Source organism: Equus asinus, chromosome 1 (genome assembly GCF_041296235.1).
Source record: "Equus asinus isolate D_3611 breed Donkey chromosome 1, EquAss-T2T_v2, whole genome shotgun sequence".
In the NCBI taxonomy this organism is placed as follows: domain Eukaryota; kingdom Metazoa; phylum Chordata; class Mammalia; order Perissodactyla; family Equidae; genus Equus; species Equus asinus.
Window position 1 is genome coordinate 91,932,545 of NC_091790.1, and position 72,089 is coordinate 92,004,633.

A 72,089-nucleotide genomic window follows, 5' to 3' on the forward strand; every position below is an offset into this window, starting at 1 on the left:
TTCACTGGCTATTAACTGTAGCAGGGAGCACCCCCAGAAAAGCTATCAGACAAAAGCCAAAAGACCCGAGTCTTAAAGGGCCCATGCCCAAACTCACCCATCTCAGCAACTAAAATCACCAGAGAGAAGGCTGACAGCCCTTTTGTAAAAAGACACTCAACTGGTGGGCTCTGGGTGTGTCCCGGTGAGAGGAGGGACCTCTCTAGAGACTGAGACATCGCTGGGGGCCATTGTTCTGACCTGGTCCAGGTGTGCTGCTCTGGACCCCAGTGGGTGCCATTAAGGTTCTTCCCTTGGCCTGTTAGCCCAGGTATCTGCCACACCTACTAGAGTGCAGATTTAATACAGTTCAGCCAGGGCAGGCAGCTGGCCCTAAGGACTGGCCCTGCCCAACAGTAAGCCCTGAGGCTACTTGTTGGCCTGCATTGGCTGGGTGCCTTGATCCTCTATAAGCAGGCAAGTGTGTCTGCCTCTGTGAGGCAGGGCCTGTGTGAGGACCAGGTGAACTGTGGGGGGTATTGGTGGAGAGGTGGGGGCCTTGGCAGTGGGGTATTGGGGTACACTCCAGGACATTGGGAAGTGTGCATGGACCAGCACTGTTGATTGTGTGTGTGGTCCTGTCGGGGGGGGGCGGTGAGGCTTATCAGCTGCAGAAGACCTGTGCTTCACAAATAGCCATAAAAAGGATCAGCCCCCACCTTCCAAAACCTGAAACAATTGAGTGCTCCTGTGCCTAAGGCCAGCCCCACTCAGCTGCACTCCTAAGAGAACTGACAACAGCTTTGTAGGCCTGAGGCCTATAGCAACTGTAAGACCCTGAGCCTAGCAACCAGCTACACTGGGCACCTACCCAATTAAGAGGAAAACTGTAACAGGAGTGCACTGTTAGACCTTGTAGCCAATGGTGCTGAGGCTCCCCAAACCGGATTAATGAACTACTGGCCAGGGAAGGAAAGACTAGACTCCCTATGTACTGCAGTAAGAGCAACCCTACCACAGCAGAAGGACACAAGTAGCTCACAAATGGGTCACTCCTGGATCACTTGGACTGGTGATGAGAGGGAAGTACACTGCTGGGCCTCAAAATGTATCATTTACATAAGGCCACTTCTCCAAGATCAGGATACATAGCTGACTCACCTAATACACAGAAATAAGCACAGAGAAAGTGGCATAATGAGGAGACAAAGGAATACATTCCAAGCAAGAGAACAGGACAAAAGCCTAGAAAAAGGACCAAGTGAAACAGAAATAAGCGACCTACCCAACAAAGAGTTCAAACAAAAACTCATGAGGATGCTCACAGATATTGGGAGAAGACAGGATGAACACAGTGAACTCATCAACAAAGAACTGGAGAATATAAAGAAGAACCAATCAGAAGTGAGGAATACAATACTGGAAATTAAAAGTTCACCAGAGGGACTCAATAGCAGAGTAGAGGATACGGAAGAACGGATCAGCGAGCTAGATGTAAGACTAGAGTAAATCACCCAAGTGGAACAGAAAAAAAGAAAAAACAATTAGACAGAATGAGAACAGTCTAAGGTAACTCTGGAACAATATTAAGCTCACTAACATTTGTATTATAAGTGTCCCAGAAGGAGAAGAGAGAGACAAAGGGGCAGAAAATTTATTTGAAGAAATAATAGATGAAAATTTTCCTAATCTAAGTAAGGAAACAGACATCCAAGTACAGGAAGCATAGAGAGCTCCAAACAAGATAAGCCCAAAGAAGCCCACACCAAGACACATCATAATTAAAATGTCCAAAATTAAAGATAAAGAGAGAATCCTAAAAGCAGCAAGAGAAAGGCAACAAGTGACACACAAAGGAAAGCCCACAAGGCTATCAGCATATTTCTTAACTGAAACCTTACAGTCAAGAAGAGAATGGCATGACATATTTAAAGTGCTAAAAGGAAAAAAGCTGCAGCCAAGAATACTCTATCCATCAAGATTGTCATTCAGAATGGAAGGAGAGGTAAAGACCTTCCCAGACAAACAAAAATTGTAGGAGTTTATCACCAAGGAACCCGTTCTACAAGAAATGCTGAAGGGACTTATTTAAGTGGGAAAGTGATGACCACAAATAGGGATAAAAAATTATCAAAAAAAATCCCTAAAAAAACCAAGGCAATAAAATCAATAGTAAAGGTAAAAATATAGTAAAGGTTGCAGATTAACCACCTGTGAAGACGATACAAATGTTAAGACAAAAGTATTAAAATTACCTATTTCAATAATAAGAAGGTAATGGATAGACACATATGAAACAAGAGATTAGATTTGATTTCAAAAACATAAAATGTGAGAGGAGGGAAGTGAAAAAGTAGAGCTTTTAGAAAGAAGTCAAGCTAAAGAACCTATCAACTTAATATAGACTGTTATATACATAGAATATTATATAAGATACTGACGGTAATCACAAATCAGAAATCTATAATAAGTAAGCAAATAAGTAAGACAAATGAAATCAAACATATTACTAAAGAAAGCCATCAGATCACAAGGGAAGAGAGCAAGAGAAAAAGAAAGGAACAGAGAAGAACTGCTAAAACACCCAGGAAAAAAAGTAACATAATGGCAATAAATACACATTTATCAATAGCTACTTTAAATGTCAATGGAGTAAATGCTCGAATCAAAAGGAATAAGGTGGTCAATTGGATAAAAATACAAGACCCAAGAGACACACTTCAGACCTAAAGACACCCACAAACTGAAAGTGAAAGGATGGAAAAAGATATTCCACGCAAATGGCAAAGAAAAGAAAGCAGGGTAGCATTACTTATATCAGATAAAGTAGACTTTAAAACAAAAACTGTAACAAGAGACAAAGAAAGACACTACATAAGGATGAAGAGAACAATCCAACAAGAAGATATAACACTTGTAAATATCTATGCACCCAACATAGGAGCACCTAAATATATAAAGCAATTATTAACAGACATAAAAGGAGAAATAGACAGTAACACAATAATAGCAGGGGACTTTAACACTCTACTTATACCAACCGATAGATCATCCAACCAGAAGATCAGTATGGAAACACTGGCCTTAAAGGACATATTTGAGCAGCTGGACTTAGTGGATATATAAAGAACATTCCATCTAAAAACCACAGAATACACATTCTTTGCAAATGCACATGGAACATTCTCCAGGATTGATCACATAGTAGGCCACAAAACAAGTCTCAAGAAATTTAAGAAGATTGAAATAATACCAAGCATCTTTTCTGACCACAAGGGTATGGAACTAGAAATCAACTACAGGAAGAAAACCAGAAAAACCCCCAAAACGTGGAGATTAAACAAAATGCTACTGAACAATGATTGGGTCAATGAAGAAATCATAGGAGAAATCAAAAAATTCCTGGAGACAAATGAAAATGAAAATATGACAGGCCAAAATCTATGGGATACAGCAAAAGCGATTCTAAGAGGGAAGTTTATAGCAATTCAGGCCTACCTCAACAAAGAAGAAAAATCCAAAATAAACAATCCAATCTAAGTGTGCATCTAAAAGTACTGGAAAAAGAAGAACAAGCAAAGCCCAAAATCAGCAGAAGGAAGGAAAAAATAAAAATCAGAACAGAAATAAACGAAATAGAGACTAAAAAAAAATTAAAAAAATTAATGAAACCAAGAGCCGGTTCTTTGAAAAGATGAAGAAAATGGACAAACTTTTACCTAGACTCAACAAGAAAAGAAGAGAGAAGTCTCAAATAAATAAAACCAGAAATGAAAGAGGAGAAATTACAACAGATATCTCAGAAATACAAAAGATAATAAGAGAATACTATGAAAAACTATACTCTAACAAAGTGGATAATCTAGAAGAAATGGATAAATTCTTAGAAACATACACTCTTCCAAAACTGGACCAAGAAGAAATAGAGAATTTGAATAGACCAATCACCAGTAAGGAGATCAAAACAGAAATCAAAAACCTCCTAAAAAATAAAAGTCCAGGACCAGATGGCTTCCCTGGTGAATTCTACGAAACATTCAATGAAGATTTACCATCTATCCTTCTTAAACTCTCCTAAAAAATTGAAGAGAAGGGGAGGCTTCCAAACTCATTCTACAGAGCCAACATTATCCTGATACCAAATCCAGACAAGGACAACACAAAAAAGAAAATTACAGGCCAATATGACTGATAACATCAATGCCAAAATCCTCAACAAAATACCAGATAAAAAATACTAGATACAAAATACAACAATACAATAAAAAGATCACACATCATGATCAAGTGGGTTTCATCGCAGGGATGCAGGGATGGTTCAACATCCACAAATGTATCAAAATGGTACACCACATTAACAAAATGAAGAATAAAAATCGCATGATCATCTCAATAGATGCAGAGAAAGCATTTGACAAGATATAGCATCTATTTATGATAAAAACTCTAAATAAAATGTGTATAGAAGGAAAGTACCTCAACACAATAAAGGCCATATATGACAAACCCACAGGAAATATCATTCTTAATGGAGAAAAACTGAAAGCTATCCCTCTCAGAACAGGAACCAGACAAGGATGCCCACTTTCACCACTCTTATTTAACTTAGTTTTGGAAGTCCCAGCCAGAGCAACCAGGCAAGAAAAAGAAATGAGGGATCGATATTGGAAAAGAAGAAGTGAAACTGTCACTCTTTGGAGAAAACATGATTTTATATCTAGAAAACCCTAAAAAATCCAGTAAAAAATTTTTAGAAATAATAAAGGAATACAGTCAAGTTGCAGGATATAAAATCAACATACAAAAAGTGGTTGTGTTTCTATACACTAACAACAAAATGACAGAAATAGAAATTAAGAATGCAATCCCATTTACAATTGCAACAAAAAGAATAAAATACCTAGGAATAAACTTAACCAAAGAGGTGAAAGATCTGTACACCGAAAACCATAAAACATTGTTGAAAGAAATCGAAGAAGACACAAAGAAATGGAAAGACATTCCACGCTCTTGGATTGGAAGAATTAACATAGTTAAAATGTCCATACTTCCTAAAGCAATCTATAGATTCAACACCATCCTTATCAAAGTTCCAACAACATTTTCCACAGAAATAGAACAAAGAATCCTAAAATTTATATGGAACAACAAAAGACCCTGAATAGCCAAAGGATTCCTGAGAAAAAAGAACAAAGCTGGAGGTATCACACTCCCTGATTTCAAAATATACTACAAAGCCATAGTAATTAAAACAGCATGGTACTGGCACAAAAACAGACACACAGATCAATGGAACAGAATCGAGAGTCCGGCAATAGACCCACACATTTATGTACAGCTAATTTTCAACAAGGGAGCCAAGAGCATACAATGGAGAAAGGAGAGTCTCTTCAATAAATGGTGTTGGGAAAACTGGACAGCCACATGAAAAAGAATGAAAGCAGACCATTACCTTACACCTTGCACAAAAATCAACTCAAAATGGATTAAAGTCTTGAATGTAAGACCTGAAACCATGAAACTTCTACAAGAAAACATAGGCAGCACGCTCTTTGACATTGGTCTTAGCAGCATATTTTCAAGTACCATGTGTGACCAGGCAAGGGAAACAAAAGAAAAAATGAACAAATGGGACTACATCAAAATAAAAAGTTTCTGCACAGCAAAGGAAACCATCAACAAAACGCAAAGACAACCTAACAATTGGGACAAGATATTTGCAAGACATATATCAGATAAGGGGTTAATATCCAAAATACACAAAGAACTCATACATCTCAACAAGAAAAAAAACAACAACCCAGTTAAAAAATGGGCAAAAGATCTGAACAGAGATTTCTCCAAAGAAGATATACAGATGGCCAACAGGCATATGAAAAGACACTCAATATCATTAGCTATCAGGGAAATGCAAATCAAAACTACAGTGAGGTATCACCTCACTCCAGTCAGAATGGCTGTAATTAACAAGACAGGAAACAACAAGTGTTGGAGAGGATGTGGAGAGAAGGGAACTCTCTTACACTGCTGATGGGAGTGCAAACTGGTGCAGCCACTTTGGAAAGCAGTATGGAGATTCCTCAGAAAATTAAGAATAGATCTACCATATGATCCAGCTAGCCTATCCCAAGGCTGGCTATTTATCCAAAGAACTTGAAAACACAAAGGCATAAAGATGCATGCACACCTATGTTCATCGCAGCATTTTTCACAATAGCCAAGACTTGGAAGCAACCTATGTGCCCATCAAGGGACAAATGGATAAAGATGTGGTATATATACATATTGGAATACTACTCAACCATAAGAAATGATGAAATCCAGCCATTTGTGATAACATGGATGGACCTTGAGGGTATTATGCTGAGTGAAATAAATCAGAGGGAGAAAGTCAAATACCATATGATCTCAATCATAAGTAGAAGATAAAAACAATGACAAACACACACATAGCAACGGAGATTGGAATGGTGGTTACCATAAGGGAAAGGGGAAGGGGAGAAGGCAAAAGGAGTGCTTATGCTCACATGTGAGGTGATGGACTATAATTCATTTTTGGGTGGTGAACATGATGTCATCTACACAAAATTTGAAATATATTACGATGTACATCTGAAAACTATATAATGTTATAATCCCATGTTACTGCAATAAAATAAATAAAAAAATAAAAACATTGCCAAATCTATGGCCATCTAGATTTTCTCTCACTTTTTCTTCTGGGAGCTTTATAATTTTGTATTTTACTTTTAGGACTTATATTTAGATATAATTTGAGTTAATTTTTGTGAAAGGTGTTAAGTCCGTGCCTAGATTCATTGTCTTTCACCTGGATGGCCAGTTGTTCCACTACCATTTATTGAAAGAGTATCTTTTCTCCATTGAATAGCCTTTGCTCCTTTGTCAAAGACGATTGATTCTCTTTGTGTGGGTCTATTTTGGGGCTCTCTGCTCCATTGATTTCTCAGCCTATTCTTTTGCCAATATCTGTCTTAATTATTGACTTGAATTATCCTTTTTATCACTTATATTGTGCTTCCCTATATGTAGATTAACCACCATATCAGAAAATGAACATCATGTTGATGGCACAGAAATAGAAATCTGGGCCATTGCATGAAGTGACCTTGCCATCAAAAGTAACAATGGAAAGAAATATTTATTTTTCTTCTACTATGTGACAGGACCTAGGAAAATCACTTTTGGAACTTTGTGTAAAAATAGGTGAAATGGAGCTCTCTATAAACTGTGCATTGTCAGACAGGTGCTTCGTAGTTTGGCAGTATGGCTAAATAGGTTCCTGCACACTTTGGGATATGTCCTGAGCTCAGACTTTAAGCTAAAAGCATTTTTCCAACCAAAAGGTTTCAAAACTTCTATCATAACTTCCAGCAAAAAAAAATGACAGAGACTAGTGATATTTGAACTAAGGTTGAACAGATAGTTCAGGTGAGAAAGAAATATTTTCACAACAAATTTAAAATTAAGGATTAAAAAAAAAAGTCCTTAAAGCTTCTGGAGAAAAAGCATTTGACTGACCTGGATGTATAATCCAGTCTGGCTGCAGACATATTCTCCACAATAATAAATGCCAAGAATGACCTGGGAAATATGTGTCTACATGGCATTGAGTTGATAGACAGAGCGTGTAATGTGTTTATTTCTTCCTTGTTTACATTTTCAAATACAGATGCTTAGGTTATGTAAGGTGTTCTTTTATAATTTCAGTGTCCTCTATATCACTTGCTTCTTCTTCCTATTTAAGTATCCTTTTTTCTTTTGCCTTGTAGCTGTTCCTGTCTTTAGTCAATTTTCTAACTGGGGTGTTAAATGTCCTTTCATATTTATGATCTCCTTAAGTATTAAGGATATAATATACTTATTTGGGGTTTTTTTCACCTTGTTGTTCTTGTCAAGTTGCCTTTCAAAAATTATCCTACAGAAATTTCATATTTTTGTGTATTTTATTTATTGATTCCTTTATTTTATTATTGGTTATTTCTAATGCTTTATTCTTAGTTTTTTACTTGTCTTTTTTGCATTTAATGATCTAATCCACTTAGAATATTCATATATTCATGGTGAATAGTGACTATGCAACCATCTTTTGATCAAATCATAATTACTGATTGAATAATTCTACTTTCCCAGATGTTTATTCATATTACCTTTATCATGTATTACTTTCTATATACACTTGACTACTGTCTGGAACATTCATTGTATTCCATTTTTCCTGTCAATATTTGGACCCAAACCACATTATTTATTTTTTTTTTTTTAAAGATTTTATTTTTTCCTTTTTATCCCCAAAGCCCCCCGGTACATAGTTGTGTATTCTTCGTTGTGGGTTCTTCTAGTTGTGGCATGTGGGACGCTGCCTCAGCGTGGTCTGATGAGCAGTGCCATGTCCGCGCCCAGGATTCGAACTAACGAAACACTGGGCCGCCTGCAGCGGAGCGCGCAAACTTAACCACTCGGCCACGGGGCCAGCCCCATAAACCACATTATTTTAATTATTGTGTTTCCATTATCTGGGAGGTTAGCTCTCCATTCATTACTCTTAAAAATTTTTCCTTGGCTATTTTGCCTTATCTCTTCTCCAAGATTAAGTTTAAAGTAATGTGGCAAAATTAAAAAAAAAAAAAAAAAACCTAGCTGGGATGTGTTTGGAAATGCATTGCTTCGAGAAGGACTGTCATCTTTATAAAGACTCATTCTAGAACATGCTACATCTTCCAATGATTAATTTTCTTTTGTGCCCTCAGTGATTTCTTTTTCAATTTTTAGTTTCCTTCATTTAGGTATGGCATCTTTCTTGATATTGTTATTCTTATTTAATTTGTGTGTGTATATGTTCCAAATGTGAATGCATTTCTTACTTCATTTTTCTAACTGGCACAGATCAAAGTGCTGTTTTGGTACATTAATATTTATCTTTTAGTATTATAGTCAGTTACTTAGCCCTAAAAACTGTCCATTTACCCTCTTGTGCTTTTCAGCAGATAATTATTGACCTCCAAACTATGATAATTCCTTTGTTCTTTCCAGCTTTTATTTCTATTTTCATATTTTGCATTGGCTAGATTATCAGATCAATGTTAAATATCAAACAACAATAACAGGGATGCTGGTTACGTTTCTTAGCTTAATGAAAGTGTTTGCAATGTTTAAATGTTAATAATATGTTTTGTTGTGAGTTTAAGATGGATTTAATTTATTTTATTGAGAAAGTATCTTTCAATTCAGGTTTACAAAGAGTTTTTTTTAAAGAATTTTGAACTTTGCTAAATATTTATTGTCGATAGAGGTGATCATTATTTTCTCAGTCATATTGCAATCTTATATTACCTTACTTTATCTTATATTAATACACATGCTTGGGCTCAATGACTGAGGATTCCCCACAAAAAGGCTGTTCTGGCTGCTGTACTGTTGAGCACCCAACTTGCCCGTGGTAGGAACCAGTGCTAAGCCCCTGACACGGCACCATTCCCAGGAAGACCTGGTACGTAGTAAGTTGACTACTCTGGATTCTTCCATCATGGAGGGGATGACCTGTCTGGAACATACATGCATTCTGCATATGGATTTTCTTCCCTTACGTAATGTTTTTGCCAGCACTCTCATCCCAACATTGCCTCTGATTAAGGAATCATTCCACAGCAGAAGTGTGCCAAAGGATGCATGCCCATAGAATTCACTGATGTTACCACATACCTCATCACCCAGAAGCAGCTGGCCTGATAAAACAAAGACATAGCCTTGGGAAGACTCAGTTATGCCCTAATTAGTATCAATACCCAGAAAGATAATATATGATTTGAATCAACACTTGATATGTGGTGCTGATTTTTCCAAAGTCTGTATATATGGATCCAGGAACTAAGGCTGGAAGTGGCAGTGGCTCCTTAGACTATTAACATAATTACCCACTCACAGAAGTTTTGCTTTCTGTTCCTTTCAAACTCTGCTGATTTACAAATTTTGGTTCTCAAGGGAGGCATGCCTTCATCAGGTGACAAACAGTGGCTTCACTGACCTGGAAGTTGAGATTGCCACTTGCCATTTTCAGCTTTTCATGTCACTGAACCTGCTATAGATTATCATAGACATGTACATTACATTCTTGTGTAACTTTTGTGTCTCGTCTCTTGGTATAGGTCTTAACGTTTTATTTTCTTCTAGTTTTTTCTTGAGTCTATCACCCAGGATTTTGCCTATTTTGTGACTTGTTCAAACAACTTTCTCTTATATCTGCTCTTTAAGGTTTTCCTATTATATTGTTCATTATTTTTGTGTTTATTTTTTCTTTTTATCCTCTGGTGCCTTTAAAAGGTGATTTTATCTTCTTGGGTTGATAATATAATTTATGCAATTTCCTTCTTGTTTTATAATACAACATTTAAGAATATCCATTTTTTTCCTCAAATTCATATTTATATTTACAAAGCATTGGTCTTGTTATTGCTTTCTTTTACTTTTAGTGAGGCTGAATATTTTCAAGTATCTTGGCTATTTAAACTTCTCCTATTGAAAAATGTTGATTATTTGTCCATTTTGTTTTAAACTGAGATGTTTTTCTTTTGCTTACTGATTTATTTAAGTTTTAAAAAGAGTAGAAGGATATTAATTTGGGCATATCATCTATGTCAAAATGTTTTTTCCCTTAGCTCTTCTTTTGATTTTGAATTTTTACCTACATAAATTTTAAGTTTTGTACTGCCATTTAATTTACTCTTTCCTCACTTTATTTTGCTTGAATTTATTTCCCAAATAGTTAATCAATTATTACAAATTGCTTATAGAATAGTTCTTTTCCCAGTGATTTGGAATGTTGTCTTTATCACAGGCTATCTGATATACATATTATATATGTACAAACATGTCTGTATTCAATTTTGATTGTCAAGGATCTGCTGTTGGATATTTCAAGTCAAGTTTTCTATGTTCTTTAGATATCTTAAAAGAAGGGAATTTTCGGGTTGCAAAATCATCTATAAGCTGAATTTAAACTTTTTCCTTTGCAGGGAATTAATTGCTCATGACACCATAATGTGGGTTGATTCAGGATGGATAGTATGGCAGGAATAGGGAAACTGAGAGCGCAATGTTCTTTTGCAATTAGTTGTATTTTCAGGACCTTCTCAGATACTTTCTTCTACTTGAAGGCAGATTGTTGTGGTGTGCTGGACTTTACAGATAATACTAAGTCCTGATAGGTTGCATAACTGCCTGGTGTTCCATCTCTATTTAATCTCCACTGGGGACAGGGGTAAATGGTTTTTTAAAAGTAGATGAGTAACTTACAGAAGACATGCCTTTCCTACAAAAGTCTAGTGATGTCCATAGAAATTATTCCAGCAAGATTTTCTACAGGCCCCGTAGAGAGTCCTGAAATTAAGAAAATACTTTGAACACTGCCAACATCTGCAGTTCTTTTCCTGAAGATTTTCTTGGAAGCTGCAGAAAGCTGTTCTGCTCATGCCCAAGGCAGGCTAGAAGTGCATGGAAATGAACCTCCACTCTCCTCCTCCCCCCAGGGCCGGCCATCCTCAACCAATGACTGGCAGGAACTGGTATTTAAATCCTCCAGCTTCTCCTTTGATAAGGATAACTCTGAGGTGTGTGTTTTATACCATTTGTTTAATTTCCCCATGGGATTGCATTCCAGTCGTCGGCAGTGGTAGCTGGATTGACAACATACTCTGTCTCTTCTTCTTTGTCTTACTTCCTCCTCCTCTACTTGTGGTTCTGGAACCTCACAAATAAATCAATTAGAATTGAATCCTGGTCTCAGTGTCTGCTTCTGAGGATTGCAATCTAAGACCACTGAGAATCTTGTTGGTTTTTCCAACTTTGCATTCCTGAAATAAACCATGTTTATTCCCTGTGAGATTATATATATATATATATATATATATATATATATATATATATATGGATTTGTTATTATTCTATGGGTGATTTTTGCACCTATATTCCTGAGTTAGATTAGTCTGTAATTGCCTTTTCCCTTACTGTTATTGTCAGGTTTTCTAGCAAGGTAGTGCTAGTCTCATAAAACGAATTGGAGAGCATGTCATAGTTTTCTATTCATTGGAATAATTTGTGAAAGACTGGAATTATTTCTTCTTTGAATGTTTTAAGGTATGCTTGAAGCATCATGGCTCTATATTGTTTATAGATTTTATCTTCTATCCTTAGAGAGTATGTATATTGTTAAGGCCTCCAGGTCACTATTTCTTCCTTATCTCCAGATCTTATCAGCATAATGCCATCAATGTAACAGATCAGCAGGATGTCCAAGGGGCTGATGAGGAAGACTAAATTTTGGCTCACGCTTGGGAGTCAATGTAACTTTGAGGCAAGATGGTGAAGGGGTACTTTCATCCCTGGAAGGTAAAAAAAAAAACAAAAAACATTCCTTTTATTTACTCTAATTGCAATAAACTAGAAAATTCCCAAATTATTAACTGCATGACAGGTCCTAGGAGCTCTGCTAATTTGCTCTCAGCTAGCAGCTACAATCACACTCAGCATCTAATTATGCTATATTATAATAACCCAACTTAAGATTCAGCTGTCTTTTGTACTACCAAAGAGGTAAATGCTTTATCTATGACTTTAATAGTGTCACTTCTGTTACTGTTTTTTATTTACTATTTTGGTAAACAGAACAAACTCCAAGCTCCCTCAAAAACTTAGAGCCATTACCCTACTGGACGGGGAACCAATGTAGAAATTTTCTTCCACTGCTAAAAGTATACACTTCAATGGTGTTTTGAGGAACTGGGGGAATAATTGCAGGTGGGAAGAGTGGTCTCCATGGGCCAAGAATGATTATGACAAATATCCTATTTATCACCCTATCCCGAAGTCTTGGACTAGTGCACCTCAAGGACCCCATGATATAGTATTAGTTCTGATTCATTGCCTGGTAACACAGCAAGGTCTGGATAGTTCTCTTTTTTCAATGCACAGTTATTCACCAAATGTCTCAGTTCCCTTTGGGGGAGGCTGAGAGTAAAATTCCCAAGACACACATGAAATATTATTGTTGGGACCAGTGATCCCTTCAGTGAATCTGACTCTGGTGATGGGTTTGGATCATGGGTGGGACTTTAGTGTGGTGGCTCAAAACTTTGTTTTCAAGAAATGGAGGATTTTCCTTATAAGGTTATCACACAAATCAAGTGTGACTTCAAGAAGGTGGCCCTTCTATTTTCTTCCTGGAGATCTCATGATCAAACAACTCTTCAAAACTGGGTCAGACTGCTCTGATTACCCTTTTGGGGTTACTTTGTATTAAAGTCACTGCTCATGCCTTTCATCTAGTGATTAAATATCGCTACTTCAGTGTCTGCCAGCACTTCTCTGCTATCTGGGGAGATCCAAGGAGATTGTGCTACTCTCCAATGTATTCCTCAAATCTTTGAGGAAAGAAATTTCTTCTGGAGAACCTCATCAGTTGTAACTAGAAGTTGGAGACATCTCACACATAGGAAGGGGGTTAAGAGAATGAAAAGGCAGAAAAGAAAAAAGATAGAAACCTAAGACAATGCAAAGACCACAGACATGTAAAAGAGCCTTATTACGTTCCTGCCCCCAACATGAGTCATGTCACTTCAACAGAGGACAATGGATACATTTTTTCTTTCTTTGGATCATCTCTGACTTCCTGGTTTTTAAAAACGTGGTGAGAGTTTAGAACTCAAATTATTGTTTTATATTATATACTGTTATTTAATTATGTTTGCCATTTGTATTAAATTTGGGGATAAAACTGCAACTTTTTCAAATTTGAGTCGTAAATCAATTTAATGTTTTGTGTAAACAGTTAATAAAAATGAAAGAAACAGACCAAAATAGAAAATATTAGAGTGCATTGCATGCACAAAAGAAAGGTAAATATTGTTTTGTGAAACTTTTGTTTCTTTTCATATAGAGTGAAATACAATAAAATATTCAATGATTCTTTAGATTTAGCACCATTTCAAAGCTCATACGGAAGACAGTTTATATTATGCCTATTTAGTTTTAACATCATATTTGATTCCTGTCTCAGTTGGGGCACACAGGCAAGCACAGTTTTCAAGAGTAGATATGTGCTATTTTTCTATGAGCTTTGCCTATCTCAGAATGATTTTATTTCTTTAACAATGAAAATATAACTTAACTAAGTAAAAATTATTTTATCACAATCTTCTTCTTTGTCTTCTGGGATTGGTATTGTGGAGAATTCGGAGATCCTATTTCCTGATTTTTTGATCATTCTTTTTTTTCTATTTACATGTAGAGTTTTTTTGCCCTCTCCCTCTACCTTTTTAATTACAATGTTTTGCCAACAAGTGTATAGGAGTGAGTCTCTTTTCTTTCAATCTGGTTGTCCTTTCCATTTATATACTTATGTTTTTATTTCGAATTATATTTGTAACTATTGCAACTAATTCAGTGCTACACTAAAAGCAGTCCTGATTATCTTTCAATCTTTCACTTTGCTCCTCAAATTTATCCATTGCAAATTTGCATTAAAATGTTGAGTTAAATTCCCTCATGTTTAATATACTCCTGCAGCTTCCATACAAAAGTATAACCTGACAATTTGAAAGATTCAGTGGCGTTCCCAAAGGCATCTTGCTGAGAAGCTAAACTATACAGGAAAAGAAGTCAGCTCTGGAGAGAGCCTGTGTCCTGATCTCAGAAGAAGATCTCACCCAGGAATTATCACAAATTGTTCTACTCCTCTGTCCTTGGCTTGGTCTTCTCCAGCTTTCTCTTGCCTGATCTTAACTTCATGCCGCCCTCCCCGTCTCTTACTGCACCCTTGCCCTCTTTCTAGTCCTAGATTTGGACTTGTTACAGGCTCTTAACATCAGCCCTGATATCAGTTCCCCCACATTGAACCCAGCGCGTATGGGGTTAAAACTAAAACCCACCACCCCCTTTCCTGCTTCTCTCGCTCCACTCATATGTTTCTTTAAACTTTGACTCCTTGAGCTTTACAACTAAATGGGAGTTACAAATTGTTAAAAGCCCAGGTGGCCTGGAGTTGGAGGGACACTAAAGCTTAGCTAATCATGTGTCCTTGAAGTTTGCCAGGAAAGCTGCTGTCTCAAGAATATCAAGGAGCGGAGGCTTCCCAGACCTCAACTCCTCGACTCCTGGTGCTCCAACCCACCTCAAACAGAAAGATGAGACGACGTTGAAGGGCACCCACCTGCCTGCCCACCTGCCATCCTCCTATCTCACCATCCACCCCTCCCTGCCGCCACCCCCCCACGCCCACCGCCACCGCCGTGCTGCAAGCAGCCTCTCAAGGCCAAACGCAGGCTGGTGGGAAAATGCCAAACTGCACAAGCTACATGCACCCCCTCCCCTCCCCAAAACCCCAAATAAAAATCCCTACCCATTCCTCATCGGGGAGCTAGCAATTTTTGAGGCGTGAGCCCTTGCTTTGCTCCCTGTGCCTGGCGTAGTAAAAAACTTTCCTCTTCCACTCAAGACTTTGTTCTCGTTATTTGGATTGGCATCGGGTTCAGAGACTGAACTTTCGGTTACAGACTTCACGTTAGGAGTTTTGCAGAAGTTGCTCCCTCTCCTTGGAAGCCTCTTCTCCCAGATCCTCTCTTCTTGTCATTCAAATTTTCGCTTAAATGTCACTTCTTCAGAGCAGACTCCCCTGACCACTCCTAGTCACACCTCTATATATCATCTTGGTAGGTTTTCTTCTTAGAATTTATCACTATCATATTTTCTTCTTTTTGAATGATTACTGCCTGTCTCTCCCCAGATAAAGGAAAGGACCTTGTCTATTCCATCGCTGAAACTGTGACATCTATAACACTTCCTGAATGATAGACTGACCCCTTCATTAATGAGCAGAGTTTTTTTTGTTTTTGAATTTTTTTTTTTTTTGGTGAGGAGGATTGGCCCTGAGCTAAGATTTATTGCCAATCCTCCTTTATTTTGTATATGGTCACTGCCAAAGTATGGCTTGACCAGTGGTATATGTCCATGTCTGGGATCTGAACCCGGGCTGCTGAAGCAGAGCTTGCCAAACTTAACCACTACACCACTGAGCTGGCCCCAGATAATGAGTAGTTTTAAAATTAAGATTATTTAGGCTTAATATTTGAAATTATGTGCATACATATTTTGTAGCTTCATAGTCTTAATTCCAAGATATAATCATCAGAGGTTATGTAGTAACTCAGACATGCATTCTAGCATAAGTTAATATACTTATACCAAAAATATTTACCTTTTGCAATTGTTTTTTTCTTATAGAACTACCACTAAATTATATTTAATATTTTCTCTTTTACATAGGATCAATACCAGGAGCACTTATTTGAATAGTATTTCTGTATATGTTGTAAAATTATATTTTAAGATCTTAGTGTTGGTTCTAAAAATTCAACAAACATCATCCCATATCTGTTATTCCATTCCATGTATGAGAAATCTGAAGGAAAGATTTTTCTGGACTTAAAACTAATATGTTTTCTTTGCCAAATATGTATATCCTATTTCCCCAAATAAGTATTATGTCCCAAGAATTTTAAGGTAAACTACTTCAAAATTATAATAATCAGGTCCTCTTAGGTGCTTAAAAGCATCTAAGTATTCTTCTTTTAGGCCAACAGATCATAAACAAATCATTTTCAGAATCAATGAATGTGAAGGACCATCTCCATAAAACAAATACACATATGCAAAAATATGCAGGGGCTGGCCCCGTGGTGCAGCAGTTAAGTTGGCCCAGGGTTCACCAACTCAGATCTCGGGTGTGGACCCACGCACCACTTGGCAAGCCATGCTGTGGCAGGCGTCTCACATATAAAATAGAGGAAGATGGGCATGGATGTTAGCTCAGGGCCAGTCTTCCTCTGTAAAAAGAGGAGGATTGGTGGCAGATGTTAGCTAAGGGCTAATCTTCCTCAAAAAAAAAAATACAATATGTAAATTATTTCAATGGATTCATGAACTCCAGCAAGTTTACTTACTAACTCAGATTAAGTACTCTGTCTTTAGATGATTTTTGTTATCTTATTTTATCCTCAAGTGTTTCCATTTGTATTGTTTCATTTGTAAGCAATTTACAAGTCTTTAAGAAAGAACTCAAGAATCTGACTTGAATTCAGGTAAGCAATTTCAATTTTTTATGATTTCCTTTTATGAAAAACATTACATAACCTTGGAAATCAAGGTTAAGAAAGTCAGATATAACTTATTTTTTTATCTTTATTTGTGTCTGTAATCATGGTTACACACAAAGTAACAGTCGCAGAGGGATGCAATATGTGGTGAAAACCACTAAACAGTCTCCTTAATTTGTTATAGCTTCTGCCCCAATAGTTAAGGCTCCACATTAGTCTTTTGAGTTTGGAGAAATAAATATGTGCCACGTTCTTTCTCCAAGAGGCCAGTGAGTCAGACTCTTGGGAGTACACTGACAAAGAAGTCTTCATTATTTTGGACACTGGCACAGTGAGTACAGTGAGAGTTCTCCGCAAACTAGCACATGTCCTTTATTATGAGTAAGCACAGTAAACACCGTTGATACAGCTACAAATCTGTCTTGCTTTAGAATTCACCAATCTCATGAGCTGAACTTTGGGTAAAAGTAAACTACATGGTAGATTTTTCCAGCTTGACTGAATTTTAATCAGTATACTAACTTATGCTAGAAGGTATGTGATCTTTAAAGCCCAGAGAGACTTAATAAATGATATTTATCTTACCATTGTTTTAGGTATTTTAAGTATCCAACTTTGAAAGAAAATAAATTTCTAGGTTAATAAAATAGCAGAATCAAATCTTTTATTTTTCTCATTAGACTGAAATAATAAACCAAATTAACAAGAAAAATGTCAATAAAAGATTTAGCATGAAACATTATTTCTCAGAAGATAACGTCAAGAATATCAGGAAAATTGCAGAAAATCAATGCATTTACCTTCAAAAAGCAAAGGTATTCCTTATCTTCAACCTTTAGTTTAGGACCTTAGGATGGGAGCTGATGGTCCTACAGAGATGACCTTCTGGTTTTGTTATGAAAGAAAATGGAACAATCTCTCTGGAAGGAAAACTTAAGTCATTTCTATCTCAACCCGTATCTATTCCATAGTGTAAATGGAACACATTAATAGTCCTGCCTATCATTCTTTGCCAGAGTAGAAACCAGGTTCTAAATAAAGATAATCTGGATTATCATAAAGACAAAAATAAGAATGGAATATTTAAAATTATAATTCACTTAACTAGTGAAAACTGAACACATTGTCTTCTTTAGTAAGGGATTTACAGTCATATTTTGCATATTATGTTTAGCCAACAACCAAATTTTAATTTTTAATTAGGAGACATTAAAATATAATTAGCAGCAAATAACAGAATGACAAAGCTACAAAAATTCATAAAGGTCAAAGGAAGCAGAATTTTAGCCACAGCAAGAACAGTTCTTCCACAAATGTAGGGAGTCATGGTGACTACTCCACCGTCCCCACATTCACCTCCAAGGTAAATTTTCTAGAAGCAACATTGCTTTTTGACAATAATAATGATGATAATAATATAGGGATAGCTGTCAAAACCAGACAGCGTACATTCTTCAGAGTCAAGAGACCTTCCAACCTCAGTAAACACCATATATAAAGGAACATAGCAATTTCCAACACAGCATACACACAACAAAATTAATTCATTCATCAGAGACTGATACAATTTTAAAATGCATTTTCCATGAGGAAGCAGAGGGCAAGAGACCATCTGCAGTTGTCAAACCTGTGGAAGTGAAACAATGCCTTACGAAATTCACACAAGATAGGAATTATAAGTGAAAAACAAATGCTTTATCAAAAAAAGGTTGGTTGGTAGCCCAACAGATAGATATTTATATGGATATGTTTATATATTTAGTGATAAAAATCAGCTTGCATGTGGGTCATAGTCTATCTACTTTGAAGTTATATCACACATACTATAAGCAATTTACAGAATTTGTCAAGTTTGTATATACAGGAGTTGCAAAATGAATTAAAATACATTGAAATATAGAACATTCAAAATGTACTTATATAAACCTCCCAGGATTGACAGAGATTGGCCGTTACCAGCATTGCCACCATTGAACAAGAACTATAATCAAGAAAAAGGAGAAAAATTCAAGAAAAAAAGGGAAAATTTAAAAATTCTTCTATTTTTTATTTAAAATAATGTTTTCCTTGTTGACTCTCAGTGTTGATAATTTTGTTCTTGCTCCAAAACGAGGATTTTGTTTAATGCTAGTTAATCTTCTGTAGCCTTTCGATCTCTGCTTCCTGCAGATAATGGGTCCTTTAGGAGGAAATGAGTGGTCACCATGGTAAATATTTACTATACTGATGATGTTCAGGCCAAACCCTGAGCAGTCAGTGAGATGGAGCTTTAAGTAGCCAAAAGAAAAGGAAAAAAATAGATCTTGCTATTAGAAAATGTCCTATTACTTCACATTAATTCTCTTGAAATAAAAGATCAGTGATTTGCCAAAGAAAATACTATGAGCAAAGCGTGTGATAGCCTCTTCGTTTATGCTTCCGGAAGCAGGCGCTCCTTGTGTAGGTAATTAGAGTACAGTGGGTGCAGAGTGGTGCTTGGAGTTTAGGGTCAACTTTGCTGTCCGCTCCGTAGATTTTACAGGCGATTTGCTCTTTGCTTTAAGAAGAGAAAGTGATATTGGAAAAAAGTCAGCACTTTAGATTAAAGCAAAGCACCCTTCACAAAGCCACAAACAAGAAGCAGGACAGAAAGTCCATGGCTTGTAGCTATCCTCGCACCTGCGGAAGAAGTTATAAGATATTCGCTCATCTTGAAGATTTCCAATGCTCCTTATTAGGCTGTTTTAAACACATACATATATATATTTAATTAGCTCGCCAGCTTGGCTCTGGTGCTCATGAATGTCTTGGCATGCACTGCAAATAACAACACATACAAAGTATTTCAGTCCCAGGAAGTTGGTCTTGTTTGTTTTGTCTGTTTTCAAACAATGCCATCGCATAGTTGGGAACACTCAGAGGAACAAATCCAAATACATTTCCCTCAAGTCATTCTTTGAGGATCATTGCCTAGAGTCACTGTGTCATTCCTATATTGGTAGCTAGAAACACATCCCCTGTCTTACTAATGTGTAAGCGTAAAACCACAGGAGACACAACCAACACTGAAAGAAGTAGGCTCCTCGAGGGTGGGGAGAATATGTTCTGGGTTGGGTACATTTGGCCATTTTCTTTAAGAGGAAGATCTTTCTCAAGTTTTTTATCCTTGAAATCTGAGAAAAGTCAGTTCTATCAAGAAATAGACATTTTTGAAAGAACATCAAGACTATGTAAGGGAGAGAATTCAATTGTAGTTTTATATTTTTTCTTCATATATTTTATCCAATAAGTTTCTAGCTACAAATATGCGTTAAATTAACACTTTATTAGTAAGAAAATAAAAATGTGATGAAGCTCAAAGCATTTATTTTCTCTTTTAATTGGAGAAAGGTTAAAAGCATTTGAACAGGGTAGGGAAATTCAATCTTTTGAATATTTCAGCTAACTCATGTTCAGGTCCACAGTGATGAGAATAAAAATTGAGGTAAAGCCATATGGTCTCAAGAAGTCACTGCAGATTAAATCTTTGGGGGTTCTAAAGTGGCCATTGAGTAGACTCACATTACTGTTTTTTTGTTAGTGTTGTCAACTGATTTGCCTTTCTTTGGTGGATGAGCCATATATTTAACACAGTATCTCCTTATAGAAACCTAATGACTGAAGACCCAGAGGTTAGTGGTGGGTCCCTGGAGAGTGTTTCTTCATTCAAGCTGGGTGACAAGATTCAAAAATGCAAAAGTGATAGTACAGCTCATGTGCAGCTCTGAGTACAAAGGTCATGCAAGGAAAATGTATACAATCTATGTAGAACCACTAGCATCAGAGGTTTCCAAAATTAAATATATGTTCCTGCTGTCTTTTGAAGAGAGTTTCTCTGACAAGGATTCATTTAATTAAAAAAAAAAGAAAGAAAGAAATGATTACATGGCTCCTTAAACAGCCAATGGCATTTGACTTGACACAAAGTATGTCTTAGATTGAATCAAGGTTTAAAAAAATGCTTAAAGCAATAAAACTAAGTAAAGTGATTTGCTCTTCAAAGAAGATATTTTGTGAAATAATAGTTTCTTTTTCTGCACAGGCACTGCAGATTGGCTCGAACTTGGTGCAACCGTGGACTACGCTGCCCCTTTCTCAAGTAAGCAGCCCTTCAACGGTTGCCTGACCCCATCCTTCCTACAAAATATGAAGGGAATAGCTACTCGTTTTGATTCATCATTTCCTATCACAATATGTCCAGCATGTGCAAGTTAAAACAAAATTTACATAAGCAGTATAATTTGAAAGAAACTCAATTACATACAGTAAAGAGTATTTTTAAAAAGGCTATTAAAATGTTGAACTGCCATCAGATATACAACATATCATTGTAACAAAGTACTTTATTGTTTCAGATTGTAATCATTCATCCACTCCAGGAGCATGTAGTTCCTAGCATATTTTTAACTAAATGAAATTTATTTCTGTCAGGCCAGACAGAATTTTCTTTCCCATATGGTAAACTCTAAAGCAAATTTGTTTTGTCATCAAGTCACTGATTGTTTTTCTCTTCTTTCTATGTTTTATTTATGCCTTGAGTAAGTGAGATGTGTACTTCCTTACCTTTGTCATACCAAAGAATTAGTGAAATCGAGAATCTAAAATGCTATAATTTGCCCTGTGTAATTTTAACAAATAATTATCATAGTCATTTTCACTCAGATGTACACCATTGTGAATATAACATTTTTTTCAATGAATATAACATTATTGTTCATCAAACATGCTATGGTCTATTCTACAAGAAGTGTTTTTTGTGAGGAAGATGTCCCTGAGCTAACATCTGCATCAATCTTCCTCTACTATGTATATGGGACGCCATCACAGCATGGCTTGATGAGTGGTGTGTAGGTCTGTGCCAGGGATCTGAACCTGAGAACCTTGGGCCGCTGAAGTGGAGTGTGACAACTTAACCACTATGCCACTGGGCTGGCCCCCTATAGAAAGTTTTTAAAAATTATTTTGTAAAAAGTAAACTTTGGCAACTCATCACGCTCTATGCTTATTTTTACATATAGAAACATTTTGTTTTTGTAAAATAATGAGATCCAGGATTGCAGTCAGGAGCTCTAAGTTCTAATTTCCTCTGCTGCCACTCATTTCTAATATCCCAAGTAAAGACATTTCTTCTGTGTTTTCTAAAATGAGCATTACTGTTTGAGTATTATAGTTTGATTTTTTTCACATCAGTATGCCAGACATTGTGTTGGAATAGAATTACCTATTTTGTTTTATTTGGTTTCTCTTGCTCAGTGCCCAGGCCCAACAGGATAACCTATGGTCCACCTATCACAACCATGCATTTAAGTAACTCTTGCCCTCAAATGGCCTGCTGTCTATAGTGTCTGTTCCCAGCAGACACAGCGTAATCTCTCTCTCCTCTGAACTTCAGCATTGTTTGGCTTTGCTGCTCCTGTGACCTTAACTTGGCCTACACTGACTTGTAACTCATTCCGTTCATGTCATATCTCACTGATTACACTATAAGCTCATTAAAGGCAAGTGGTAAAACTTTAGCAATTTTTTTTATTAGTCTCAACGTCTAAAACTGTGCCTTGAAAGTTTTTAAACTTTTGCCCCCAAAACAAATTACCCTGTGAAGAAGAAAGGGAGATGCTATTATCTACATTATGTGAAGAAAATGTGCAGATAGCATGCCTAGGTGAAGAGTGGCCTAATAGAACCTAGAGATTTCTCTCTCACTCAGGATGCCATTTTATGATGTCCTTCAATTTCTACTTAATAATGATGGCTTTCATTTGTTTTTATGCTTAAAGATTTTCATAGTGCTTTCTGGTGCAATTCCCCATGCCTTTGAAGGCAGAGAAGATATTTTCTCCATTTTGCAAATAGAAAAGTCTAAGAAGTCTTCTTAGAAGTCTAAGCAGTGCAGAAACTGGGCTTTCATTTCTCAGCCCCTTTTACACCTCATGCTAGAGTCAGTGTCATATCACCTTCACTGAGAGGTGGACAAGCAAGCATTTCTCAAGAGAGTGTCTGTGACCAACGAGAGCAGGACCAAGGAGAAACATGAAAAATAATAGCCTCAAATATTTTATCTTCATTCTAATTATTATTTCAGAGTATAATAGAAAAATTGACCTATTTCTTAAAAAAAAACAAAATAAAAAACAATCACAATACAGTAGTTGAGACCTTGGCATCCTCAGTAAGCAGGCAGAGATGGTGTGCAGTCATACCACCACATCATCAGAGAGGTACTGCTGTGGAGAGCTCAGTTCACCATCTTTTCCACCTCATTTAACTGCACATAACTTTTCAGACTATAAAGTCTGCCTTGCCCTTCTCATCTGTCTGCCAGACAGAAGAACGTACTCCGTTTTAGCACCTTCCTTTTTAGACTGTTCCATCTATACTACCATTTCTTCCCTGTATCTATGATCAAGAGGCTGGAAGACACTGGTGCATTTAATAATGCTGCCGCCCTTTGCTCACCTCTATCTCCAAAACAACCACAATGAGGTGGGCAGGTACTCTGCATCAGGGAATATGCGGTAAGCTCTTTGCATACATTGTCTTAGTTCATCCTCTCAACAACCCTGCATAGGAAACGCACAGCTCAGGAAGATGTACCTCTGCGACATGGAATAACTCAGCCTAGGTTACATGGGTAACAGGTAGGAAAGCAATGGTACAGAAATGCAGAAACAGTAACGTGGTCAGGGCAAGTCAGAATATGGGTGCACTTCTTTCTGAAACTCCCCATGGCAAGCAACCTTGCCTCAGTGTCTTCACAGCTGTAAATCAAGATGTGAGGCTATTATACGAATGTACACTAGTCTTTTCAGAGAAAATGCACTGGATATAGCACAGTTTAGAGAAAAAATTATTTGATATAAAACTTGTTTTCCTCAACTCTGAACTTATAAATATTGGATATGAAAACATCATCAGCCTCATGTTTTTCCTAAACATTAATAATAGGTAAAGTATGTTTTGCTCCATACAGCACACCAAATGTCTTATGATATAGAAATATTTTGAACTTTGCATATTATAGACCTTAAGAGCTCAAAGTTTCCTCCAAATTCACTGAAATATTTGAGTGAGAGGTGCTTTACCATTGTTCTTACATGTCCCTCTTCTAAGAACTTCTCTTTTCCAAGTTTTTGATTCAAATTTGATAGCCTGGGGCCAAGAAAGCTTAAGTTGATTGTTCAAAGTGCCACCATTAGTTAGTGACAGGGAAAGAAGGATAACCATTCTCAGTCACTTTCCTGGCTCCCAGAAAAGATCATCAAAGGAGAATATGGGGATTGAATTCAGAGGATTAAGACAACTATCTAGACAATTTATCCCTTCTAAGGTTTACCAGCTCCTCAATATTCACTTTCTTTTGGCTGTGAATATTTTCTGATGGGTTAATTTCTATATGGTAAAACTTTTTGTTGGTTAGATTTGGGGAACGGTCACCATATGGGGAATCTCTGTAGATTTAGGTATGACGTTTGAATGGTTTTTCTTTTCTTTTTCTTGTTTGAGTATTTAGAAGAATCAAAACGAGCAAGAAAAGAGAAAGAAAACAATTTCTCTCCTGCTGTGGCTCTACAGTATGACTCCAGAATACTTATTTTGTAAAAGTGAGCATTAGTGATGTTTATCATATGAAAAAACCTAAAAATGGATATCCTCCAATAATAAAAGAAGCAACAGTCAAATAAATATTTTGTCTGTGAAGAGGCTAAGCCTATAAAGAATGGTGTGTCCACTACAGCTCTAGGAACAGATGGCCTCCTTTGACACATTTCTCTTTTATTACAGATGCCAGCTTTAAGAAATGAAAATAGCTGTGTGAGAAATGTTTTTTTTTTTTTGAGGAAGATTAGCCCTGAGCTACGTATTACCAATCCTCCTATTTTTGCTGAGGAAGACTGGTCCTGAGCTAACATCCATGTGCATCTTCCTCTACTTTACACGTGGGATGCCTATCACAGCATGGCTTTTTGCCAAGTGGTGCCATGTCCACACCTGGGATCTGAACCAGCGAACCCCGGGCCGCCAAGAAGCCAAATGTGCGAACTTAACTGCTGCGCCATCGGGCTGGCCCTTTGTGAGAAAATTTGAGCTAGCTTTTAATGCAATTTTTATTCAGGTTTGCACATACTAAATCTCTATTTAAAGGGGAAGATCAAATAATAAGATGATTTTATCCTACAATTTTTTGAAAAGAATATCTTTTTATTAGAATTCTTATTGGTCTAGTGCCAATTTCTTCCAGAAATCCATTGTTTTAAAAGAAATGTGCTTCATTTTGACATAATACATAAATAGCCTATTTTATTGTGCCCTGGCATGTTGGTAGCAGCTGTTTAAATTTCCTGCTTTCCTTTAGTCAACAATTTTACACCTCTCTTCCAGTTACGAGGCCTCCTGTAGCTGAGGGAAAAAGTGCAGTTGCTCATGTATGCAGGTCTAAAGGACAAGGAGCATGGGTGACATCCCATTCACCACAGAATGTTCCAGACTCTCCTGCTTACAGCTAGCCCCTGCAGGCTTTCAGGGTTTCTATGACTCAGTGATTCCAGAACGGACACATAAAGTACTGATGCCCCCTGCCTGCTGAGGCCATAGTACATCTTAAAACAACATATTTTCGTTGTAATTCATTCATCCGAATAAGAATTGATCCCCTGCAAACAAATGATGACAGCAGCGGCTATTTAGAACATTTGTTAGATCTTTACCTCGGACTATGATCGTGGGAGATTATTATAATCAGTTTGCCGACTAAGAACCTGAAGCTGAGAGGTGTTATGCAATGTGTTCAAGTTTACTCAGCTGGTAGGTGGTGCAGCTTAGATTCAAAACCAGTTCTGTTTGACTCCACAAACTAATTTGCATCATAACTTCATCTGGTGATTCTTCATACCTGAAAACTATACTTTCTCAATTCTGCCTAATATTAAAAATATATGGAAATATGAGTGGCTTTGACAAAACGCAAGGGAGAACAATATAAATTAGTAGAAAGGCAAATAAAATGTTTGTAAAGAATGAAGTTTTAATACCACATATATCTAACAACTGCTTTAATGCATGAATAAGAATGATTTAGGATTAGTATGACATTTACTGGTAAATAAATCAATGGTGCTAAAGGGCGTGAAACTGTTTACTCACGGAGATTAAATATACCCTTGCATGTATGTTTTCATTAATTAGCAAACTCTTCATTCCTAATGTGAAGTTAGATATTAATTCAGGCCTTGTTGGAATGATCACAATATTCCATATTAAGGCTAAGCACACACATGCGGTTTTGTTGCACTGACAAAATTGTTGAATAATGCTGAATTTGACTAAGGGCTTAAAAAAGTACATTCAAATTGGGGAATGGAATAAAGGAAATTATGAGGACAAGTGGTACCGATGTGGGATGGCTTTGCTGCAGGGACTGTGATCCCAGAACACTTACCCCAGAGCAGGCTGGGATATAGTTTGCCCTGAGGGAGGAAGTTGATAAAAAGTGCATCACAGCTAGAATTGTTGATTAATGAGTGGAGAGGCACGAAAGATGTATTTCCGTATTTGAGCAATCACTCACTGATTGGTATATAAAGAATACCTCCTCCTACCCACACTCTTTCTGTGCATTGTCACAGATCTCACCTCCAAAATCATAGAAAAATTCCTCATCAAAGGACGAAGCACATCTCATATTTTTAAAAACATGGCAACTGAGGAATCAAGAAATGCAAGTAAAAGGAAGAGGAAAGAAACAGCTGTTTATATGATCTCAATTTTCACATATCTTCTTATGTAAATTGAAAAGTAAAGATTTCACTATTAATTGATAAATATAGTCATTTGCTTAAATTAAAAAAATAATTTTAATTGTTCAGTAATGTTTGCTTTTGAGGATAAAATTATTTGAAGACCTAATGCCAACAGGATATACAAAGGCGATAATTATATAGCTTCAGAAAAAACACTTGTTTTAAATCAAAAAAGTCTTAAGACTACCCATTTATTTCCCAATGAGCCAATGGTCTTACCCGTTTCTTTAATCTACCTATTTCAAAATTATCTACATTAGAATGTTTTAGAAATTATCTTCATAATAAACTATCTTCTTAGCCATCAGAGTTAAGTAATTAACAGACATATCCAAAGCAATAGTTGTTTTATCTGCATCCTATTTATCAAGGAATGCAAATAAAATGATAAAAGTAAGCAGTTGCCAGGGACTGTTCATCAAACTTCCTAGATATAATTTGTTATTAAATATAATTTTAAATAAATGGAGATTACTGTTGTTCTGGGCATGTAATGGAGGATGGTTCAAGTGCTATTTTCCAGTGCTCTTTCTCCACTAATACATAGTGATCTGGGGTTGTTTTTTTAAAGCTTGACCAAATTACATAAAAATTCAAGTATCTTCTTAGCAGCGGTATTATCCTCATAAGTGTTTTCCACTATACATAAACCAAAACATAACATTCAATCCCTAAACATTTATTTAAGTGTAATTATGTGCTTAGCACAGTGCTAGGTACTGCAATAACACCAGAAGTGTCAGGACACAGTTTACATCGTCACAACCTTTATATTTTCAGATCATTGGAAATAGAGTGAGTTTTTAAATTCTAAAGTACTCTTTTTCTATTTAGTGGTTATGATTCTACTGCTTGCTCCCTAAATGTAATTTTCCAAATTAACTATTTACATTGTTAAGAGAAGTGAAAAAATTGCCTTCAGAATATATAAATTTGTTTAAGCAGAAAAATGAAAAATAAAATATTTTCTAAATGACTGGAGATGTTGCCAAAGATGTAACTATAAGACATCTAAATAAAACAAGAAAAAAAATCACTCACAGAATAGACTCCCTTATTGCACAGCGCTTGAGACCTTTACATTCTCAAATTTGGAATATCTCACCACATTATTTAATCTTCATTAAACTGCTTGTGTCTGTGAAGATAAAATTACCTAATTTCTTATTTTTTATTTTTTCGATAACTCTGCAGTCATCGTTCATGGAACAAAAAATCATAACTCCTAGCTTCTACAATTTGCTTTAATTTAAACACTAAGAATTTAACCTATATTGGGTCTATTTTATACATACAGGATTCTGAATTACGCAGAAATGCTCTCTCAGATTTTTTTGAAGCAGTCATATTTAATAAAACATAATTATCATTTATAAATCTTCCAGTGTATTGACTTTCCCGGACACTCTCAATGACTGTACCATTGCTCATCACTTTTGCTCTCCCTCCGAATGGGGGCCAAATGAGTCATACTATTGAGAAGAAAAATGATTGCATGATATTTTATTTATAGGCTTTAATGCGTCTGATTTATTTATTCGAGACAAATTTATCAAGATCATATCCATTATGTTTAGAAAAACAAAAAGAGTAATTTGTCAGATTCTCCCCCTAGCTCCCAGAACATAAGGTGTAATGTTCTTAATTTTAATGCCTCTAGTAATTTCTGAGTACATCACTTTCATAATAGTGCTTTTTACATATATACACATGTGTACATGTATGCATGAATACATATGTGCACATGTACACACAGGTACATGGGTGTATTTTTTTAAATTTGTCAGAAGCTACACAATCACACACCATTATTTTACTTTGCTTTTCTTTATTTGTGGACTATAATTTATTTGTTTGCTTTGTCTCTCATGAGCTGGTCTGTTATTGGTCTATTTTTAAATTTGGGAAATTTTAAATAATGTTTTTTTTTCTGGTCACAAAAGTAAAAAATTATCATTGTACAAATGTTATCAATACAAACAAAATAATTAAAAGTCATAACATCTTGATTTTTGATACACATTATATACTACTTCTTGTTATTTTTCTATGCACATATCTCAGATTGATTTAAAGTTTTGTATTCTATATTTTTTCACAATATAGTATGTATTGAGCCTTTTTAAACTTCATTAAACAGTATTTAAAAACATGATTCTAGCTTAAAAACACGAAGCTGCTTGATATTCACTGCCTAGTTTTAGAACATTCATTAGGTAACTTTCCTACTCTCAGCCGTTTGAGTACTTCCAGTTATGGGAAGACCTCTGTGATCAGCATCCCTGCGCATGGGTCTGGGTCTGCCTCAGGACTGACCTCCATGGAATTGCCCCCCAAGAGGCTCACTTCAAGGACAAAGCTCTGTGATTTATCTTTCCTACCAAATTTTCTTCCAGAAGAAAGTACCAATTCACTGTGCAAGTATTAATACAGCAGAATGCCTGAGTCACTGTCGCCTTGATGACACGTGTTGATTTTAAAAATCTTTGCCAAGATTATATGTGTCAAATTTAAAAAAGTGACTAGGGTTTTGACTGGGACCGCATCAAGTCTATAAATACTTTCAAAAAACCTGATATATTTCCAATACTGACATTGGCCATCCAAAAACATGGCGTGTTTACTCATTTATTCAGACCTAAACTCTGGTCTTCATATTTATACCACTATTTGTTATTGTCTTTAAAAAAAAAAAACCTAGATATTTTATACCTTTTGCTTGTTGTTACTATTGAGGATTGTATATTATGCCCCATATATTTTCTCTTTGGGTGTTGCTGTCATGCAGAGAATGGTCTTAAGTTTATATCTATCTTTCCTTTATCCATACTACATGATCACTTTTGATATCTCTAAGTCATTTGAAGTGGATTACATAATCCTAGCATCTGTAAAATTGACATTTTTTTCCTTCTTTTGGTAAGTATTAGACACAAATATTTCCTCATCCGTTGTATCACTTTTTAGTTACATTTAATTAAACAAATATTTTCAATTATTTATAGTAAAATGTTATTTTCATTTGTATATTTTGTAACTTTAAGATTTTAGATTTTATGCTAATCTTCTTTATATTAATTTTCTTTTCTGCTTAGTTCTTTAATTAATTGGAACTCATCGGGGTATTTATTATAAATGGTGATAATGCATTTCATTTTGTCATTTATTAATTAAATAAATCCTTCCTTGAATATTATATTTTTCAATCCATCAGATGTTACCTTATTTTATATAATTTTAGAGCTTTCCAGGATTCTTATTTTCTTTCATCTCTACTCATATTTATGTTCCTTTACGATCCTCTTAAGTGATGGTTATTTAATAATATACTTTAACATCTGGTAGGTAAAGAGGACAAGCACCAACGACTGCTGTGCTCACCCTGAGCCAGGTTTATTCTGCTACGTATTTAAAATACATTATGTCATGAAATGCTGAAAATGGCCTTTGGGGCGTTGCTGTTATTACCCCAATTTTATAAATAAGGACTCTGAGGTTCACAGAGATGTTGTGCGCAGCTCACTCAACACACAAGCTGGTAGAGAGTGAATAGGAGTCACATGTGTCCATCGACGACCACAAACTGGGCTGTTCTTATTACAGGGGTCCCAATCCATTTTATTTTTCTCTCTTTCGAAAGCTTTAAACAACATTCTCACTCATTTATGTTTTTAGATGTATCTATAATTGTTTTATGATGTTAAAAATTCTGAGGGTTTTTTTGAAAACTTGAATTTAATTAAGAAAGCAGCTAGTCTGTATAATTGTGGCTTCCAAATACCTGTTTATTCAGGTCACACAGTTCAAATTCTTAAAAATCCTTTGAAATCTTAATATGTTTTACAATATGGATCTATTTTCAACCTTGGGCAAGACAGCTGGTGGCTAATATGGTATGGTTATATAGAGGAAGCTTATCATCAATTAATGGCATTGTGACAGAATTAAAAAAGACAGCTCTGAAATTATAAACAATAAAACATAGGCCAGGAACGAAGACTGAATCTTTCTTAACTCAGCACTTACATGCACTCAACAAGGAAAATATTTGCTACAGTAGAGCCGATAGTGTAGACCATTTACTCTCATCACTTCATTGCTGCCGATAATAATAACACATAAGCTCATGCAATAAGAGTAATATTTATACAGCAACTAGTCACCATTTATCGAGGGCTTATTCAGTGACAAGCCCTCTATGTATATAATTTCATTTAATTCTCAAATCTTTGTGAGGATTGTACTACAATTCCTGCTTGATAAATAAGACAAACACACAAAACAGAGACATACACAGCTATGAGTGATGGAGATGAGATGTGAACAGTTTTCCTCCTTAGCTGCTATGCCTACTGCCTCTACCTGTGAATGGCCAGAGCAAGAGGCAGGTCTAAGGAGCATCTTCCTGTTTAATTTCTGCCTTTTGCAGCTGAGGTGAATATACCTGTGTCAGGCTACAGGTGGCTACAGTGCTCCTTGGGAGAATAAGCCCTTGTCCTTCTTTTCTCTTTTAGGATGTGTGTCACTTTCACCAACAGAGTGAAGTCCTTCCAGCAACTTCTCATCTATCCAGAGAGCTGCTCCTCTGGCAGCTTCCTGAGATCTCAAGGATCATGAAATCATTAAAGACTTAGAACACTGGCAAATTCCGCTTCATGTCTCCTCAATTACAGAGCTCCTGGTAATCACAAGTGAACCTTAATGTGGCCAATCACATATTGAAAAGTTCTTCCAGCATACAGCTGGGCCTTGTTTTTACAGACCTAGCTAGTTACTGCATTTCAATAAGTTAAGTTAAACATGGTTTGCCGGAGAATTTAGCCAGTATAGACTCTTAATCTACATAATTCTGGTTCAAACACAGCTCTAGCAGATTCCTTGGCCTGTATTATCCAAAGTATTGCCTCAAATCTGTTTTTCATCTTATTCATAGGCACTTGATTTCCATAGCAGTCTTTTAACTGACAGAATTACAATGATCAAATTCATTTAATCTGTGTAAGCAGCCAAGTTGGATCATTTAAACCAAAATCAACATTAAGGTCTAAATAGTACAATTGGTGATTGGCTCCATACCCAGGTGCAGTGCACTATTTCCTCATATTTTGAGTCAGGAAAACAGGACTCTCAGCTCGTCATCTCCCTCCCCTCTACCAGCTTCAAATTCTGTTTAAGATCATTCCTGCTAAATCTGGCCACTTTTGGAAAGCTGCCGTGTTGATCAGCAGCAGAGGAGCTTCTGGAGCTCTTGGCTTCCAGCAGCTGTAGCAGCAGCTGCCTCTCACCGCTCAGGTTCACCTCATGGTGAAAACACAACAATCATATTTCAGAGTTCAGAGAATCAGCATTCCTGCTGAGCAACTAGAGACTCCACACGTGGAAACATAACTACACCTTAACCATGGCCAGTTTCTTACAAGTGTCAGCTGTCGATCACAGGAGTGAAGAGAACAGCTTTGCAAAAGTCCATCCCCATACTGCAAAAGAAATAACAGCAAAAGGCCAGTTTCTGTAAACATATTTTGTCACATCACGCACACATGCACACATGCACATATATCTCATAGTAAATGATAAAAAAAAACCTTTTCTCACTCTTAAGAACTTTTTAGAGCTAATGATTCTCATAATTCACATAAAAATATCTATTTCTGTTTCTAGACTCAGAGATTTGGATTCAACAGGTGCTGGGTGGAGTCCTAGAATATGAATTTTTAATAAGCTCCCGGGTGAGTCTGGCATAGGTCATCTGCACTACACACTTTGAGAAACACCGTTCACGAGTCTTGATCAATTTTGAAATAGTGGCAATATTATATATTTATGCAAACGTAATTATAAAAAAAAGGAGATCAAAACAGAGACATCCTGTCCCTCTCTCTTTTCCTTTTCTCCCCCAAACAGGAGCTCCACTTGTTCTAGGCACTTAGAGAATTGCAAATGCAAGTTCTAATATTTGTAGCCAAGAAGTTTCCAGTAGGGCGGCCAACTATCATGTTGTGCCTGAGACTAGGAGGTTTCCAAGAATGTGGGACTCCAGCACCAGAAGGAGGAAAGCCCCAGGGAAAAATTACTGTAATAATGAGGCACGACGATAGCTTCAAAGTAAGTGTGAACAAATTGCTGTGGTGATCTGAAGGAGGAAACAACCACTTCTAAGACAACAGAAGAAAGCTTCATCAAATAATTTGCATTTGAGTAGGAACTCGCCAAACAGGGAAAGACCCACACAAAGAAAGCAGCATTTGCAAAGTCATAGAGGTAAGAAGTCTCTGAAACTATTCAGGAAATACCAATTAGGAAGATTATGTGTGAAGATTAGGAACTCTGTGAAACAGGGCTGGAAATTAGACAATAAAAGTTAGTGATGGTGCTTTGGAGATAGTAATTATTTAATACTTGCTCTGCTGTGATCTGGTCCTTGTATTAGAGTTAAAACAAGGAAACTATTGGGGATGTTGGAATAGTGCAGAGGGCCTATGTTGAGAACTATGCCAGCGTTGGTGGGATGCAAAAGATGTAGCTGTTCAAGGATATTTTAAAGAGACATTTAGTAGAAATCAATGACTAATTCAGTGTGGAACTGCCAAGGGAAGAGGAGATAGGAACGTTTTCAAGGTTTCCATCAGATCTATTATTATGATGATGTTATTAAAAGAGTTCAGGAACATGAGAAGAACATTTCTTCTCTGTGAGAGAACTAAGATAAATTCAGTTTTGAATATTTGAGTTTAGGTGCTTGACTTGGGTATCTATTGCTGTGAAACAAACCACCCTAAAACTTACCGCCTTAAAGCAAAAATGTATTATTATCATTCACGAGTCTGTGTGTCAGCTGGGCTTGGCTGGGCAGTGTTGCTTGGGATCTCTCCTGCTGCTAGGAAATAGCAGCTGCGGCTGAAGTTAACAATGTGTGGGCTTTGCTCCCCGTAAGGTGATCTCAAACTAGCTGCACTTCTTATATGGTGGTTGGCTTCTAAGAAGCCACCCCAGAAGCTGCCAGTCCTGTTAAAGGCTATAATTACTTGCCTGGCATTACTTCTTTATAGCTTACCGTCAAAGTGGACACAGGCCAGCCCAGTTTCAAGGGCGGAAAAGAGGCACCACAGTTCAATGAGTGGAATGTAACAAATGTGCAGCCATCTCTACTCTGCCACAGTGCTTGTAGACAAGAATGTGGAGATGTTTGGGGGACAACAGCAAATCTTAGTTTGGATCTCCAGAAAGAAATCAGAATTAGAAATGTGAACGGAGAAGTTTTCTAAGGAAAAGTTAGCAGTAAACACCACAGAAATGGATAAGAAGGTTAGGGAATTAAGAATGAGAAAAGAACTGCATTTAAGAGAGGAATTTAAGAGGAGAAGCCAACAAAGAGAGAGGGAAACACTAACCACCAATAACCAGAGGACAAGTGGGCAAATGCTGCCTAGAAACTGAGAGGACAAGACCTGAGAGGTGCCTAGACTGGGAGACCAATGACCAGCCATAGAGCATTTCCAGCAGGGCTGACAGGGAAGGAGAGATGCAGGGACTAAAGAGTAAGGACAGAGAGATGAGTGCACATGTACGGTGCCCTCTGCAGGAGGGTGTGTACCTTGGGGTGGGGGAGGCGTGTAATGCCAGGCTGAGGGAGGGCAGGGGCAAGAGCCTCCTTGCACAGTTTTGATTGCCTATTTGTAAGAGCACAGGGAGGAGACCAGTAGAGGGGAAGGAAGACAGAGAGGAACAAAGGAAGGACTGGAGAAGTGGTGTATGGAGGGGATGTCTGGCTTCTGAAAGGAGTAGAGATACTTGATGAGAAAGGAAGAAATGAGTAGAGAATGGTGTAGTACATGGAGGTATTTGGGGATGTGGTGGAGGGGAGGAAGGTCAAGTAAGTCTCTGTGCTCTCTGTGAAGATGGAACTAAACCACTCCATGCTAGAATCAGGAATTCTTCCTCCTCACATCTTCAACGTTAGTTATGGGTACACAAAACTGGAGAGAATTCAAAAGAATCAGGCATGGGAAACTCTTAAGGGATTGCAAAAGCCAAGTTCTGTTTATCTGTTTGCTTTATAATTTTTCATCATTATTTTGGTTCTAACTGGAGGTAGAAATGGAGGTAGAGTTAAAGGAATTTAAAAATAGATGTTATAAAGAAAAACAGATTCAAGCAGGAGGGGACCATCACATGCTCACTAACTTTTGGAAAAATATTTGAAAAAGATATAGGACTGGCTATATTAAATAATAGCTAAATCTTTTCTCTATCTTGTGATATGTAGATGGCAATAGACTACCTTTTTCCATGAAAACTTTTGCTTTAGTAAAACTGGTTAATTGTATGACAATTTGGACATTATATAAGGGTATACAAAGTTATTTTCAGCTAATACTTTACAGAGACACAGAACTTCTTGAGAGGAAAATACTATGAATTAAGAGTTGAATATAATTTGGTCAACTAAGTGAAAGGCTATGATGAAAACAATAGGCCAGATAGACCAGTCTTTTGTAACACAGGTTGATATAACAGTGTCATGTATTCCAAGGATGAAGCATGCCACCTTGTATTAGTGAAAATAAGCAAGATTTTAATCTCTGTGTCTTCAACATATCTTGCCTTTAATAGAGTAAGAAAAGATGCATGATAAATGGGATTTATAGATATTTTGTTTTCTCACAAATTAAAATATAAACTCTCTGAAGAGAAGAAATGTATCTTCCATTTTTGCACCACTATACCTGGTATATAAGCTCTTGAGAGGATGGAGAATGAATAAATGAGTGAGTAAATGAAGCATGGGTATTGAAATCAGCTTTATTTATTTGAATATAACCTGAGAAATTATAAAGCAAAATTATAAATCAGAATGTGTGTATAATTATATAATATTTACTGTAATATATAATATTTAATATAATATATAATATAAATATAATATATAAAAATCCATCCCAGATACTGTGTTTTATACAATCATTGTGCAAGCACAGACACTTACACATGAACAGAAAGGGTGACTGTGGCACCCCAGCTTCTGAACTAAAAGTTAGAAAATGTTGTGAAAAGTATATGAAATATTTTCCAGAATTCACTGGCAGAAAAAAATAGAAATTAAAAATTGTGATATATTTCAGATTAATCTTTGTTATAAGCAGACAACTTTTAGTAGAAAGGGCTTTTAATGAACACAGGCTTCCATGAGTCAGCACCCCTTCCTTCCTTTTACCTTCACTTTAGAGAAGGCAATGAGTGAGACAGGTGGCAGGGTGGAAAATGAGCAGGGATTTTTATTTGAAAATTGTTAGAAGATATCTAGAGCTTACCATTCAGTTCCCATCACAGTGCTAAGAAAGAGGTATTAAAATAAAATAAAAGATATTTTTAGAGTACATTTAGAGTACATTTAATCCAAAAAGATAAATAGTTTAGAAATAGAATATTTCATTCCATGCTTAGAATCTTCATTTAGAATATGTAATCTGTGGGATTTTATTCCACAGAATGGAATATTCTATGTAGGCTAATAATTTCACTCCCATGATTTGGAGTTCTCATTAATTAGGTCGTAAATTATCTGATGAGTTTACTCTGTAATTTTGCATATAGTGTCTAGTTTCTTCTTTTAACAGCTTGAAGTGGAGAGGGCAACGCTTTCGAAGACATTAAATCTTTATCAAATAATGGTTACAAAAATTATAACCATTAGGTACATACATATATATGTGTTTGTTATATAGGTATATGTTTATATACATGCACACACACACACATACACGTTTTATAGCTATGCTTTTTTTGTTCTTTAATTTGTAAAACCAGGGAGATGATAAAAAGAAAAATAAGACATAGCCATAACAAACTGGGCTTCAGAGGGTAAGCTCTCTACTTAGCAGACTGACAGAAACTGCCATGACCATGGCATGCTGGGATAGTTGCTCACCTGCATTTAAAAGCAGTGCCAAGTTGCAGGGACCCTAAGCCAAGATCCTTATGAATCATCCTGATAAAGTGACCAGACTTTTTAATCTAATAGCTAAAGATACTTTGAATGTTGGCCATATAATTTTCTATTACCAATAGTAGTATCAATACTTCTTCAATGATAAAATGTAAAGACAAAAGTTAAAGAATGATAAATATTTTTATGTTCCCTTTGTCCTATAATATTATGGGAAATGTCTGAGCAAAATACAGAATATTCCTGGGGTCATGCAGAGTATTGCTCATTCCAAGAAGCCGCTACCCCACATCAAGGTTAAAACTTCCAGAGTTTCCATTGGCTGAATGATTGCATAAATTAATGTTATTCAGAACAGCTTTAACTTGCACAGCTGACTTAGGAAATGTGTGACTAAGCTTCTGAAACAGCATCAAAGGCACATTTACAGGAGTTGCCTTATCTCTCCACTACTTATTGCCTTTTATCCCCCCTCACTTCCTCCCGTTATCATCATCACTTTCCTCACAGGCAGCTGAAGTTTCTCCTTCTAAATCAAAAGCCCTTGGAGAACAGTTCTGCCTAAAGCTATGGGTGGCTGAAAATGTGGTGTTTCTCTTTCATTTACATTTTGATTAAGTGAAAGTTGCTTAATTTGGGTCATTCTCAATACATAAATCTGCAGAGAAAATGAACATGAATTTTATAATGCAACCAACATCACATGATTTACTGTTCTTATAATGTGTAAATACAGAAGAAGAAAAAAGAAAAAGTCCAGCTCTTAGATCCTCTGGACATGAAGCACTGCCAGCCACTAAAAGGCCAATTCACATCCTCTGTGAAGCCAGCCTCAGGCTCCATGTCTCCTGTCTTATTCTTACTTCAACTGAACTAGGTCTCCATTTTTAAAAAACATCATACATACATCTGTCTACTCTACTTGACTGATCTTCCTGTGGAGGGGTTGTGAGTGGTAAAATGAAAAGCTCAAAATGGGTTTCCATACCTGATTGTGGACTTTGTTTGGGTATTTTGGCTACCGCTTGAGGGCTGGAGGTGGGGTGCATCTGCTGGTTGACAGAGCTGTGGATACTGCTGGGAATGGCCGCAGAGACATTCTTGCGAGGCTTCATATCTTGCAGCCACATGGGCGAGGCTTCGAAGGCCTGCATCCTCCGAGCATGGCTGTTGGCGTTGACTTTCAGGTAGGCCTGGGCCTTGTGTTCCTGAAGCTCTCCGTAATTGGCATCGGTCACCCTGCACTCATATAAGCCTTCATCCTTTTTCCTCACTTTGGAAATCTGAAGCTTGTGAGAGATGTCATTGCCTTGGACTTTCACTGTCTGAAAAATTGCAGTTAAAAAATACAGGGCTACATCAAATGATTTTGCTCTCATACATTGTCTTGTGTTTGCTAATGTTGGCAAATTAAAGGGTCTTAATGGCCTCATAGCCACAGTGAGAGAGCTTTTTATTTTCTTAGTAGTCAAATCTGAAGATCTTATGTATTCTATTCTATGAATAACTGGATTCCCAAGATCATGGTTCAATCCAGCCAGTGCCCATTCCATTAGCCTAGCCTGTGACCCCCGTTTCCCACGTTCTGGCAGCAGCTCTGCCACTTTCCAGTCATGGGACTGGCCTCTCCTGGTTAGCTCAGCCGAATGACACAGGAACCTAATGGGGTCGAATGTATAGTTATATAGCTTCTTCTCTATGTTGCAGCTACGACTCTGAGCAATCACAAAAATATTTTGTTGGCTACGATAGAGCTTAGGTGAGAACGTGCTTTTATCCCCACATTGGGATGACTCCTAAGGTACTGACTGCATTGACTTGGTGTGATCTGACCTGTAGTCATGGGGGCCATGGCTCAGGGTACAGACCACTACCACCTGAAGTCGCACGGCCCAGAGTACACACCCCTGACATTCCAGGGTCTTTATGCTACTGGAACTTGAGACACCGTTAATTAAACACTGGTTTGATTTTCAAAACTGAAATTATATTTCTTCTAATAATTTTTATGCCAGATTAATAGCAGGATAATATTTATATTTAACATATAAGATTATGTATAACATAAAATTTTATATAATATGTTGTATACATATCCATAAGCATCTTTATCAGAACAGCTAGATTTGATATATATTATATATTATCCATGATTGACAGGATGATGGGTTTCATAAGTCATTCAGGAATTAAAGATCTGGGTGATTTTGAACTATAGAGAAAAGAAGTGAAGAAGGCCAAAAGTTACTCTGCTACCGGCCATTACACTTTCAAATGGCGGTAAATAATTAAGAAAACGTGGCAAGTGTTCATCTGTTTTTACATATAGAGCCATGTATACAAATAGATTCCAACATTTTAACCATAACCATAAATATATATTTATGTGTATGAAAAATTACATATAAATATACTAATAGTATAAAAATAATGGAAATTAATAATTTCAAATATATTCTTAGTTGAGTCTCCTAATAAAGTTTGAGGTAGTCAGAGTACTTATATTATTATGATCCCATTTTACAGTAAACTGAGGCCTAGGAGGTTTGGGTTGGTGATTCTTTTTTTTTTTTTTTTTTGGCCAGGAAGACTGCTCTTGAGCTAACATCTGTTGCCAATCTTCCTCTTTTTGTTTGAGGAAGATTGTTGCTGAGCCAACATCTGTGCCAATCTTCTTCTATTTTGTATGTGGGATGCTGCCACAAGCATGGCTTGATGAATAGCGTGTAGGTCTGCACCGGGAACTGAACCTGTGGACCCCGGGCTAATGAAGCAGAGCATGCAAATTTAACCACTATGTCACCAAGCTGGCCCCTGGGTTGGTGATTCTTAACACTGCATATTAGAATCATCTGAGGAGCTCTTAGAAAATGTTCTCACTTGGTTAAAGCCGAGACATTAAGTCTAGATCTCTGGGGCATGAAGCCCATATCAGTATTTTATACAAGGTCTCCTGGAAATTCTAAGTCAACAACTGCCTGTTTAGGACTTATGTTCAAGGTCACACAGTAGGTAAACTGGGAACAAATGACTTTCTACCTCAGTTTGTATCTAGAACTCTTTCCAATCCACTACATTTTATGAACTATTGGCCTAGATAGTACTGTCAGCAGCTGTGTGCATGATTATCTACCTGACTGCTTCTCTAGGTCAGCATGTGTGAGGCTATTTCACTGCTGGTCTTTGGAGGATGTGGGCATGGGTGAAAGGTCAAAGACAAATAGTCAATAAACAATCTATCCAATTATATGTGTGTATGAAAAGTGAAATATTTAAGAAAAAATTGTAAACTATTGATCTTACCAACAAGCTTTTCTAACCCTGTCTGAAAGCAAGTTTCTGTGACATAAGAATAATTGAATTGAAATGTTCTAAAATGTCAATGAGTTTATGAATATAAATTTGAGTTTCTGGTTTATATCTTGCTTTCATTTGATATTTTCTTTCATGTTGAGATTATACATTTAGATTACAGAATTTGATTCTATTAGTTACAATATATATTTACACTTTTAGTTATGATGTAACTCCAATCTTACACCACTTTACCCTATTTTAAAAGCTTCAGAATGAATTTCCTTTTTAAATGCGTCACTGGATTTTTAGATTCCTAAGACATATACATGTGTGTTTCTATATTATATATAATACATTTATACTTAGTAGGTCTTCTCCTTTCTTATTATATAACTATTTCATTTCTAGTAATGGAAACTTGTTTACTACTTATCAACAAGTCAACCAGTTCTATTAATATAAAGTGCTTCTATGTGGCTCCCTTTGAGGTATAGTAAAGATGCAAGATTTTCTTCTTTTTTCTAATTTCACACACATTGTAAAAAGTAATAACCAGTAAAGTAGAAACCCACCTCTATTATTTTCAATAGGTTAACCTCCTCCAATTATGTTTTTATATTTATATTGGCTATTGGTTTTATATTTATATGATTTTGAACATTGGCATTAGAAATACATTGCATACATTATGAATGACGTTGAAAACTGAGTTGTTTTCATTACATTTTCAACATCCTGTTGGATGCTTTAAATGTTTTCTGCCTAATCTGCCTAGGAAGATTTTCATATGTTAGTGTTTTACTTCCTATTAAAGGATAATTCTTTCTATATTGCAGCCCCTTGCTTTTACAGTTATGTAACTGTTAAAAAGAGCAAGAAAAAAAAAGTGTCACACACCGCTTTGGGTGGCAAAATGATTCTCTAGTAACTGTTTAAATATTTACGTGATTAAAATAAGTAATTTTATTTTATCAACTCCAAATCTGCCTCAAGTTTCATGTAACCAGTGAAGAAGAAAGGAAAACCGGCCCTCGCCTGCACTTGCGAAATTGCCTTTTTAGGGACCACATGAAAAGGCTTTTAAAAACCTCAGATTCGTGTTAACTGATTTTCACCTGGGCCTGCCTGGCAGCTGACGAGGCCCGCGCCCCCTGTCGCCTGTCGCTGTGATACTCACACTGATCTTGGTTCCGTCGTTGTCCGGGTCTCGGTCAGGCACCAACTCCACCTGCAGGAGGAGGAGACGAACCTCAGACTGGAGCCCGGCCGGTCGCGGTCCGGCCCCGGGCGCACTCTGCAGAGCCTGCGTGACACGACCCAAGTGCTTGTTGTGGAAACATCTCAGTTGGAGCGGTTTAGAAAAGAGACGGAGGAGGAGGAACGTGCCCGACCCAGTCCGGTGGCCGGGGCCTCCCTGCAGCGGCACGGGACCGCGCGGGGGCGCTGCCGGTCGCGCTCTGATGGTCCCGGACGCACGGTTCCCGGGAGGGCAGGGACTCGGGGAAGGCGGGCGCGGGCGCTGGCGCGCGGGGCGACTTTGCCGGGACGGGATTCCGCGTCTCTACCCGGCCTGCGTCCCCTCCCCCGGGCTCTTAGGCTGATTTTCTTTCTCTTGCTCTGACGCGTCCGCCGCCTTTTGCTGAACTCTGTGTCCAACCTCCCCTCTGACCCTCTTATCCTGTCCCTCTTCTCCCTCCACTTCCATTTTCCTCTTCCCCCCGTTTCTCGGCCCCTCCTCCATTCCTCCCCTCCTCCCCTTCCCTTCCTCCTCTCCGGTCCCCCTCCACCCTCCTCTGCGGTCTATTCTCAAGTCGCCCTCCCCCCCACCCCCACCCCCACCCCCGCCCCGCCTTCAGTCTCTAGTCCCTTCTCCCTTCTTACCCTGCTCCCTGTTTCTCCTCCCTCTTTCTCAGTCTTCCCCTGGTCTCTCCCCGCTCTATCTCTCTCCTCCTTTCTCTCTCTCTTTCTCCTTCCCTCCCATCCCCGCTCCCTCTCACCAATCTCTATTCTGCCAACCTCAGACACTAGAGGAACTGACTTTGGGGGAGGGGTGATGGAGACGCCGACAGAATTACTCTCCCCTGCTCCAAGGTCCTGGAAAGGGGACAGCGCGTGTCCTGGGATGTACCAACACAGCGGTGCCATCACGGATGGCTTGACAATAACCAGCGCTACAGGGAGGAGGCCATTCCCAGTTTAAATCGAGAAAGACTTGATAACAATGGACTTCCTCCTGGGTTTTAACGTCGTGTCACCAGGACGCGTTCTAGTTCACTCCCTGGCATCTCTAGGCGTCACTCACTCCAGGAGAGCAAGGCAGGTCCTCAGCGGCGCCCAGGCACCATCTCGGGCCTAGACCCACTGCCTGGACACCCAAAGGACTAAGGGAGCGAGTGGGACATATGCAGGGAATGTTGCGGGCTACGCGACTCCGCTACCTGCGCACCGGCCACCTCGGCCCCGGGCTCCAGGTCCTCGGGTCCCCGTAGGAACCACCACTGGATTTCCAGATACACCGACGCGGAGCCGCTCTGGAAAGCGCAGGACATCTCCACATTCTGCCCCTCGGTCGCCGTCACGTTCCGCGGGAACTCGGTAAATTTTGCTACAAAATAGAAACGCATCCTTTTGGAATATCCACACCACTCTTGCTAGCGTCTCTTTCCCTGAGAGGTCGCTACACTTTTTTTGGACTTAAAAAAAAAAAAAAAAGAAACAAAATCCTTCTGTGACATCCCGGACTTTGCCTGGCTCCCCAACCTCCTGTCTTTTGCCTCTTTCCTATCTCAATTTTGGTGTCATGCCTAAACCACTTTGTTGTTGATCAAGCCCAGATAGTGGAAAGGTTAACAAGCTTGCCAATTATTACCCTCTGTTAGCCAAGCTGTCCAGTTAGATCCAAGTACCTTGTGTCAGATTGCAGTATTCCCCAAAACTTACAGAGGGATTCAGTGAGGTACGTTTTAGGCAAATCTGTCCAGTTGATATATGAGGATAGCCTCTTGCCTCCAAGTTTCTAAACAATCTATGACTTTCATGTAATAGTGAATGGATCATGATTATTTGTCAAAATGTACATTCTTGACATATCAGAAGGATTATTAGCAATTGTGATTTGATGGCTATAGCAATGAAACAAGTTGCACACTTTCTCAGCTGTGAATATTTCTTTCTTTCGAAATTAATCTTCACATTTATTCCCATCAAGCCATTGTATTGTAAATTGCCATACATCATGGGATGTAAGAATCACACACCTGGGTTTAGTTCAGATTAAAGATTGTTTTGAAGTCTCTAGACAGATTTTTTTTCAGCCTCTTCATTACCAACCTTGACACTGCTAGTTTGCTGGATTCATGGAGTCACGGTGAAAGTCACAAAAATAAGATATTCCCTTTCTCCCAAAAGCACTTGAACATAGAATGCTTTGGATGGTTGTTCTTGTCTTGCCTAAGGAACACTTTGCAAAGAGCTGATGATTCCCTAAAACGAGTCTTAGAGAGATTTTTGGCTGATGGAAGTGCACAGCTACAGTGTACACTCATGGAGCGCAGAACTGAGGGGGCTGCGGGACTGATTTAGGGTGGGTGCACTTTCCTACACTTTTTAGAGAGAGACACCATCAGTGTCTCTTTTCAGAATTTTGTAAAATCCCAAAATGACCTATTGAAATGGAACTGTACTTATACTTAGAGAAAACAGGAGATTTTAAAGAGACATTCCGATCTGAAAAGGAGTTTTCTGTTCAAGCTGGAAGGAGGTTTACGGCATTTCTGCTTGCAGAAGTGATGCAGTCTTCTGGCAGCAGAGATGTGATCTGTTCATGGTGCTGAAATGTTCACTGCAGCCTGCAAAGTCCTGAAAAACTGGATTCAGCAGGCTCCTGCTGCTTGTAATGCAAGTCGTGCTTTTTTTATGGATCCTCAGAGGAGTCTGTCCTTTGATAAACACATATGCAAACGAAGTCACACGGACCCAGAAAAAGGAAACTCTAAACCGATCCTGCCGACACTGGGAAGGAGGACTGGCAATGGAGAGTCCCCCATTCCCAGCTCCGTGTTTGTTTGCGATGATTATGCATGCGTGAGTGGTTACCCTGTGCATGCACACACATAGAAGGCACACACACACACACACACACAACCCTGTGTTGTGCTCACCGAGGAACCCACCTTATTGTCAGGCACCAGATTTGCTCTCAAATCTAGCTTGCCTACTATTTAATAAACTTTAAAGAAAAATTCCAAACAAAACGTTATTTCACTGTTGCTTGCTTGGAACCTCACTACATCTGCCTGGCCATTCTTTGAATGTAGAGAATTTGCACACACACGCACAACACACCACAAGCCCATATATATTTTGCCAGTGAGCACAGACTTACCTTGAGAAGAAAGACCTTGCTGTACATATAAAACGGAAAAGAAAACAAATCCAACGTATGCCAAAACGATCCCCATCATTCCAAAAGGTGGGGGGGGGGGGTCACATCAGTGTTGCCAACAGCCAAAAAGCCCTAAAAGAAAGGAATGCAAATGTATCAGAGGTTTCGTCTCAGCGCCCTGGTCGCGGCACTGCAAACATCCTGCTGCTTCCAGGGCGAGGACTGGCTTTGGGAGAGGGGAGTGCAGTTCGAGAAGGTGAAAACCAGCTGGCTCGGATTCGATCAGGCTGCGAGTCCAGACCCGTGTTGCAACGCTGGGAAGTGTCCTCGCTGCTTCGATGCTTGCTCTAAGCTACCTGGCAACTCGTCCAACGTCAGCCTGCCGCTGCGGCTGGCGTGATCACTGCCCTCCCTAAACGCCGAGCTGGCTCGGGAAGTGGGGAGTGGGCAAGGGGGGCGGGCAGGAGGACTCCGCCGGGCTTCGCGCCGCAACTTTTCCCTCTAATGGCTGCGATGATGCCTTTAACTCTCTGCGCGCCGGACAGCTCCCCACCCGCCGGGAACTCGGCCGCGCAGCCGGCAGAGGGCCCGGGCCCGGCGGCTCCGTCTACATTTTCCTTCTGGAGAGCAAGAGCATCTATTTTTTTCCAGTTTGCCTTTTTCCCCCAACAATTGACTCTTTCTTGCCTTGGCGGATCGGATTGCTCTGTGTTTAAGAGGACAGCACGTTTGTAGGATTGCGGTGCAGGATTGCTGGGGGCTAGTTGCTAGAGATTTGAGGAAGAAGTTGGGGCATTGTTGAAGAGGAGGGGCACGATGGGAATAGGGTGAAAGAGACTGCCTTGGGGCGATGAAAACAGCTATTTGAGAGAAATGTCGCTTAACCAGTTATTAACTGCTCTAACTAGAATGATCACATGCTATTATTCCCTACGAATTTATTGCCGAACAGTCGGTGGAAGAGAAGCAGCTCATGCAGCAGGCACCATACCACTCTCGCTGGCAATAGAAAAGACGAAAAGTACAAAAAGTCACGTATTGAGAGAATTTTCCAGAACGGAAAGCCCACCATACTACATTTGCTTTTATTTTATTTTATTCATGTATCCCTCTGCCTTCCCTGCCTCCATCTCACAGGTATTTAGGAGTGGAGGAGGGGTTTTAAATACCATTATGGTCTTCATTGTATGATTTGTTTCTGTTTTGTTAATTTGCTTTTCTTTTGCATAACAATAATTAATGCTCCCTAGGATTATAAGAATAAGAAATATGGTTTTGGGACCAAAAAGCACAAGATTTAGAATTTGGAACAAATCTAGTTATCTGCACTGGAGAAGATTTGAGATGTACATACTATTTCTTAGTAAGAATCTGCAAACAGTATATCACGTTAAAGATTCTGCCCTTATGAAGCCCAACCATTAGTCAGTGAATTTGTCTTTTTAACAAAATTAAAATTATTTGCCATCTAAGCAGACTTCCAGATATTTTATTCCTATTATTATTTCTCTGCAACTATACTATAAATCTTCAGTATGAATTGGAAATATGACTCAGTCTTAATAACGCTGTCAGGAAACCAAAGCAGTATACGTATTTTCATTTTACTGATAAAAGATTTGTAGTTGGCTAATTCTTTCTCTGACTAGAAAAGATCAACCTTAACATGAATGTTGAATTTTTAAAGCACTTATCCCTCTACTGCTGACTGCATCAATAACTTAAAAGATCAGGAAACAAAGACACAATAACTTCAGACCAATATTTATTTTCTGAAGATGTATTCATTTGCCGCTCCAGGTAGAGACAGAACATAAGATTTGGAGAAAGCAAGGGGGACATTTTACGTTTGTTCATGTTTAGGCTAACCAGATCCTGTATCCTTTTCGTATTGAGCAAAGGATTCTGAGGTATGTCATTCCAAGAAAATAAGTCTCTTTATGCTCTAACACTCTCTCACGGAGAATGTGTTCAGAATATAGAAACAAATCCAATTTATGCACCTTCCCCATACTAAACATTATTTAGAAAACAAAGAAAACTCTTCAGTGTTAGATCCTCAGTAGTTAGTCATCTCCAGCTTTAAATATTGTGCCTAACAAGCATAACTCAGTGTTTATCACAAGGCCTTAGTCTTATCTGAACATTTAACATAAACATGAGATTAATATGTCATGAAAATGACCTGACTTCAAGGTTATCTGCTGTTAGAACAGTTTCCGATATAAAGAAAAGGGCATCCATTTCAAGCAAGGGAAGTTCTGTGTTATTTTAGCAAAGTACTTCAACTGTTTTTAAGGAGAACTTGATCACCATAACTGCAGAAGTACAATAAAAATAAGCTTAGAAGTGTGAAAAGTAGAGTGTGAGAAAAGCTTTTATAGGACAGATAAACCATCAAACTACTTTAAAATAAGACGTTAGAAGCATTTAATCAATAAAAAAGAAGAAAGAAGGAGAAAGGAGGGAAAGAAGAAAAGGAAAAGAAACAAAGAAAAGAAGAAATAAAAAATGAAGAAGGAAGATAAAACTGCAAAAGAATTTATGTTCTTTTTCTTAAGAAAAGAGCCTGATAGATATTTTACTTTCAGTTTTGCTAATGTAGACCAAAATTTTTTCTTAAATTTCTGCTGTATCATCTCACGGACTATAAATAGTGCCAGTAAACACATTTGCATTATTTCCCTTTTTTTTTTTTTTTTTTTGGCTGAGGAAGATTCACCCTGAGCTAATGTCTGTGCTAATTTTCCTCTATTTTGTATATGGGTCTCCACCAAAACATGACAGGTGATGTGTGGTGTAGGTCCATGCCCAGGAAACTAACTGGGCCACTGAAGCAGAATGCAGATGGAACTTAACCCCTAGACCATGGGACCAGCCCCTAAAATGATAAGAGAATTTAATTAAAAATTAAATATATCCAATATATCAAATGACGTAGTTCTGAGACTAAGTCTCATTATTATTTTTTTTTAAAGATTTTATTTTTTTCCTTTTTCTCCCCAAAGACCCCCAGTACATAGTTGTATATTCTTCGTTGTGGGTCCTTCTAGTTGTGGCATGTGGGACGCTGCCTCAGCGTGGTTTGATGAGCAGTGCCATGTCTGCGCCCAGGATTCGAACCAATGAAACACTGGGCCGCCTGCAGCGGAGCACGCGAACTTAACCACTCGGCCACGGGGCCAGCCCCTAAGTCTCATTATTTTTAATAAGCCTTGTAAAACGCTGTATTCTCCTAAAAGTTGTAGCTAACTTACCAGAAAAGACAACATTTCTGCATCCAGATATGGGAGCCATGTTTCCTATTCAATTCTTCTTCCCCCAAATAATTGCTGGTGCCTTATCCTATAAAAATAATTGCAAATTTCTTCTTAAAAAACTTATGAATTAGTCCTTCAAAAATAAAATACTACCATCTAATTTTTTCTTATTATTTTCTTGCTCTCTGATTAGCTTTTTGTCATTTTTTGTTTACTTTAAAAAAATTTAAATATATGTATCACCACAGCTACCTTTCCTCTAAAATTTATAATAGGAATACTTACTTGAATATGCTCCTTCCTCAGGAATAATTCAATCTGTTTGAATTTATTCCATTGTCTTCCTTTAGTATCTTATTCAGATTGCATTTTACTTCTTTTTCGTACATAAAAATGTGTTTAACTTTGTCTTTCAAACACTGCTACCTTATGATGTCTGTAGACTTTTACATAAGCTTTCAGAATCATTGATCTACCAAGACCAAACTGGAGAGGGGAATCTCCAAGTTCTGTGATGATAGACTCCATCCTCCCTTTCTTCTAAGAGGGCTTTGGACATTTGTGCATCTTGGGTTTGATGGGGATCACAATATTTCACTCACATAGGCTCCTGATAGAATGACTTTCCATGTTACACTTTCATAATCTGTCCTAAATTGAGGTTTACATACCCAATGTAAATTTTTTATTTTCTGAATAATTGAAAGGCATAAAATTAGGTATTTTATTAAGAAATAATCTTTAAAATAAAACCGTCTAAAGATTTGGAAGATCATCTTTATAGATCTGGAACCATAAGCTTTATTTCTTTATCTCTTTTGAAGGCATCTCATTGGGTTAGTTGAGCTTCACGTGCTTTTCCATCCATGCACCAGAAGTGCATCCTACTGTGTTGTTGAACATGTTCTTTAGAGAAGCTCAAAATTGCATTAGAGAGACTATTTCAGAGTATTGAAGAAAATTTTCACCTGTAACCTCATGCCTGGTTTATTAATTTTTTCTCACATGGGGAAATAAAAGGAAATATTACAGTCTTTAAATATGGAAACAGTGTTAAAAATCCACAGAGAAACTATTTCAACTGAAGAAAATAAGAGTTTAGGAGAAAGCTCCTAAATCATATCAAGCAAAGCTGAGGGAGCTTCAAAAATTTGTTTTCCACTGAATTATAGGACTTAATGCCTTCGTAGTGCTGGGTTTACCAGTCTTCTCTACATGTCACATTACAAGGACACGTGGTAATAACAGAAGAAACAACATGAATACACGAATAATATCTCTTTCCATACATGTACATCTGATGTCGGTAAAATTAGTGAAATTCAGAGCTGGAGTAGAGCTTAGGAAGCAATTAATCCAAACCACTCATACCACGTGTGAGAGACCAGAGGCTGCTAGTGACAGCAAGTCATGTGTGTCACAAAAGAGAATCAAGACTTTATTTCTTCAAATTCCTAACATCTAAACTGCTTAAAATGGAGAGTAGAAGAGTAAATATTTTAAGGCAAGCAAACATAACTTGTTTAAAGTGATCATTAAAAATAAAATTAATTGAAACCAAGCTCTCCTAGACACTAGTAAATAAGCCCCTTGAAATGCCAGACTTGGAGAATAGTTTTTGCATCTCCTCCACACAACTTCTTCTTGTCTCGTATCTTGTGTCTTATAGAGAAAACAATTCTGAGAGCGAGAACAACTGGTGGTCATTGGAAGCGATCAAACATTTTAAATAGCCAGGTGGCCTATGTGGACTCTAACTGCCCATTACACGGCTACTGTTCATTTTAATCTTCCAGATGGCATTTCTCCCTTTATCGTTTCCTTTTATACACGGCTAAACTGTAAATTAGTTAGATCTAGCACGTATTCTGTGGAACTCTATGTAACTTTGTAACTGAAGTTCACAAAGTTAGAAGTCAAATTATTCATGAGGTCATGTTATGTCATTTTAAAACTATCACAGGTGTCCTAGAGGTGACCTCTGGAAATGGCAAAGGGAAGCTTCACATTTTCTGTGAAAGTTAATATTCCGATCTGCTTAGATGCCCTCTACGAATCTCATGGGCCCTTACATTCATTTTTTTCTCTTATGAGAGATTAAAATGGGCTTGTGATCAAACATAAGTTGTGTCTGTTAATTTCTCCACTAGCAAAAAGTTAACATGAATATTATGTGTTCATCACCTAGTAAATAACCTATAGTTAGAAGCCACAAAGTAAGAAAAGCTGAGGATGTTGTAGCTGAATCTATCTCTAGAGCCTTTCTTCTTGCTTAAAAATTATGCAGCAGGGTCGGCCCGTGGTGCAGCGGTTAAGTTCACACGTTCCGCTTCTCGGCGCCCTGGGTTTGCCGGTTCGGATCCCGGGTGCGGACATGGTGCCGCTTGGCGTGCTGTGCTGTGGTAGACGTCCTCCCACATATAAAGTAAAGGAAGATGGGCACGATGTTAGCTCAGGGCCAGGCTTCCTCAGCAAAAAGAGGAGGACTGGAAGTAGTTAGCTCAGGGCTAATCTCCCTCAAAAAAAAAAAAATTATGCTGCAGTTGTAAGTCAGAATTTGTGGTTTTAGTAATTTCAATATATGCTTTTTTATTAAAAATCCTTTGGGTTAGATTAGACATGAATAACTACATTTTATATTTATTTTTATGCAATAGATAATTATTTGGGAAAAGAAGACCAAAATATAAGAAAAGAAGTAATTTTTGGTAGAGTATATAATTTTTAAGCTTGTCTATGGTTCTTTGCCTATATTTACAATTTGAATGAAGGTAAATAATAGATTATGATAATGCTGTTGAAAATCTTTCAAGAAATAAAGCAATTTATAAATATATAACCAGACTTACATTTTAAAATATGTTTCCCAATTAAAAACACCTTTAAGTATACGTTTCCCAGTTATTAAATATTATAGCCTGAGTTCAAGTTTCTCTTCAGCATTTATTATCTCTATGTCCTTAAGCAAGTGACTTGTCCTCCCCAGATGTCACTCAATTTCTCCATAAATAACCGCTCCTCTTTCATACTCTCTGAGGACAATGACAGGTATACAGTAAGTGCTTAATAAAAAACTAGTTATTATTTTATTGTCATTTATTCCTATTTTTGACTCATGAGCTTGAGATTTTATAAAATTAAGATTGAATGCGAAAGGAAATGTTGTTAAACCTTATAGTGATGTTTTAGGAGGAATGTATGGGAATATTCTGAGCTTCCCCAGAGGCAAATGGTGGTAAATTATAATCATTTGTAGTGCAGGAATAAAAAATTGAGAGAAAAACTGGAGTTAGTTCAAAACAAGGAGACTAAATAAAAATAATACACAAGGGCCTTGAGTCTGTAATCATGAGATGTTATGAAGAGGGGGCCAAGGCAACCATCAGAGTTCTATAATTGATTTAGCTGTGTTCTAGCATGGGGTTATACTGCAGAAAAAGCTTTGGTCTGACTCCAGTATACATGGAAATCCCACCCACCCCCAAGTAAACTAAGCCAAGTATGTCAATAAATGGCTATTAAGTGATTCTGTATGGTAATAAGCTCAATTGTAGTTAGTCAGACTGTAGTATGAAGGGCTTAATGTCTTAGATATGGGATCTCCATCATTATAAAAACTTAGTGTATCCCCCCAACTGAGAATCCTAGGCCTTTTAAGGGATCATCACACAAGTCCTAAGTTGGTTAAAATACACTGACCACACTGGAATGGTCTTGATTCATGTCAGTTGTCTCACCACAATTATTAATAGCACATACTTTTGCTTTCAAAGTATGATATATGATATGATCACCCTAGTTAAAGAGGGATATGAAGCCCTTGGATCAGTATCAAGTTTAGGATCATGACTGGATAACTTGCAAAGTATAAGATGGAAGACTGTCTAAGATTACTTTAAATGGCCAGGATTTAATTGTGAGTTTATTTGAGGTTAGATGATGGAAAATTTTGATCCCAAGTCAGTGTTCTAAATTCAGAGAATAGGAGTCAGCTCACATTTTCTTTGGAGAGAGCCATTGGCCCTGTGGGAGTAGCCCCTGATGGTTGGGCTGAATCATCAATTAATGTTGATAATTGTTATAAAGGAGCAAAAAGGCTTTAGATTTAAGGAAACATGAGTGCAGGAAACTATACTTTAGAAAATGCTTTGCAATCTAAAAAGGAGAAAAGATAACGGAAGTCTATAGAATTTCTGGGATTCCTTCTATATTTGGAGGCTTTGAATACTAATTGTGAAAGGTGTGTTAACTACTTCATATTGAGAGTAGAGGTGTGTGTGTGTGTGTGTGTGTGTGCATGTGTGTGCGTATGCATACATGGTGTGCTACAGCAGTGAAATTCAGGGATGGGATGGAACCGGGGAAAGTTGAGTAAATATAGGATTAAAGGGAAAATTGCAGCTGACACTCATTCTCTTGTAATCTTTCAGCTGGATGACTTTACTAGATCACACAGGCTGTGTCCATTTGTTCCCTGCAGAGGATGTAGGCAGCTTTCTCTACTCTAAGGAAGTCTTATTACCAACAATCTCCATTGGTTCTCTCCACTGTGCCTTAGAATTCACTCTTCTTCACTCTTCATTTTTTTCTCTGTCACACATTCAGTGTTTAATAAGAGCTTGGTTCTCTCAATTGACATCCCAACCCCAGGAGCTTTCTTTGCCTAAGACCACTTTTCCTCTCACACTTAAGGTAACTAAAGATCAGAACTTCCCAATCTGATTTCTCCACCTTGAACTTAACCATGTCCCTTTGAAGCTCATGTCATTCAACTTAGAACATATTTTTCTTCTTATTTACAGACTGTCTCCATAATTTATTGAGGATTCAGCACTTCATCTCTTAATCTCTAACCCATGACCTGCCCTCATCCCTTAGTTACCTCAACCTTCATTTGGATGATGCTTTCAAAATACCGATATGTCAGATCTGTTGTTTCATATAAAATAAAAATATTGTTCACTCTACTTCAATCGCACACTTCCATTGTCTTGTTATGGACTTTGACATTTTCTAGAATTGTTGCACCTTGGAAATAATTAATTTAGACACCTTATCACTTACCAAACTCTTTTATTCTTTCAGTTATTTTATTACTCTACTCCCACTTAGTTGGCCAGTTATTTCACAAAATCCATGCCAGTTTCTCTTCTGACATTTCTACATATATCCTCTTACTCTTGTCTTCACTTCTTTTCCTCTCAAACTTAAATTCAATGTGTTATCACTTTAACCAGCCTTGGCCTCATTTGGTTATGTCAGGGAGCCAATATAAGGATTCTTCAAGTTTTTGGGTATATCCATCCTAACATTCATTTAGAAACAAGGGGAAAAAAACACAGCATTGTTCTATGGACTCACCAGATCCAGGATTCCATTTATGACCTGATTTCCATAAGCCTTAAATCTAGTGAACTTTAGTGGCATTTTAGGTCCCCATGAATTGAGGAGTCAGTGGACTTCCACAAGGGGACCCAGAGACTCCTACAATCAAGTGGTTTGAGTGGTGATTTATAATCTGGAGGAATAAAGAACTGATATTTGGAGAAAAACTAGAGTTATTTCGAAACAAGAAAACTAAATAAAAAATACACTAGAGCTTTGAAACTGTATTCATAAGACATGTATGGGAAGGGGGCCAATGTAACAGCTCAGAGTTCTGATTTTGTTTAGCTATGTTCTATCTAGCACAGAGTTATATTAGGGAAAAGGCTTTGGCATGACTCCAATATGTATGGCAATCCCACTTGTGATCTACCTTGTGTCTGGGAACTTGGTGAGAGGATTTGTTTGTTTGTTTTTCGTAATGACTTAAGTCATGTTTCTGTTCAACAGACACAAGATTTTCTTTTTTTTTGCTCCTCCCTAGTTGTATAGATTGAGTAATACTTTGAAATTGTAGTCATTTATTTCACTTTTAGGGGCATCAGGATCTATTGGTCACAACCAGAGCTCCCTGGAGGTCAAAGCCCTCTGCTTGCCATGGCATTCCTTTGGCTTATTATTGTACTTTTGTGGTTAAGTGCTGCCACTACATAATCATTCCCATCAACAAATGAGCTCATTGCAATGGTGCCCTACAAAAGACCCACACCATGGAAGATGACGACACTTCACTAAGGACTAAGGTATTTTTCAATGTCTTAGTGAATGGGGTGTCTTCTGACCCCTCCCAGGGGATAGTAGGAAGGTTAATGTATTTCACATAATAAATACATACAGCATTCCTATGTTCCTAAACGTTGGATAGCTTCCTCCACATCACACTATGGAAGTTCATCATTTTGACCTCATTGAATGTAGGCCATCTTTAAATCCAAGTTTTAGCCACCTAGCCAAATAAATTCTTAAAATCACTTTTAATTTCTAACTCTAGCGTCTTAAATTCTGGATCACATTTAGTGAACCATTTTGATGAATTGATAAAAGTATGATACAATTAAATATCCATTTATGATTCTTGTAAAAAAATCTCTTAGCACACAAGGAATATAAGAGAATTACTCCCTTAATCTTATAAAGGACATCTATTAAATACTAATATTAGATATCATAATAGCAAAATGTTAATGTGTACCTTTGAGTTTGGGACTTAGAAAAAGATGCCCACAATCTTCACTACCATCCCACATTGTACTAGAGGTACTTGCTAATGCATTGCCAATAAAAATAAATAAAATATGTAAGGATAAAAAAATATTGAAACAAAACTGTCAATATTTGCAGTTGATATGATTATGTATGTAGAAAATATAAAATCTAAACTATCAGAATTTGCAAATAAATTTTGAAGAAATTATTGGACATGAGGTCAATATATCAAATCAATTGTATTTCCATATAATAGCAAAAAAAAAGGTTAGACTAGTCAAATTATAAAAAATAGAGAGAGATAATTTACAGTAGAATAAAATTATCAAATGTTCAGGATAAATTTAATGAAAAATGTGCAGGATTTCTTTACAGTAAACTATAAACATCTTGGAAGAAATAAAAGATCTAAATAAAATGAGTGTATTATCATCTTTATTGGTTGGAAGACAAATGAATCTCTGTATCTATGCAATTCCAATCAAGATCTCAAGAAATTATTTGTGGTAATTGACAAGCTAATTTGAAATTTCTTTTGGAAATTTTTCAGCATAAAAAATAACAAAGACTAAAAAAAGGAGGTAAATTAAGGCTTAGTCTACTAGATATGTTAAGACAATATAAAGAATTTTTAAAAAGTCATTTTAGCATGATTACAAGGGGATAAATGAAATTAAAATAGAGAATCTACAAATCTCCCTGTGTATATAGAGACTTTTGTATGTAACAGGGATGAGATTTCAGATAAGTGGTCAAAGAAAGATCTCTTCTATTAATGATACTTGGCTAATTGGATATCTACATGGAAATAAAGGAAAATGTAATCCCTAATTTATGCCATTAAGCCAGAAAAAATCCAGATTGGTTATTCTCTAAATGTGAACACTGAAAGATTAAAGTTTCTAGAGGATAATATAGGAGAAAATCTTCTTGATTTTGGTATAGAGAAAGATTGCTTAAACAGGGTACAAAAAGCACTACCATCAAGATTGATAAATTGGAGTTCATTAAAAATGAAAAGTTTTGTTCACCAAATGACATGATTAATTGAGTAGGAATGAAAGAGTTGAGTAGAGAGTTGGAACACATAACGCATAACCAACAAGAAGCTCATATACAGAATATATAAAGGATTTCCACAGATCAATAAGAAAAGGCATACTATTTTTAGCAATGGGCAAATGACTTTACACTCACTTTACAAGAGAATAAATAAAGGTCAATAAGGATATGAAGAGATGTCAAATTTCCTTAATAGACATATAAATGCAAATGAAAACACCATGAGATATCAGTACACCTTGACTAGAATACCTAAAATTGAAAAGCTGATATTCACAAGTGTTGGCCTGGATGTGAAGCAATATAGGAAAGCTCATGCAATTTGGTGAGAGTAGTACCAAATTGGTACTATCACTTCAGAACACAGGTTGACCTATCTGTAAAGTCTAAGATGTACTTACACTATGAATTATAACCCCTTTCCTATGTATAAATGCAATAGAAATGTGTGTATATGTACACTAAGAAACTTGTGCAAGTATATTCACAGTCACTTTACCTTTAATAACTCAAAACTGGAAATAAACCAGATGTCTATCTACAGTAGAACACATAAATAAATTGTGGGATATTCATATATCACACATCAAAGAAAATTAACAAATATAGCTATTCACAAAATTGATACATCTTATAAGCATTTTGAGCACAAAATGTCAGACACAGAAGAATATGTACTGTCATGCCATTCAATAAAATAAATTAAAAAACAGGTATAAGTATACCACAGTGCTGGAAGTCAATACTGGAAAAAGATAAAGGATGTTGTATGAAGAGACTCAAAGAGGGCTGGTCATATCTATTTCTTGACCTGGGAACTGGTTATATGGGCATTCTCTGTGTGATAATTTATTTGTCCATTTTTCTTTTCTGTAGTTTTCTTTAATAAAAAGTTCAACAACAAGAAATTCAAAACCATTACCACTAAAGTGACATCATTAAACATTCATTTTCACCAGCCTCAGATGGTCCCTTGATGATGCCTGTAACTCTAATACTTTCATAGTAATAATAACAACCCTATTATCTTCCTGGTTGGTTCACTCCATATTCTTCATAGTTACTATTCCAAACTTTTACCAGCTTCTTCAAACCTTCAACCTCAGAGCTCTCCTTTTATGATGTGCAAAGATGCTCTATTCTCACTTCAGATATTAAATGGAAGCTATCAGAAGCAAAGTTCATCCACCTTTCTGTCATCAAAGACACAAACTTACCTTCAGGATTGAAATTAATTATTTAGAGAGGATGGATTTGTCAGTAATAATTAAATTCTGCTTAGAGGGATAAAACCCCCAAATAACAATACTTTAAGCAAGACTGAACTTCATCTGTCCATCACATAAACCATATCTGGAGGCCAGTGGTTCAGGGCTCATCTGGCATTCTGCTCTTGGCAGCCTCCAAGAGGTAGTGTGTATGCCCTTGTCCTCATGGCTCAATATGGCCACATCTACATTCCAGGCAGCAGCGTGGGAGAAAGGAAAGGACACAGGACAAACAAGAAGATGGGAGAAGGACTTGTAACACACAATGCACATTTCTCCAGGTCTGGTTTTCAGTTTTTCTGATTTTCTATAGTTCACTTCACACAGACTTTGTTGGAGTTATGTCATTCCCCAGACTGTACTCATGGCCAAATTTAGAGGAGTTCTAAGCTGGCTGTCTCCCCAAATTGTAATACATTTTTTCCACGAGAGCTTCTGTAAAGTGCAACCAGCTCCAATGCAACCAACTCATTCATTTCTATGGTCCCTTTTTATTGCACAACAAAAAATCGTTTATACTCATTTTAATTCACTACTTAATCCAGTATAATCTGGATTTTGCCAGCAAAAATTCCCTGAAATTTGTTTCACCAAGATGACTGAAAACTCTCCTGTAAAATAAAACCTATGGACTTTTTTGTTTTTTAAAGATTTTATTTTTCCTTTTCCCCCCAAAGCCCACCAGCACATAGTTGTGTATTTTTTGTCATGGGTCCTTCTAGCTGTGGCATGTGGGATGCTGCCTTAGCATGGCTTGGTGAGCAGTGCCATGTCTGCACCCAGGATTCGAACTGGCGAAACCCTGGGCCGCTGAAGCGGAGCACACGGACTTAACCACTCTGCCACCAGGCCGGCCCTCACTATGGACATTTTTCTTGCCTTATCTAATTTCACTTTTCAACGTCATTTAATCCTGATGGCCACTCTATGCTTCTCAAACAGTCTTTTCCCTTGTTTTCTGAACATCATCTTCTCCTGATCTTTCCCATCCTATTTCCTTGGCTGTCCTCAGTATCTTTTTTGCGAGGCCCTCTTTTTCTACCCTCCATTACTTATTAGTACTGCTAAGAACTCTGACCTATGCCAACTTCTGTTCATTCTTTACCCAATCCTTAACAATCTCAGGGGCTACTTCAACATCAATTACATGAGTGATAACTCCAAGGCCTATATATTTCATCTAAACTTCTCTCCTGAGATCTAGGACCATCTGACTACTGAAAATATCCACTATAATATCTCCCAAGTACACCAAACTCAACAGATCCAGGACTTATCTTGTGATCTTCTTCCAAAATTTGTACTTATTTGCTGTTTTCTAACTCAGCAATAGCATTATATTGTAAATTATTCTGCACCTAAGAAAGCTGTGAGTCATCTTTCTTCCTTCTTTTTTCCTTCCCTGCATCCAATGAGTCAACAAGTACTGTTGATTTTACCTGCTGTTATTACATTAATCTCAATTCTTAGCTTCCACACCAGGTCGCTGTCTCTTACCTGGATTACCACATAACTTTTGAATATGATTGTCTCTCTTCTCTCTTGCACTATTCCACATCTTTTCCACTCTGTAGTAATAAGGATTTTCCAAAACTGCAAATCAGATATTGTCACTATTTAACATTGTTATCAGAATAATTGCTACAATGGCTTTGGGTGCCTTTCGTGACCAGATCCCTGTCTACTTCTTTAACCTTTTCTCTTACCACTGAGACATTTGAATTTTATGTTCCTTTTTATACACGGTAAAGAGCCATGCTTTGTCAGCATAAGATGTTCTCTCTCCGAACACCTTCGCTACCCCCAATCCTCCCTTTTCTAGTCCCCGCCCCCCACCACATGACTCTAAATCAACATAAAGATAATACTTGAACATCCTTTCAGGAAACGTTCCCTGATTCTTTTATACTAGAATACAATTGTTCTATGATTCCAAATCACCCCATATTTCTCATAAAATTGTCGTACCATTCAATCATGCTTATCTAATCCTCTGTCTTTCCTGACAGACTATTAATTCTGTATGCAGAATTTGAGTTTTTTGGTCAATATTTTTTCCTCAGTACCTAGCTCAGTGTTTGTCAATAAAAAAAAGTTGTCCCTGAGAGGGGATAGTGAATATAACACACTAAAAAATATATATGCCTAGAAGCTGGGTGTATTTTTTGTTCAATGTCTGGACTATTGTTGAGATAAATAATTGTTTAGTAGTGAAGCTGACCTTTAACCCTCACTTAATTTAATCTATTATTAAATCTATTATTCTTAATTTAAGAGATTTTAGAATATGTATCCACATCGGTGATTAAGAATACACGAAGAGACAAAGGCACAAAGACAAGTCAATGGAGAAAGGATAGTATTTTCAACAAATGCAACTTTAATAATTAGACCCCATATGTAAAAAAATGAACGTAGACATACACATTACACCTTTCACAAAATTTATCTCAAAAAGGATATTAGGCGTAAAGGTAAAATGCAAAAATATAAAACTTCTACAAGAAACACAGAAGAAAATCAAGGAGAAAATCAATTATCCCAAGGTTTTTGGATAAGTTTTTAGATACAATGCCAAAAGCATGATCTGTGAAAGAAAACATAGTTAAGTTGGACTTTAGCAAAATTTAAAATGCCTACTCTGTGAAAGACATTGTTGAGAGAATGAATAGACAAACTAAAGATTTGGAGAAAATATTTGAAAACATATATTTTATAAAGGACTTGTATACTGAACATGCAAATAACTCTTAAATCTCAATAGTAAGGCAACAACCAAATTAAAATACAGCAAAGGATCTGACCAGACACTTCACCAAAGAGGTTAGGGTATCCAAAGAGGATATCTGCAAAGAGTATATGCAGATTGCAAATAAGCTTGTGCAGAGACACTCAGCATCTTGGTCATTAGGGAAATGCAAACTAAAATTATAATGAGATACCTCTATACTTATTAGAATGGCTAAAAACCAAAAAAATCACAATACCAACTGGTGATGAGAATGTAGAGCAACAAGAACGCTCACTCATTGCTTGTGGGAATGCAATGTGCTACAGCTACTTTAGAGACAATTTAACAGCTTTTTACAGAGTAAACTTTTGTCTTACTATATGATGCAGCAATCATGCTCCTAGATATTTATCCAACTTATACAAAAACATATGTCTACACAAAAGCAAGCATGCAAAAGGGCTACTGGAAGCTTCATTCATAATAGCTAGAAGCAACTAAGATATCTTGCAATAGGTGAATGGAATACTCTTCAGCAGTAAAAAGGAATTAACTGTCAATCCATAGACCATAGATGAATCCGGAATGCATATTACTAAATGAAAAAAAAAATCAATCCAAGAAGACTACATATAGTACGATTCCAGTTATAAGTCATTTAGTAAACAGAACAGTGGTCTCCAGGGGCTCAAGGAAGGTGAGAGGGTTGAATAGGTGAACATAGGGTTTTTTTTTTTACAGCGACAAAACAAATTCTGTATGATATTGCAAGAGTAAATACATAATATTACGTGTTTTTGAAAACTTATAGAACTTTACAGCACAAAGACTAAACCTTAATATATTCATGTTTAAAAAATCAATTAGGAGTTTGAGGATTCCGGGAGGGAATAAAAAATGTAGCATAAGAATCTACCTCTATTACAAATGTGTGAATCAACCTTGCTGAATGGAGTGGGGGAAAAGGTGATGACTTAAGTAACTTTGGAAAGGATTGGAGTCTGTGGGACTAAAGGGAAAAGGAAACTTGCATGAGCTCTTTTCACTAGTTGATAAAGTTGTTTTCCATTAGGGTACATTCAACAATTCTCAAACCATTGTACATGTATACTGGAATTAAGCAGTTAAGTAAATGTATGACATGTGATTGGGAGCCAAGTTTTTCACTGCTGAAGTGGGAACTTTTAGACAAGCAAGGGAAGAAATCTAGAATGACCCAAATAGTAACGGAAACTCATTTGGAGACATTCGATGAACTCATGTTTAACTCATATAGATGCAGTTGGCTAAACATAGAAGTAAAAATATATGTGTGTATATGTATGGGTTACTATATCCTTATATTTCCTTCAGCTGAGAATACCTAGATGCAAAATTACCCCAGTAGCAATGAGCATACTTAACTTTCAGAACTTGGTTTCTAATACTATTCTCTTATAGAAGTAACAAGATCCCTGCAGAAATGGCTGATTCTAGGACTGTAGCAGGAAATATACAAGATGAGCCTAAAGCATCTTGTAGTTCCAGCAAGTAAAGAAGTGTTCTAAACAACAATAAACAATAATGAAGACAGGTCAAGAGGACACAGGAACCAACTGAAAGAATTCTCAATAGTTAAAGTGGGAACAATTTGAATAAAAATTAAGTGAAATAGTATTGTATTATAAACCAAAGCATAAAATAAATATATATGAATCTATACTTACACACAACCAGCACTGGTGGTTTGGTAGTTAAGATTCGGAGCTATCACTGTCACAGCTCAGATTCACTTCCCCCTCAGGGAACACACCACCTGTCTGTCAGTCGTCATACTGTGGCAACTGCATGTGGCTGTGATGCTGAAAGCTATGCTGCCAGTATTTCAAACACCAGCAGAGGCCCCCCAAGGTGGATAGGTTTCACTGGAGCTTCCAGACCAAGACAGATTAGGAAGAAGGACCTGGCCATTTACTTCTGAAAAATTGGCCATGGAAACCCTATGAATAGCAGCAGAGCACTGTCTGCTACAGTGCCAGAAGGAGAGAGGATGGTGAAAAAAGATAGGGCAGGGTTCTATTCTGCTGTACCTTGGGTCACGAGGAGTCAGAATTAATTTGATAGCGGTAACAACAACAGCAAAACTTACATAGACCACTGATATTATGATGAAAATGACATTTTACCTCTGAGGTCTTCCTCCCCAAAACCCAAACCTAAGTCTAATCATGAAAAAAATCATCAGATAAACGTCAATTGAGGGATATTTTATAAAACATCTGACCAGCGCTACTTAAAACTGTCAAGGACATGAAAAATAAGGGAAGTCTAGAAATTATCACAGCCAAGAGGAACCTAAGGACATATGATGACTAAATGTATTCTGGTAACTTGAATGAAATCCTGGAACAGAAACAGGACGTTAGGTAAAAACTAAGAAAACCTGAATAAAATATCAACTTTAGGTAAAAATAATTTATCAACATTTGTTTGTTAACTATAAAAAATGTATCATACTAGGGGCAGCCTGGTGGCATAGTCGTTGAATTTGTGTGCTCTGCTTCTGTGGCTTTGGGTTTGCAGGTTCAGATCCTGGGCATGGACATGGCACTGCCGGTCTAGCCATGCTGTGGTGGCATCCCACATACAACAGAGGAAGACTGGCACAGATGTTAGCTCAGTGACAATCTGTCTCAAGTGAAAAGAAGAAGATTGGCAACAGATATTAGCTCAGGGCCAATCTTCCTCACACACACAAAAAAAGTGCCATACTAATGTAAGATGTTAATTATAGGGGAAACCAAGTGTGGAGTGTATAGGAATTCTCTGTACTATCTTTCAATTTTTTCATAAATAAATATATCCTAAAATAAAAAAAAAAACTTATTTAAAAATACATGAAAAGATGTTATCTAAAAAAGTTATATATCCATTGTAGAAATTTAGGGAATCATTGACAGACACAAAAATGAATAATACCACTAGGAATCTTTCTTTTCCCTGCTTTTTCTCCCCACATGCCCCAAGTACATAGTTGTATATTTTAGTTGTGGGTCCCAACTAGGAATCTTTTTACTATTTTCTCATCTTGAATTTGATGGGCCATTCTACTCTATATTGTCATTTTTCTTCAACTTAAAAGTTATTTTTTCATTTATAATTTTGATTAATAATTCAGATCTATTTGATATGTTCCCTTAATGCAGTTTATCACAATTCTCTATCTTCCATTGTTATTATCTCTTCTCTCATTATACTCTATTCTGATTTTTTCTGCTGCATTCTCAAATAGCTTCTTAAGATTTCCACTTAGAGTTAGTAATTCAGTTCTCCAAAATGCCTAGTAGGCTGTCTTCAGTTCCAAGGGCAATCTTCAATTCTGCTTTGATATTACTACGGTATTCTTTTCACAGCCTGCTCTCTTTTTCATCTCAGGTTATTTATTATAATCCATATTTGATATATTACACAGAGTATAACTATCTAAAAATTTCCTGTTGTATATCTGTCATATATTTTTTATGAGGTAAAATTTTTGTATCTCCATAGTTTTTTCTAAGTTTCTCTGTAGATGTCCTAATTATTTTTGCTACTTTTCTGTTTATTCAATTTGTTTTCGGAAAAATCTACTCGGACATAGCTGTCCCACAACTGTGTGATTGCTTTCTTTACACAGCACCTGGGACTGATCTATGTAAGTGACTCAGCAGTCTGGGACCCCAGTTTAGACCTCTAGTTATAAGCCCTTGGGCCTTATGTATTTTTAGAGTATATCATAATGTTAGATAAGTATTTCTTCATTTAATTAGTTTAATGTTTTTCTTTCCTACTGAACTAAAAGACCCAAGAGGGCATTGACCACATCTGTCTTGTTCACCTCTGTATTCAAAGCACCTATCTCAATGACCACACTAGAATCTCAATATTATTTGTTGAATGAGTGGATGTGAGGAATGGATGGGCAGCTAAGACCAAGGAAAGTCCCAGAATAGACTCACAGAGTTGGTAAAGCCAAAGCACACATACAGAGTCAACTATTTACGGGATATCTTTGTTGGACATATTTAAAATGTTTACTTTTTTGATTCTTAAAAATTAAATATTATTGATAATATTGCATCATTTATGAATTTATATAGTAAATAAGTATTAATATAATTCACTGTGACTCTTCTCTTTAACTTTTAGGTTTATTTTCCTTTCACTGGGCTGGAAGTAAATCATGTAAAATTTGATTTTTGTGTGAAATAAAGTCGGTGTGGTTTTTCCTATTGTTTCTTTGGTAGGGATGTATAGCACTATAATATTCAATATTGGGACTGACACTAACAGTTGTAGGATAATTTAAACTTGTAAATAATTTAGTACCTAGAAAGAAGTACTTTAATGGTTTTCATAGAGTATTAACCACAAACTAGAAGACGTTACATAATTTTCTATGTGATCTTCCTTTGTTTCGCTTGAAAAAACTTCTGCAGTCTTGCCAATGGTGGTCAAGAAACACTTATAACTGTGTTGAAGAATGTGCGAGTGTAATGAGAATATGGTGGTGCTATTGGGAAAAAATTTTAAAAATAGCAAAAAAGTGGAGCAAGCCCTGTGGCCCAGTGGTTAAGTTTGTGCACTCTGCTTCAGTGGCCCAGGGTTTCACTGGTTTGGATCCTGGGCACAGACACGGCACCGCTTGTCAGGCCATGCTGAGGGGGTATCTCACATGCCACAGCTAGAAGGACCCATAACTAAAATATACAACTATGTACTGGGGGGTTTTGGGGAGAAAAAGTAGAAAAAACAAAGAAGATTGGCAACAGTTAAATACAAAAAAAAGGAAAAAATTCCCACTTATATTTTACTGTTATTTGGATAAGTGAATTTTTAGTGTTTGTCGGCTTTCACTGACTTTTGTACTATGATGTTTTTTAATGTAGGAAATATTGTAAAAAATACTACGGGTTACAAAAATTGTACAGCTTGAGCATTTACATTAGAGTTCTCCGTGAATTGGTCACATTATTTGGGAGACATTTTGAATTCTGTTATTTTTTGACTTTTTAAAAATATTTTCGAGGACTTTGGAGAGTATTAAGTAAGATGAAATATATGAATATATGATAGAGAATCTGACAAATTAAGTGAGATTAGGAAATAATCAATGCTTACTAAATGATTCAAAAGATGTAAGGTATTTGTTTAAATACAAAACATATACACACACCCTATATATGGATAGTAAGAATACTTCATATCAAAATACACAGAATTTTCTAAAGCTGTACTGAGAGTGGAATTTTCTCAACTTAAATGCTTTTCTTACTAGTCAAGAAAATTTTTAAAAATGAATAAATTAAACATTCAAGTAAAAGAGTTGTCATAAAAATAAAACTTCATGAAAGTGGGTGGAGGGATGGAATTTTAAAGGGAGAAATTATTGAATTAGAAAGTAGAAAATGTCAAATTGATAAGTATGTTCAAGACCTTGTTCTTTTTTATTTACAAAATTTATATTTTGAATGATAAAATATTCCCAAAATATGAAACTCCAGAAAATAATAATAAAAGCAACAACATTCTTGTCAGCCAGCACGGACATATTTTATCTTATTTGCTTCAAATTTCTCCCTCTTTTTTTTTTCAAGAAATGTTACAGAGTTAAAAGCCCCTCCATCCCTATGATGTTTCTCTTTCTGCCTTTCATTTAACTACTATTTGAAAGCTATAATTTTTATTTATTTTAAATATGTCCAATATATGTATCTAGCCAGAATAGACATTCATTCTTGTTTTTTTAATTCTTAAATATTATTATATTGAATGTATCTTTTTACAGCTTGCTTTTTCAATCCAAACCCATAACAGTATAAAGCAGAAAAGAAAACCAATACAAATATTAACTCTTTTGGGATGACTAGATTAAATGGATATTACTGGCTTGATAAAGTGTATCTCTCAAAGTTTAATAATGATTCCCTTTGGTGTTTATAGTTAATGGCGACATTTTTATTTTTGTAACACATTTTTAAATTTACTATGATAGAATTTATTGCTTTCACAATTAAAGTGCGTATACATATATGTTCGAGAATAATATGTACAAATCTATGCAAAAAAAGAGAACAGTTTTTATAAAATTATAGATTACAAAATGGACTTAAAGTAAAGAAGAAAGTGTGAATAACCACGGAAGTAACACTTAAATCAGTAATGATTAACTAGTTACACCTTTTGCTTCTCTCCTATTCTACTCTTTGGAGATACCTCATCACAGTAGTTTTAGGTCTGTTATTAAAGTATAAAGATTCAGAAAGTTTCTGGGGCCGACCTGGTGGCATAGTGGTTAAGAGTGTGCACTCTGCTTTGGTGGCCCAGGATTCGTGGGTTCAGTTCCTGGGCGAGGACCTACGCAAGCCATGCTGTGGCAGCATCCCACGTATAAAGGAGAGAAAGATGGGTACAGATGTTCGCTTAGGGCTAATCTTCCTCAAAAAAAAAAATCCAGAAACTTTCTTTTGCAGAGAATAGAGAAAGGTGAAAAGTATCCAAGTGATTTTCTAATCTTGTATCAATCTAATCTGATCACTTAATTACATTAAAAATTACGAAAATTTAATTACAGTAGCTACTCAGTATTATACAAACATTTTATAGTTTACTTCTGCAATTAAAGAATGGTTTAAGGGGGACTTTTAAGCTTTGCACAACATTGTTTTGTAGGTAATATTAACGTTTACCTCATCTTTGATGTATAGATTTTGGACAATAAGAAAAGGATGTCTGAAGAGAGTGTCTTGCAGTAAGAGCTGCATGATAGAATACAATATGAATATAATAAAACTCTTCGTTGATCTCTCTAAAACACAGCTTGTCCATAAGGAGCCGATCGTGTTTGGCATGGGGATGGCAGTAAACTGAGTTGTGAAAAGAATGTAAATGACACTGCAGTGTTCAGGGGGGCTTGTACTATTGAAAAGTTTCAAGAGCCTATTCTTGTGAACTGTTGTAAGGTTCTTGCATTATTTGAAATTTTTTTTAAACTACTCATTTAAGGTAGAATGTAACAAGAAGGGGACTAATATTGTATTCCATAGGGTACCACTAAATAAAAATTTAAAAATATGTAAGTAAAAAGTAGGTAATATAAATAATTAATCCAAAATAAGGCAGGAAAGATGAAATAAGGGAACACAGAACATATGAAACAATTAGAACTTGAATAGAAAGATGGTAGACTCAAAACGAATTGTATCAGTAATTACATCACAGTCATGTGTTGCTTAATAGGGATAAGTTCCGAGAAACACATTGTTAGGCGATTTCATCACTGTGAGAACATCAGAGAGTGTACTTCCACAACCCTAGATGGCATAGCCTACTATGTACACCTAGGCTATATGCTATAGCCTGTTGCTCCCAAGCTGTAAATGTGTACAGCATGTTACTGTACTGAATACTGTAGACGATTGTAACACAATGGTAAGTATTTGTGTATCTAAACACAAAAAAGGTGCAGTAAAAATACTATATAAAAGATCAAAAATGGTACATCTGTATGGTTACTTACCATGAATGAACTTGCAGAACTGAAAGATGCTCTGGATGAGTGAGAGAGTGGGGAGTGAAGGTGAAGGCCTAGGACACTACTGTAGACTTTATAAACACTGGACACCAAGGCCATGCTGAAGTTATAAAAGAAATTGTTCTTTCTTCAATAATAAATTAACTTTAGTTTACTGTGACTTTTTAAAACTTTTTGACTCTTTTGTAATTGCACTTAGCTTAAAACACAAACACATTGTATAGTTGTAAAAACATATTTCTTTCTTTATATCCTTATTCCTTAAGCTTTTTTCTATTTTTAACATTTTAAAATTTTTTTCATTTGCTTTTTAAACTATTTTGTTAAAAGCTACGACGCAAACACACACACATTAGCCTAGGCCTACACAGGGTCAGGATCATCAACGTCACTATCTTCCCCCTCTACATCTTGTCCCACTGGAAGGTCTTCACTAACATTCATGGAGCTGTCATCTTCCATGATAATAAGGTTTTCTTCTGGAAAACCTCCTGAAGGACCTACTTGAGGCTCTTCTTGAGGAGTTGTCACTCTTTTTAGAAATATGTCCATAGGGGTTTGCTTAGTTTGTTTATTTTTTTCATCATAGATTTGCTTGTAAGCTGATAGTGCACGATGAACATTCCTCTCTATTAATGAAAACCTTTTGGTGCTGAGGTCCATATTTTCAATTTTTTTTTTTATTAAAGATTTTATTTTTTTCCTTTTTCTCCCCAAAGCCCCCCGATACATAGTTGTATATTCTTCGTTGTGGGTCCTTCTAGTTGCGGCATGTGGGACGCTGCCTCAGTGTGGTTTGATGAGCAGTGCCATGTCCGCGCCCAGGATTCGAACCAATGAAACACTGGGCCGCCTGCAGCGGAGCGCGAGAACTTAACTACTCGGCCACGGGGCCAGCCCCCATGTTTTGAAATTTTTTAAGAAGTTTGTTGAGGTCTGCAAAAGCCTCTGCTAAAGCCTTCACTATGAATTTTCTTGAGGGTTCTTCTTTTTTTTCTTCCGTAGCTTCCTTTTCTCTTGCCTCTTCTTCAGCTATGCATTCCTGTTTCCGTTCCAACAATTCCTCATTAATCAGTTCCTCAGGGATCACCTCTAGGAGCTCCTCAATGTCATCCTCATCCACACCCAGGTTAAAGTTGTTTGCCACCACAAACACAATGTTGTTGATTTTTGAAACCTCCTCATCCTCGGCAAATCCTCTGAAGTCACAAGATGAACCTCTTGAGTGCTTTCTTCCAGGTGCCATTCATACACTCCTTGGTGACATGATACTAAGATCAAGAAAGTTCTTGATGCAGTTATGGATTTTGTAATTCTTCCAGAATTGCATCAGTGTCTTCCTCAGTTGCATCAATAACCTGGACAAAGGTCCTCCTCAGGCCATGGGCCTTAAAAGCTGTTGTCTCTCTTTGATCCATTGGTTGAATCAAAGAGGTGGTCTTTGAAGGGAGAAACACCACTTTGATATTGGGATGAAGATCACCAACAAAAGGAGGATGTTCAGGAACATTATCAACAATAAGCAAAATTTTGAAAGGTGTGTTCAAAACATACCTGACAGTACTTTTCCATTTTGCTGACACAGCAATTCAGGAGGGCAGCTTGGAAAATGAACTGGATCATCCAGGACTTCTTATCGTTCCTGTAGCACACTGGCAGTGTGTGCTTATCGATACGCTTGAAGCCCCTGGGGTTCTCACTTTGCTAGATCACAAATGGTTTCAATTTGCAGCCTTCAACATTACCCCTAAGCAAGACTGTTATCCTGCTTTAAAAGCCTTGAAAGCTGGCATTGACTTGGCCTCCTTTATGGATGAAAGTCCTTTTAGGCACCTGTTTCCAGAATAAGGGGGGCATTCATTCATATTGAATATTTTCTCTGGCAAGTAATTTTTCTCCACAATCAACTTATCTAGTGTTTCCAAAAATTCTTCAGCTGCCTTTACATCAGCACTACAGACTCATCACTCACTTTCACATTATGTAATGAATAACAGTTCTTGAATCATTTAAACTAAACAAGGCTAGCAGTAAATTCAACATCATGGTTAGGTCCAGCCTTTTATTTCAATGTTGCAACTGAAATTTTGCTTTGGTCGTGATCGTCATGATGCTGAGAGGAATATGCTCTGTGTCTGGTCTTTAATTCAGGTCATTCAAAGTTTCTCAATGGCTCTTATAGGCACTTCTCAAACTTTGCTAGTTTTGCTGCTTTCAGTGAAGCAGATCGTTTAACAGCTTCCGTCACTCAGTTTTTGTTCCAAAAAGTAGCAGCTATGGTGGAATAAGACATGTCTGACTGGCAAGCAATAACCATCACTGAGTTTCTACCTTTGTAGTCCTTAATCACTTTTAATTTTGTTTCCAGGTTAATCACACAATGTGGTCTCTTACTGGCAACATTAGCATTGGATTTTGTACACTTACCTGCCACGATGAACAAAACAACTTGAGAAAAAATCAAGCACAAGAGAAAATGATGCAATGAAGAGACACAGTAAACACAAGAAGTGTGAAGTTGCTGATGTAACATAGCACTCAGTTTTGCAGTAAACTTTTTTTATAATCAGAAAGACTATACTATAAAATAATGATAAATAGTATGGTATAGTAAATATGTAAACTAATAACATGGTCTTTTATTATCATTATCAAGTATTATGTACTGTACATAGTTGTATGTGCTATATATATATTTTTCTTTTTGAGGAAGATTAGCCCTGAGCTAACATCTGCCACTGACCCTCCTTTTCTTGCTGAGGAAGATTGGCCCAAAGCTAACATCTGTGCCCATCTTCCTCTATTTTATATGTACGAATCCTGCCACAGCATGGCTTGATAAGCAGTGCGTTTGTCCACACGTGGGATTCAAACCGGCAAACCTCGGGCTGCCGAAGTTGAGCATGTGAACTTAACTGCTGTGCCACCAGGCCGGCCCCTGTATGTGCTATATTTTATGTGACTGGCAGCACAGTAGGTTTCTTTACACCAGCGTCACCACAAACATGTGAGTAATACTTTGTGTTATGATGTAACAATGGCTATGACGTCACTAGATGATAGGAATTTTTCAGACCCATTGTAACCTGATGGGACCACCACCGAATATTTGGTCCATTCGTCACCAAAATGTTATTATGCAGTGCATGATTGTAACTTTAAATGGACTTAAAATTCCAATTAACAGTAAAGATTGTCAGAATAGACATTAAAAAATGAACATGATCAACCATTGCTGTTTAAAAGAGACATAATTTAGATATAAAGACACAGACTTAAATTGAAAGGACAGAAATAAGATAGACACTTGATCCTCATTACTCACAGATTCCAAATTCATCTACTTGTTAAAATTTATTTATAACCCTGAAATCGATACTCCCAGGCCTTTCATAATCACTTCTGAACCTATTCAGAGTGGTGAAAAATCTGAATCTCCTGACACACAGGTTTCCGTCTGAGGTTGAACAGGGCGCCACTCTGCCTTCTTGTTTCAGCTCTCATACTGTAAACAAATGTCTTTTTTGCAGTCTATTTAGCGCCACATTATTTGCATTTTCATGCTTCTTTTCACTTGTGAATTTTTGTGTTTAAATGGCCCCAAAATGTAGTCCTGAAGTGATATCTAGTGTTCCTAAGGTCAAGAATGCTGTGATGTGTCTTTTGGAGAAATTAGATGTGTTAGATAAGCTTCATTCAAGCATGAGTTATACTGCTGTTGCCCATGAGTTTTGTAGGGGAAGGAGAAATTCTCCCCTTTACCTTTCTCAAGTTCTTATGGCTGGACTAATAACTGACATGAGACCAGACTAACAGGAGAAAAACCACTTTAATACACCCATATGGGAGATCATAAAAATGAAGCTTAGAGAGTAAAGCCAGTAGTTTATATATCATTTTACATAAAGAAACAATAAATTTGAGAGGATTTGACAGGACAAAGAAACTTACATTTGTGGTACGTAATTGGCGAAGAATTTGAGCAAAGTTTAGGCTTGAGGTAGTGAATTAGTAAAGGCAACAAGGTCTTTTCATAAAGGCTTCTCAACCCTAAATTCCCTAACTCTGGTGGTAAAGATGTCTCTGTCTTCTGGTTCGGGGAGGGTACTTTTCATGTGGGAGATTTATTTCCTGCTTTCATGGGAACAGAGAGAAGAGGGTCAAAGTCTAAGTCAAAGAGGTAACTTTAATTCAAAATAATCAATATGCCATCGTGGGATATTTTGGTGCTGCCTGCCCTGGGCCCCAACAGTTCAATTTAATGAATCAATAATATATATTGAATAAGGGATCTTTAAACAGAAACACACATGAAACAAAGTTATGCATTGATCAGTTGATGAATATATGTGACCAGAGGCTCACAGGAACCAAACTCTGTATTTCTTATAGGGGCAGTAAATTAGTATTTGCTAATTCAGTGAGTGTTCACAGTGACTTTATTTATTTATTTTTTTTCCTTTTTCTCCCCAAAGCCCCCGGTACATAATTGTGTATTCTTCGTTGTGGGTTCTTCTAGTTGTGGCATGTGGGACGCTGCCTCAGCGTGGTCTGACGAGCAGTGCCATGTCCGCGCCCAGGATTCGAACTGACGAAACACTGGGCCGCCTGCAGCGGAGCGCGCGAACTTAACCACTCGGCCACGGGGCCAGCCCCCACAGTGACTTTATAAACATAACGTACTGTGAATAAGTATCAACTGTATGAAGACAACAGTAACCAATAAACCATGATTTGGTCATATTACTATCAGAAAAATCATGTTTGTGTGTGTGCGTGTGTGTGTGAGAGGAATATTGGCCCTAAACCAACAACTGTTGCCAATCTTCCTCTTTTTGCTTGAGAAAGATTGTCACTGAGTTAACATCTGTACCAATCTTCCTCTACTTTATTCGGGATGCCACCACAGAGTGGCTTGAGGAACAGTGCTAGGTCCGTGCCTGGGATCTGAACCTGAGAACTCCAGGTGGTCAAGGCCGAGTGTGCGAACTTAACCACTACACCATTGGGTCAGCCCCAGAAAAATCTGATTTTAAAGTGAG

The 72,089-nt window shown here is 37.1% G+C and overlaps 1 protein-coding gene across 7 annotated transcripts; it reads right to left on the minus strand.

The window, feature by feature from the left end:
- Positions 1–17,232: 17,232 nt before the first annotated feature.
- VSTM2A (V-set and transmembrane domain containing 2A) lies at positions 17,233–45,210 on the minus strand. Of its 7 annotated transcripts, none has more exons than XM_014838958.3 (5): positions 44,584–45,114; positions 42,638–42,804; positions 41,377–41,427; positions 37,891–38,227; positions 17,233–19,677 (listed from the first exon to the last, which is right to left on the minus strand). In XM_014838958.3, the coding sequence occupies exons 1-5, from the start codon at positions 44,660–44,662 to the stop codon at positions 19,589–19,591; spliced, it is 723 nt and encodes a 240-aa protein (XP_014694444.1). In that variant the 5' UTR covers positions 44,663–45,114; the 3' UTR covers positions 17,233–19,588. The 7 variants fall into 7 exon arrangements, with proteins under 7 accessions (XP_014694444.1, XP_014694445.1, XP_070352962.1 ...); XM_014838959.3 differs by having other exon boundaries at positions 17,233–19,799; positions 44,584–45,101; XM_070496861.1 differs by having other exon boundaries at positions 42,646–42,804; positions 44,584–44,906.
- Positions 45,211–72,089: the final 26,879 nt, after the last annotated feature.

Excerpts from the sequence above, each read along its gene's own strand:
- VSTM2A (XM_070496623.1), bottom strand. The coding sequence starts at position 42,344 with ATGGCACCGCTGTGTTGGTACATCCCAGGACACGCGCTGTCCCCTTTC. Across the intron at positions 41,428-42,080 it reads GAGGAGAAACAGGGAGCAGG|GTGGAGTTGGTGCCTGACCG; the intron begins GTAAGAAGGGAG and ends CTCCTCCTGCAG. Across the intron at positions 38,228-41,376 it reads ACGACGGAACCAAGATCAGT|ACAGTGAAAGTCCAAGGCAA; the intron begins GTGAGTATCACA and ends GCAATTTTTCAG.